The sequence below is a fragment of the Papio anubis genome, chromosome 2 (genome assembly GCF_008728515.1).
Source record: "Papio anubis isolate 15944 chromosome 2, Panubis1.0, whole genome shotgun sequence".
Taxonomy (NCBI): Eukaryota; Metazoa; Chordata; class Mammalia; order Primates; family Cercopithecidae; genus Papio; species Papio anubis.
The window spans coordinates 167,308,145-167,380,233 of NC_044977.1; the positions used below are offsets into that span (position 1 = coordinate 167,308,145).

Here is a 72,089-nt window from a genome sequence, read left to right on the forward strand (position 1 = left end):
GGGGCATGTAGGACTGGGCCAGTGGACTTGTTTCAGTCCCCATGGTCATGTGTTCAGGCACTTGCTGTGATAGGCAATGACAGCATTATCCTCAATTTTCCAGCATAATGCTCATGTATGTTCACTGGCGGCTGCACTGTGAACCAACCAATGCAAAGGGCAGGGACCCTCTCAGCAGGAGCAGGATAATCAGGTAGCTGTGGGATTTGAAGTTCCCCCATACCTTGATCCCACAGTGGCCTGCAATAGCAACAATGGGATTTGTCTCTGGGATGTATGAAAGTGCCCAGTCTCGCCTCTCTGTCCTTGGGCCTGTGGTGGTAGTGGCAGTGGCAGTTCTGGTCCCAGGGCAAAATAGATCTTCAGAGGCTGGGGTCTCAGAATGGCACAGGTTGTGGTCCTCTCAATGGGGAGGGTGGAGCCACTCTCAGTGGAAGTAGCATAGTTGGGAGTATAGTTTGCTTAAATCTTGGTCCCTCAGCAGCCCTCAGCTGCAGAGGGGTGATTGTCCTTGGGGTGCATGAAAGTGCCTGGCTTCCCTCCTCATCATTAGCACCAGTGGTAGCAGCAGTGGTGGCATCAGTTTCAGGGTAGGATGCAGTCTTTTGGGGGCTTGGCTCTCAGAATGGTGCCATGCTGAAGCTGCTCATGGCTCAAACACCTGTGGGACTCAGCATGAGTTCCTTCCCTGAAACAATGCCTCTGTGCATCTCTAGGCAGCTCTCTATGTTACCCTTGAGGCCCCTGTAGGTTGAGGGACTCTCCTGTAGCTAGAATTGTAAAAGTCCATGACAGGAATGTGGGGCCCTGGGGGCTGCTCACTTACCCTTTACTCATGTCTGGGAGTTTCTCCTGACTCCCAACTATTCTCGGCCAAGCAGGATGCCTGCCATGTGATATTGTTTGCTGTGTCCCCACCCAAATCTCATCTTGAATTGTAACTCCTACAGTTCCCATATGTCATGGGGAGAACCCAGTGGCAGATAATTGAATCATAAGGGTGGGTCTTTCCCATGCTGTTCTCATGATAGTGAATAAGTTTTACGAGATGTGATGGTTTTAAAAATGGGAGTTTCCTTGCACAAGCTATCTCTCTCTTTGCCTGCTGCCATCCATGTAAGACTCCTCCTTGCCTTCTGCCATGTTGAGCCTGTGAAGCCTCTGCAGACACATGGAACTGTAAGTCCACTAAACCTCTTTCTTTTGTAAATTGCCCAGTCTCAGCAGCGTGAAAACGGACTAATACAGTAAATTGGTACCAGTAGAGTGGGCTGCTGCTAAAAAGATACCTGAAAATGTGGAAGCAAATTTGGAACTGGGTAACAGGCAGAAGTTGGAACAGTCTGGAGGGCTCAGAAGAAGACAGGAAAATGTGGGAAAGTTTGGAACTTCCTAGAGACTTGTGAATGACTTTGACTAAAATGCTGATAATGATATGGACAATGAAATCCAGGCTGAGGTGGTCTCAGATGGAGATGAGGAGCTTGTTGGGAACTGAAGCAAAGGTGACTCCTGTTATGTTTTTGGACAGAGACTAGTGGCATTTTGCCCCTGCCCTAGAGATTTGAGGAACCTTGAACTTGAGAGATGATTTAGGGTATCTGGTGGAAGAAATTTCTAAGCAGCAAAGCATTCAAGAGGTGACTTTGGTGCCATTAAAGGCATTCAGTTTTAAAAGGGAAATAGAGCATATAAGTTTGGAAATTTTGCAGCCTGACAATGCAATAGAAAAGAAAATCCCATTTACTGAGGAGAAATTCAAGCTGGCCACAGAAATTTGCATAAGTAACAAGGAGATGAATGTTAATCACCAAGACAATGGGGAAAATGTCTCCAGGGCATCTTAGAGACCTTTGCAGCAGCCCTGCCCATCCCAGGCCCTGCAGTTTAGGAGAAAAAAGTGGTTTTGTGGGCTGGACCCAGGGTCCTTCTGCTGTGTGCAGTCTAGGGACTTGGTACCCTGTGTCACAGCCCCTCCAGCCATTAGTAAAAGGGGCCAAGGTACAGTTCAGGCTGTTGCTTCAGAGGATCAAAGCCTCAAGTCTTGGAAGCTTCCACATGGTGCTGAGCCTGTGAGTGCACAGAAGTCAAGAATTGAGTTTTCAGAATCTCTCCCTAGATTTCAGAGGGTGTATGGAAACACCTGGATGCCCAGGTGGAAGTTTGCTGTGGGTTTGGGGCCCTCATGGTGAACCTCTGCTAGGGCAGTGTGGAAGGGAAATGTGGGGTTGGAGCCCCTGCACAGAGTTCCTACTGGTGTACTACCTAGTGGAGCTGTGAGAAGAGGACCACCATCCTCCAGACCCCAGAATGGTAGATCCATTGACAGCTTGTGCCATGTGCCTGGAAAAGCTGCAGACACTTAATGCCAGCCCATGAAAGCAGCCAGGAGGCGGGGGCTGTACCCTGCAGAGCCACAGGGCTGGAGATGCCCAAGGCTGTGGGAGCCCACCTCTTGCATCAGTGTGACCTGGATGTGAGACATGGAGTCAAAAGAGATCATTTTGGAGCTTTAAGACTTGACTGCCCTGCTGGATTTTGAACTTGCATGGCGCCTATAGCCCCTTCGTTTTGGCCAATTTCTCCCATTAGGAATGGCTTTATTTACCCAATTCCTGTAACCCCATCGTATCTAGGAAGTAATTAACTTGCTTATGATTTTACAGGCTCATAGGCAGAAGGGACTTGCCTTGTCTCCGATGAGATTTTAAACTGTGGACTTTTGAGTTACTGCTGAAATGAGTTAAGACTTTGTGGGACTGTTGGGAAGCCATGATTGGTTTTGAGGTTTCGGAGGGGCCACGGGTGGAATGATATGGTGTGACTGCATCCCCACCCAAATCTCATCTTGAATTGTAACTCCCACAATTCCCATGCGTCATAGGAGGAACCCAGTGGTAGGTAATTGAATCATAGGAGTGGGTCTTTCCTGTTCTGTTCTCATGATAGTGAACAAGTCTCACAAGATATGATGGTTTTAAAAATGGAAGTTTGCCTGCATAAGCTCTCTCTCTCTCTTTGCCTGCTGCCATCCACGTAAGATGTGACTTGCTCCTCTTTGCCTTCCTCCATGTTAAACCTGTGAAGCTTCCCCAGTACATTAAACCTCTTTCTTTTGTAAATTGCCCAGTAAAATTGGGTATGTCTTTATTAGCAGCATGAAAACAGAATAATACACCATCCTTCCCTCTCCTTAGCTGCCAGAGCTTCCCATCACTTCTCTGTTGGATTCCATTGTTCTCTCTTAGATAATCTATTCAAAATGTCATGAGTGTGGTCCTTGACTGGACTTCTTTTCTGTCTTCAGCCAATTTCATTGTAATAAAATAACAAAATAGCTCCTTTTAATAAGTTTTCCTCAAATTTTATACAGAAACAAAACATGGGTCTTGGAGTACATGACTTGGATTTCCACATTTAATTTAAGGCAAGATATATGTTTAGACTACCTTAAGATAAAGTGTATTTATAGACTAGGACCAAGGCAAACTCATGTTATCTTTACTATTGACATGGATAACAATATTAACAAGTTTCACATTTCAATGGATTTCAAATTTTATTATGTAATATGGGCATTGTAGTATCAGCTTCATAAATGTTTTGTGATTAATTATAAAGTATGAGGTATTTTACATGGCAATTTTGATTTTTTTGGTGAATATATATACATTTTATATTATCAATCCTGATTCAGTATATTTTAAAACGCACAAACTTACCTCTGAATTCCTTTTGTAAGCAAGTCAGATTTTCTTTATCATTTTTCAATAGAATGCATCTGCCTTCATAAATCATATATAAAGTTGATAAAAGCAAAGAGCACAGCCTTAGGAAAATCTAACAGGTCAGTAGCTATTTATAATTTGACAATTTATGAGAACAAATGTCTCCATTACATAAATAATTCCCTTGCATTTCATTTGCTTACACACCATTATTTCTAAAAGTTTGTCACAAAAAGAATGGTGATCAATTTATCTTCTTAGCTGGCACAGTGGGAAAATGTGAGCACCACTGCATTCCTTCAGTCACCTTGCTAGGAAGGTAATATTAATCTTTTATTTTATAAAGATATACCTGAATTTTAGCCACAGGCCAATGATCCACAGAGACATAAAAAGCCCTATGAGTAATTCAGCCCTGAGCTTTTTCTGTGTACTCCAGTGATCATTTGGCTGGTTCCACCTGAGTCACTGAATGGAAATGGGAACTGTCCTTAAATATTATTCAGCCCTTTACTGTCTCTCATCAGCATAAGAGTACGAGCAATAAAATTGCTTCGGGGCATGTTTGCCAGCTTGTGTAGAAGTGAAAAGAGCCTTCCATGTACTAAGGATTAGACAACTTGTGTTCGAATCAAGACCTCCCATTGGGTATTCTTGTGCCAATCAATCATAAAGCATTCTGAAAATCACTTATAAAATAAGAAATACAGATTAGATATGCCCAATGATTTATAAAGGACATTAAAAGCCATTTCATTTATAAATAATAAAATCATTTATTATATAAGAAGGCTGGACCACATGCTTGAATGTGTTTTGTCAATTTGGGTAAGAATGGAAACTATATTTCTCAAACTCCCCTTCCCTGTGTGGGTCCAGAATAGTTTGGGTCAAGAAAGAAACTTGTGTAAGATTTGGAAGGCAGAAATAAATGTGGAGTCATTACTCTTGGAAGAAACTTTATAGTCAGACACTAGGATAGCAGACCAGAAGGGCCCAATAGTCCACTGAACTCCAGTTTATCTTAACTCTTCTCCCTTTCTGAGATCATAGTTGCTGGTATGTCAACCAGCAGTAACCCTGCGCCTACAACTATGCACCTGACTACAAGTGCCTTAGAAGTACTAGTCATACATAGGCACCAGCTTCTTCAGAAGGGGCAGTAACTATGGGCCTCCCCATGAGTACTCTCTTCAGGGGCCCACTTAGAGATCCAGAGGCTCTTGTCTAGAATTTCCTGTAAACTAACTTGTACACACATACCAGTGCTTCATGTCAACGTGGTTACAGCAGTTATTTCTCTGATCTCCTCACTTTCTCTTTTGTTACATCCTCACATATTCACAATTTGCTGTGACCAAGTATCTCAGTCCAGAATATAAGTTCTCAGGGAATATAGCAACTACAGATGCACAGATGTGACTCAGAGCATCTGGGAACACCTAGAAAGTATGCGTTTGTATTGAGCATTTTTCTAGGTAGAAGGGGTACATAATTTTTAACATATTTATAAAGAATTCAGTAAGTCCAGGCTGAGTGCAGTGGCTCATGCCTATATTCCCAGCACTTTGGGAGGCCGAGGTGGGAGGATCACTTGATGCCAGGAGTTTGAGACCAGACTGGCCAACATAGCAAAACCCCAACTCTACTAAAAGTACAAAAATTAGCCAGGTGTGGTGGTGCACAGCTGTAATCCCAGCTACTTAGAAGTCTGAGACACGAGAATCACTTGAACTTGGGAGAAGAAGTTTGCAGTGAGTCGAGATCGTGCCGCTGCACTCCAGTCTAGGGGACAGAGAGAGATCAGTCTCAAAACAACAACAACAACAAAAGAATTCAATAAAATTCAGTGAGTCCAAACAGATTAAAATCAACACTTAAGGCTGTACTGCTTAATATGGTCATCACTGGCCACATGTGACTACTTACATTTAATGAATTTAAAACTAATAAAATAAAAAATTCAGTTTCTTTGTCACATTAGTCACATTTCAAGTGCTTGGTAGCCACACATGGTTAGTTAGCTATCATATGGGACAGTGTAGACAATGTTTTCATCATTGCAGAAATTTCTGTTGGTTAGTGTGCTTCCAGGATAATTAACATTGTATGGAAATGCAGAAGTTCCATTGCTTTCTATATACGATACTAAGTGAGCTAAGCACCTTTCTTATTATTTCCCTACTTCCTCCAATTTCTCCACCAAACACAAAACCCTATTCAAGTAGAACATCAAATTCATTGAACAGCTTAGTACAACATCTATTTTTCTTTTATAAAGGTCAGTGCTTTTGGTACAGCATGATTGCATGCAGAGTTGAAAAACAGATCCAATTCACCTACAGAGCCACATAAATATTTTAAGACTGTGTTTTATAAACTGTAAACTTTATTATAGGCTTTGGTTCCAGAGCAGGTGAAGTCTATATATCATCAAGTCCCACCACTCGTGGCTATTGTTTTAGTAGCCTGCTTCTTCACTTCTGCCATACACTACCCAGCAGACTGGATTAACAGCTCTCCCAGGTCCCCTTCCACCTTCCAGGAGAAATACTGATTGAACCAGAAGCAAATTCTTCCTATTCTGACATATATGTATACAAGAAAAGCCTAGGATTTACTAACAGCACAATAGGCTACAAACACGAAACCAATCACGTTCCTCAGGGAAAGCACTAAGTAGTTTATCATCCTTTCAGGCCAGAAAGGTTTTGAATGGTGAACACAGACCTCTACAGCTGCAACTGACTTCTTTGCATTTTAAGGAGCAACATAATAGCATCCCCGATTAGGAACTAATTAGAGAAATAAGCAGCAGTTCTAGAATTTTGGCAGCTATCCCACACAACCTGAAAGCAACAACAACAAAAACTCTTCAAATTCACCTGCATAAGGAAAGACTGGAGTGGGAGTCAATATCGGCTTTGTCATAAAGGGAATATAGTTATTTACCTTAAAATTATCTAGAATTTATCCTATGCAGGCCATTTAGAAGTAGGTTCTCTGCTTCTATAGTAACTCAAAAAATAATATAGGGGACTGACAGTAAATTGCTCCTTAAATGGAAATATATGTAGTACCAAAGTCTGGAATGTTTTTAGTCTTCCACCATTGAATATGATGTTAAGTGTGGGCTTTTCATATATGGCCTTTATTATGTTGAGTTAATTTCCTTTTTTTACCTACTTTCTTGACAGCTTTAACCATGAAAAAATACTGAATTGTTTTAAACACTTTTTATGCATCAATTAAGATTATGTGATTTTTTTTTTTTTTTGGTCCTTCATTGTATTAACATGATACATTACATTGATTTTTGTATGTTGAAACTTCCTTGCATCTGAGGGATAAATCCCACTTGGTCAGAGTGTATGATCCTTTTAACGTGATGTTGAATTTTTTTGCTAGCATTTTGTTGAGGATTTTTGCATTAATATTCATTGGGGATATTATTCTGTAGTTTTTTTTTTTTTTTTTTTTGTAGTATCTTTAGCTTTGGTATCAGGATAATGCTTCCCTCATACGTTGAGTTTGGAGGTGTTTCCTATTCCTCAAGCTTTGGAAGAGTTTGAGGAGGATTAGCATTAATTCTTCTTTAAATGTTTGGTAGAATAGCACCAGTGAAGCCATTTGGTCCTGGGCTTTTATTTGTTGGGATGATTTTGATTACTGTTTAATCTCACTAGTTATAGGTTTGTTCAGATTTTTTGTTTCTCCATAATTCTCTTGGTAGGTTGTGTATTTTTAGGAATGTATCAATTTCTTCTAGTTATACAAATTTGTTAATGCATAATTGTTCATAGTAATCTCTTACAATCCTTTTGATTTCTGTGGCATCAGATGTAATGTCTCCTTTTTCATTTCTAATTTTAGTTATTTGAGTTGTCCTCTTTGTTTTTTTCTCAGTTAATCTAAGGGTTTGTAAATTTCGTTGCTCCTTTTTAAAAAAGAACTCTGAGATTTTTAAGTTTGTTTCTGTTTTTTATTTTCTATTTCATTTATTTCTGTTCTAACCTTTATTATTTCCTTCCTTTTGCTAATTGTTGGTTTAGTTTTCTCTTGTTGTAGTTCCTTGTGGTATAAAACTGAGTTGCTGATTTGCAACCTTTCTTCTGTTTTAAGGTAAGCATTTGCTACCATAAACTTCCTTTTTTTTTTTTTTGGTACAGGTTGGGTATCCCTTATCCAAAATGCTTAGGACCAGAAGTGTTTCAAATTTTGGATTTTTTCAGATTTTGGAATATTTGTATTATGCTTACCAGTTGAGCATCTCTAATCTGACATTCTGAAATATGAAATATTCCAAAGAGCATTTCTTTTGAGTGTCATGCCAGCATTCAAAACGTTCTGATTTTAGCACATTTTAAATTTTGGATTTGCAGATTAGGGATGCTCAACTTGTCCTACTTTTGCTGCATTCCATATATTTTGTTATGTTGTGTTTTTTTCATTTTTCTCAAGATAGTTTCTAATTTCTCTTGTGATTTTTCTTTGACCAATTGTTTGGATAAGAGCATGTTGTTTAATTTCCACATCTATGTGGATTTTTTGTTCGTTTGTTTTACTCCTGTTATAACTTTTAGTTTCATTCCATTGTGGTCAGAGTAGATACCTTGTATGATTTTAATCTTCTAAAATTTCAGATTTGTTTTGTGACCTAATATAATCTATCCTGAAGAAAGTTTAATCTGTGCTTCAGAAGAATGTGTTTACTCCTTTTGTTGGTTGCAGTATTCTGTGTGTGTGTGTCTGCGTATGCGTGTGTATGTATGTTCCAATTTGTATATAGTGTTATCTAAGTCTTCTGTTTCCTCAGAGATTTTCTATCTAGTTGTTCTATCTATTATTAAAAGTCAGATATTGAAGTCTCCTACTGTTATTGTGTTGCTGTCTATTTCTCCCTTCAGTTTTGTCAATGTTTGCTTCATATATTTGGGAGCTCTTATGTTAGGTACATCATATGCATTTGTAATTATGTCTTCCTAATGAATTGACCACTTTATGATTATATAATGTCTTTATTTGTCTCTTGTGACAATTTTTGACTTCAAGTATATTTTTTCTAATATAGGTATAACTGCCCCTGATTTCTTTTGTTACATAAAATATAGTTTTATTCTATATCTTTCAGTCCACGTATGCTCTTATATCTAAAGTGAGTCTCTTGTAGACAGAATATAGTTACAACTGGTTTCCTTATCCATTCAGTCAATCTATGTCTTTTGATTGGGGAGTTTAATCCATTTACATTTAGAACTTACTATTGTCATATATTTTGTATGTCTCATAGATATTTTGTTTCTCTTTTTTTCTGTTATTGCTTTCCTCTGTGTTTCATTTTTTTCTTTGAGGGGGGCAACATGTTTGATTCCTTTCACTTTTTTGTGTATATCTTCCATAGATATTTTGCCTTTGGTCACCATGAGGATTACATAAAACATCTTAAAGTTACATCAATCTATTTTAAACTGACAACAACTTAAATCCAATCATATGCGAAAACTCTATTTCTTTACATTTCTTCTCCCCCCAACATTATGTTACTGATGTCAAATATTGCACCTTTTTATATTGTGTATCAATGCACATAGATTTAGTTATATTTTGTGCTTTTCTCTTTTTAAAATATTTCCAACTTTTAAGTTCAGGGGTACATGTGCAGGAGGTACAGGTATATTGTATAGGTAAACATGTGCCATGGTGGTTTGCTACACAGATCAGCCCATGAGCCAGGTATTAAGCCCAGCATCCACTGACTATTCTTCCTGATGCTCTCTCCTCTACCCCCTAGTCTCTGACAGGTCACAGTGTGTGCTGCTCCCTCAGCCATGTGTCCGTATATTCTCATCACTTAGCTCCATTTGGTTTTCTGTTCCAGCATTAATTTACTAAGGATAATGGACTCCAGTTCCATCCATGACCCTGCAAAGGACATGATCTTGTTCCTGTTTGTGGCTGCATAATAATCCATGGTGTATATGTATCACTTTTTAAAATCTAGTCTATCATTAATGGGCATTTTAGCTTGATTCCATGTCTTTGCTATTGTGAATAGTCCTGCAGTGAACATACATATGCATGTGTCTTTAGAGTAGAACTATTTACATTCCTTTGCATATATACCCAGTAATGGGATTATTGGGTCAAATGGTATTTCTGCCTCTAGGTCTTTGAGGAATTTCCACACTGTCTTCCACAATGGTTGAACTAATTTACACTCCCACCAACAGTGTAAAAGTTTTCCTTTCTCTCCACAACCTTGCCATCGTTTTTTATTTGCTTGTTTGTTTGTTTTTACTTTTTATAGTAGCCATTCTGACTGGTGTGAGATGGTATATCATTGTGGTTTTGATTTACATTTCTCTAATTATCATTGATGTTGAGCTTTTTTTTCATATGATTGTTGGCCACATGTATATCTTCTTTTGAGAAGTGTCTGTTCATGAGAACACATGGACACAGGGAGGGAAACATCACACACCAGGGCCTGTTGCAGGGGTGGGGGCTTAGGGGTGGTATAGCATTAGGAGAAATACCTAATGTAGATGATGGGTTGATGGGTGCAGCAAACCACCATGGCACGTGTATACCTATGTAACAAACCTGCACATTCTGCACATGTACCCCAGAACTTAAAGTATAATAAAAAAAAGAAGTGGGCCGGGCACGGTGGCTCATGCCTGTAATCCCAGCACTTTGGGAGGCTGAGGTGGGTGGATCACCTGAGGTCAGGAGTGTGAAACCAGCCTGGCCAACATGGTGAAACCCTGTCTCTACTAAAAATACAAAAATTAACCAGGCGTGGTGGCAGGTGCCTGTAATCCCAGCTACTCAGGAGGCTGAGGCAGGAGAATCGCTTGAACCCAGGAGGCAGAGGTTGTAGTGAGCCGAGATCGTGCCATTGCACTCTAGCTTGAGGGACAAAAGTAAGACTTTGTCCCCCACAAAAAAAAAGAAAGAAAAAAGAAGTGTCTGTGTCTGTTCATATACTTTGCCCACTTTTTTAATGGGTTTTTCATTTTTTTTTTTTTTTTTTTTAATTTAAGTTCTTTGTAGATGCTGAGTATTAGACTTCTGCCAGCACATAGACTGCAAATTTTTCTGGGGGTTGTCTGTTTTCTCTGTTGATAGTTTTGTTGGTTTGGGGTTTTTTTTTGTTTTTTTTGTTTTTTGTTTTTTTTGCTGTGCAGAAGCTCTTTAGTTTAATTAGATCCCATTTGTCCATTTTTGCTTTTGTTGCCATTGCTTTTGGCATCTTTTTCATAAAATTTTTGCCCTTGCCTATGTCCTGAATGGTATTGCCTAGGTTTTCTTCTAGGGTTTTTATTGTTTGGCGTTTTACATTTAAGTCTTTAATCCATCTTGAGTTGATTTTTGTACAGTGTAAGGAAGGAGTGCAGTTTTCATTTTCTGTATATGGCTAGCCAGTTCTCCCAGCACCATTTTTATTTTATTTTATTTTATTTTGAGATGGAGTCTTGCTCTGTTGCCCAGACTGGAGTGCAATGGTGCTGTCTAGGCTCACCGCAACATCTGCCTCCCAGGTTCAAGAGATTTTCCTTCCTCAACCTCTTGAGTAGCTAGGATTATAAACTACTTGGGATTATAAGTACTGGGATTATAAGCACACGCCATCATGCCCAGCTAATTCTTGTATTTTAATAGAGAGAGGGTTTCACCATGCTGACCAGGCTGGTCTTGAACTCCTGACCTCATGATCCACCCACCTCAGCCTCCCAAAGTGCTGGGATTACAGGCGTGAGCTACTGGCACAAGCCAACCAGCACCATTTGTAAAATAATAAATCCTTTCCGATTGCTTATATGTGTCAAGTTTGTCAAAGAGCAGATGGTTGTAGGTGTGCAGTCTTATTTTTGGGTTCTGTATTCCGTTCCATCAGTCTATGTGTCTGTTCTTATACCAGTACCATGCTGTTTTGGTTACTGTGGCCCTATCATATAGTTTGAAGTCAGATGCCATGATGTCTCCAGCTCTTTTTCCTTTTTCTTAGGATTGCCTTGGCTATTCAGGCTCTCTTTGGTTCTATATGAATTTAAAAATAATTTCTAATTCTGTGAAGAATGTTAATAATTTAATGGGAATAGCACTGAATCTATAAATTGTTTTGGGCAGTATGACCATTTTCATGATATTGATTCTTTCTATCCATGAGCATGGAATATTTTTTCATTTGTTTGTGTCATCTCTGATTTATTTGAGCAGTGGTTGTAGTTCTTCTTGAAGAGGTCCTTCAATGCTCTTGTTAGCTGTATTGCTAGGTATTTTATTCTCTTTGTAGTAATTGTGAATGGGAGTTCATTCATAATTTGGCTCTCTGCTTGCCTGTTGTTGCTGTATAGGAATGCTAGCGATTTTTGCACATTGATTTTGTATCCTGAGACTTTGCTGAAGTTGCTTAAGGACCTTTTGGGCTGAGAGGATGGGCTTTTCTAGATATAGATTCATGTCATCTGCAAACAAAGATAGTTTGACTTTCTCTCTTCCTACTTAACTACCCTTTATTTCTTTCTCTTGCCTGGCTGTGATGGCCAGAACATCCAACACTATGTTAAAGAGGATAACCTTGTCTTGTGCTGGTTTTCAAGGGGAATGCTTTCAGCTTTTACATTCTATACTATAATTTAAATAATTTCTAAGTCACCACTAAAAGACTATAGGATTCTGTATTTGTCTATATATTTACCTTTACCAGAGAGGTATACATTTTTCTATATTTTTGTGTTGTTGTATAGCATCTTTTCATTTAAACATGAAGGACTCCCTTAAACATTTTTAGGGAAAGTCCAGGGGTGATGAACTCCCTCAGCTTTTCTTTAGGAAAGTTTTATTTTTATTTTTTAATGACAGTTTTAATAAATATAGTATTTTTGATTGGCAGGTTTTACTTTCAGCACTTTCTGATGTAAATATATCATCCCACTTTCTTCTAATCTGCAAGGCTCTTGCTGAGAATCCTCTGATAGTCTTATAGGAGCTCCCTTGTATAAGGAGCCTCTTTTCTCTTACTGTTTTAAAGATTCTGTCTTTTTCTATGACTGTCGACAATTTGATTATTATGTGTTTCAGTGTAGGTTTCTTTGTATCTCTTAGTTGGACTTTGTTGAGTTTCTTTAATTTGTATATCCATTTTCTTTCTTACATTTGAGAAGTTTTTGCCTATTGTTTCTTCAAATCAATCTTTGTTCCTTTCTCTCTCCTCCTGGAATTCCCATAATGCATATTTGTTCTGTTTGATGGTGCTCCATAAGTCTATTAGGTTCTTTTTCCTTTATAAAATTATTTTTGACTTTTCGTCCCTCTGACTTGATAATTTCAAATGACCTGTCTTCAAGATGGATGATTCTTCTGCTTAATGAAGTCTTCTGTCAAATCCTTTTAGTATATGTTTTAATTAATTTATTATATTCTCCAGCTCCAGAATATCTATTCACTTACTTTTGTAGTTTCTATTCATTTGTTGATTTCTCATTTTATTTGTGAACAATTTTCCAGATGTATATTGTACATCTTTATTCTCTTTTAGCTCATTGAGCATCTTTAAAATGGTTATTTTGAATTCTTTGTTAGGAAATTTATAGTCTTTATGTCTTTAGGGTTCTTTTTTGAAGATGTAATTTGCCCCTTTGATTGCACTATGTTTTTCTGTTTCTTTGTATGCCTTCTTATATTTAGTTGAGATTTGGGCATTTGAAAAAATTAGCCACCTCTCTCAGTCATTAAGGAATGGGTTTGTAAGGAGAAGGCATTCACCAACCAGCCTGGCTACAGGTTCTGAAGACTTTTCTAGGGACACATTTTCTCTAGGATTGTGAGTATAGCCTTCCCAGTTAAAAAAGGTTTGTCTCGGTCTCTTCTAAACACCCTGTAATCTCTTGCTCCTCCTGGTGTCTCTCTGCAGTATTGTAGTCTCTCTGGTGCCATTATAAGACACAGTGCTCACCTTTGTGTTCAGCAATCCCCAACTTGGCATCCAAGGTACAGCACTGTTTCGTTCAGTGCTCTAAGTCAAGCAATACAGGAAACAATCTTTCAGGATGCCCCCTGAAAAACCAGAATGTTTAGCACATGTTCCACTCTTCTTTTTCACTTCCAAGAGAGAAGCTAGGACTTAGGAGTTTTGTCTAGATTGTACTATGCTGTAATGGGGGTGGGGGTGTAGATGAAAGAGGGTAGCTTAAGCAAATGCAACAAACTTTCATGCCCATTTCTTTGCAGTTCTTCATGGCTTTGTGCTCTTCTCTGCGGTTGCAACCTCTTAACTGGTTTCTGGAGTTTTCATAAAGGCAATTTGGTCTATATATTAAGTCAGTGTCTCCACAGGGTAACATGGGCTTAGGGCTTCCTTTCAGCCATCTTGCTGTCATCACTTGAAAGCAAGTAATACATTAATGTATTTTCTTCCTTAAAGAAAGGAAGCTGTATAAGGAAAGGCAGCTGTATAAGAAAGTATGTATACTTGCATAGGAATCCCTTAGTTAAAATCAAAACTCCAAACTCAAAAAATGGAAGGAGGGTAAAAGCTTCTAATAAAATGTCAGAATATGTTTTTGTGTGGCTGTCTGCTCAACTAGACTAAATGCTGTGTAGAAACAGAGATGGGCCCTTATTCACCTTTGTGGTTGTGATGACATTCATTGTTTCATGCTTCCAGCAATGACTACTTTGATTGAATGCATGTTAGCCCATATATTTATTGCTAGGTACAAATGGTAAGCAAACACAACCCGGTTCCTGCCTGTATGGAGTTTCAAGTCTAGTAAAGAATACAAGCATATGAACAAACACCTAAAATCTAGTGTGACAACACTCAGAAAGGCTTAATTGCAGAGTACTAGGGGAAAATGAAAGTGGGACTCGTACCATAAATAAGAAAAACATCACATAACAAATGCCTATCTTTGCTAAATTGAATGGAAGAAAGACTATACTTGTACCAATGTTCCACAGGTGGTCAGCAACCCCATAACATAACCCAGAACAGCTAAAATAGTCTGTGAACTTGTGAAGCCTCAGTGAAAGCAACCAGCAAAAATTGATACTTCTTCCATTGTTCTCATTAGATGGGGCTCCCTACTTAGCTCGCCAACTCCCCAAATCTTTTATCATTTTTGAGTCAGCTCTTGATTACTCAACTAGGCATTTTTGACACCAGTCTAGAACTTGAGGAGTTAATCAATAGTGTGGAGGCTGTGGGACGTGTGGAATGGATGGCTTTAGGGTACAAGAGGTGGTCAGCACTCAATTTGTCTTGTGCCTCCAGTTTCATTTCAAAAGCTCTCTATTTTAGCTCTGACATTTTAGGTGTGAAGAGCAGAGTCAGCAAGTTCCCTTAGTGAATACTTTAAAATAATGCTGCAAGACACTAGGGAGGGAGATGTGGAAGCAAAAGCCAGACAGTGACAGGAAAATAGACAGAATTCTTAGTCAAGGGAAAAGGAACAGCATCCAGTATTCTGATATGGATGGCCACTCTTCAGGGACAGTGAGGTTTTTTTTAATGCTTCAGGAAGAAATCTATTATTTGTTTTCCACTCTTTTAACAAATACTTTAGAAACAAATGAAGTGATAAAAAAGGATTCTTTTTAAAATATAATGTGAACACTATTTAGATAGCATATAGTATTTTAAAAGGAGATTTGCTCTTTGATTGTAAGAAAATATGTTCATAAAACTCAGAGAGAAGGACAAGAAATTGATCCCAGAGCAAAATGGAGCTGTCTAGTTTCTTTGCAAGAATATGCAAGTATACATATTTTCTTACACAGCTGCCTTTACTGGTCATTAATGTATTTTCTTCTTTAAGTACACCTTTTTAAACTTTCCTCTCAAATTTAGAATTCCACTTAGCCATCTTAAGCTGAATATTTTACAACCCTCAATGTATATCCCATAAAGTATTAGAGCCAAATACATTAAGGTATAGATTCTAGATGAAAGACAAATGTGCTCTCTAGGCTTACAGGAATGCTCCTTTAATGATGGCCTTTCTGGCATTGAGGGAAGTGATACACCTATAGCAGAGCTCTTTGAGTATGAGGATGATTTTCTAAGGTGACTTCATTCCTGGCATTTTGACAACTTCTACTCTTCTATTGCATCACTAAGGTTTCTTCTACAAAAGTGGAGATAATGAGTTGGTGTATTCTAAGTTCTCATTGCACAAACCTTGAAGAGCCCCCAACAAAGTGGTCTTGTATACATGACAAATTCTAAATATTTATTTAATATTGTACAGCCTTGCTCAACCAGTTCCAATGATTTTTGTTCAAATTGATATCCTACACTGTCTACCTTTGTGAGAATATGATTTGGTGCATGTCATCAGGCAAATTTCTCAGCAATCCTCTGATTCCTACCGATTCTCTAGGGAATATTCAAATCTAGACGTATGACTCCTTGAAGCTTTTCCTGACCTCTACAAACTTCAAATATCTTCCTCTCCACGTATCTCCTACAAGTCTTTTATTTATATATATTTGGCACTCATTATATAATCTCTCAAATTCCAGTTTTTGAAGGATGTATTCTACTGAATCATCTCAAGTTTAAGCTCCTGAGAAGAAGAAGCCATACCTCATATCATGTTTTTCCTGTCTATACATTTGTTAATGTCTCAGTCCAGTGGTTCTCTATTTGGATGGAATATATGCAACCCACCTTAACAAAAATATAACATGTATCTTCTATGTTAAACAATGGAGTTTCAGAGATGTGTAAAATAAGATCCCTGACCTTGACGTTATAAAGATAAGTAGTGGAAAAAGAAACAAGAGCTTGGTTTCCAACAGCCAAGATCATTTCCAACAGCCAAGATCATTTCCAGCAAAGCACATTGGATTGCAGGGCCCTTGAAAACAGAGACCATACTTTGCTGTGTCTTCAGCATGTAGCACAGTTCAGCCCTGACTTGATTCTTGAGCACTAGGCTAATATATCCAACAGCCTGTGTGACATTTCTACTGCTATGGGCATCTCATACTTAGCTTGGCTCACAGACAACTATTGATTTATTTTATCCCATAGGAAGCCTGCTTCTTCTATTAGCAAGTGACAACAGCTTCTGCCAAGCTCCTAAAAACCCAGGAATTACCTTTACATTCATATCATCAGCCAATCACATTAGTTTTAAATTTGAAAAATATGTTCAAGGCCAGGAGCCGTGGCTCACGCCTGTAATCCCAGCACTTTGGGAGGCCAAGGTGGGTGGATCATGAGGTCAGAAGATTGAGACCATCCTGGCTAACATGATGAAACCCCGTCTCGACTAAAAATATAAAAAATTAGCCAGGTGTGGTGGCAGGCACCTGTAGTCCCAGCTACTAGGGAGACTGAGGCAGAATGGTGTGAACCCAGGAGGCGGACCTTGCACTGAGCCGAGATTGCGCCACTGCACTCCAGTCTGGGCGACAGAGCCCGACTCCGTCTCAAAAAAAAAAGAAAAAAGAAAAGAAAAGAAAAATATGTTCAAATCTCACTATTTCTCTTGCTACAGTTGAAGCCACCAAGTGTTTCTCTGTAGTAACTGTAACCGCCTCGTAACTCATCTCCCTACTTCCACATTTACGTCCTTTCCATTTTGTTTTGTTTCACATAAAGCTTATTTTTGCTTCAGGGTCTTTGGCTTTCCTGTTTTCATTTTCCAAAATTCTCTTCTTCTTAAATAGAAATTTTATCTTATTTATCACTGAAGTCCCAACACATAGTAGATGGCCTGGTACAAAGCAATAATTCAATATTTATCAGAAGAGTGAGCACAATTTTAATTGTCGTTTAAATATATGTAGAAATGAATCATAAATGACTTGAGTTTTTGTGCCTAGAAGCTGACATAGTTTAGACCTCAAGAAGGTTATGGCTTAAATATATTTGATTCTATGGGCTATCTGTATAAATAAATGAGTAATCCTCCACTAAGTATTAGATGAGTGACTAAAATGTTTGTCCTGAGTGAGCTCACAAAACCAATGGCTGTCAACCACAATAGTTAAGCCAATAGTTAAGCAGTGATTTTCATCTTTAATACATGTTTTCATGTTAATAAAAGCTTACTCTTAGCCAGACAGGACCTCTTTTGGCCTTTAAGGATTGGAAAAGTTCCCAAGTGAATAAGCATCAGTTTCACGATTTATCTTAACTGACTAAATATATCAGTAATTCCTGGAAGCTGGGATAGGATGAAAACAGGACTGCATTACCTCTCCGGACTACAGGGTTGTGCTGCTTTAATCCTTTTCTGGATCTCAGCTTTTAAAAACAAGGTACCAGAAAATTGGGGATAATAATAGTAACTACTCAAGGAATGGTTGTGTGTTTTTAGAAAAGTAATATACATAAATATATTAGGACAGGGTCTGGTATATACTAAGTCCTCATAAATGATAATATAATAATGATGACTATGCATTAAAGCATTTTTAAGCTGTAATAGTGCTTTCTAGATATAAGGGAGAAGAAATCAAGGCCTTAAAAATACAAATTATGTTTCGCTTCTGGCATAAAGATTACATCCCTCTGTATCTCACACAGTTTTCATTATTTTCACCAGGTATGTACTAGGTACTCAGTTAAATGTTTTTGAAAAAAGTATGTTCAGAATCAGAGAGAAGCAGAGTCAGAAAAATTCAGGAAATTTTTATTTTTTTATTGAAAAAATAATTCACATCATGTTTAAGTTTTCCAGTTTATAACTAAACTTTTGGGAGGGCGCAAATATTCCTCGGGGTAATTGAAGTAAATATAATATTCTCTGCCAAAATACATAATTCAAAGCCTACATTTTGTTCCAGTCAAGTTTAAATTTTATTCATGATCCTTCTCTCAAGAGCAAAGTTAAGGCATAGGTTAGGATTCTGTCAAACATTAGGAAAAGAAGGTTTTATTTCTTCTGAAGTTGACCTTGATTACTTTATATCTCTCATAGTTTTCAGTACTTTAACCAGGTTTATTATAACTTCCCAATAAATACCATTTGAAAAAATGAATAAAAAGGTATTTAGAAATGACACATATAAGCTTCATGTGACTTTAGAGACACATGTGCAGATAGTTGTCGAGTCCTTTATTCTCTTGTGACACAGGCCATATGTCATGATTAGTATCATCTATGATATGGCCTCTTTACCTTCTTTTGAAGCCCCTGTTTCCAAAAGACTTCCCATTTCTAGGAATTATATCCCAGCCTGGTCATCACAAGGCTTCTGTTTTTCAGGCTCCAATTACAAGCTTCCCAGGAGCTGAAAAGCCTTTTCTATACTCCTTAAGTCTGTGGTGACTTATTTTCAGTCCTTTGTTACGGAGTGTCTCTGACACTCTGCCACTCCACCAACCCACACAGACTGGTCACAAGAGGGCCTAGTCGTTTAGGCTTATTACATATGAGAAGCTAAGTCACCTTCAAAGCTGTGAAAATCAGCAATGTTGAGTGCCTGAGTGTTTCTCCAGTGACTGCCAATCTGATGGGGTCTCTGGTTGGCCTTGTGGCTACTTTCAGTTCTCTCTGACTTCAGCAGACAGCTTTATTGTGGAGGATGTTCTTGACCTAGAGCACCATTCATCAGAGGCACCATTCCTTCTCATTGCTTTAATACTTACTGAAATTGTTACTGAGGAGTTTAGCTTCAAAACGCATTTTAAAACTCTTTTCCTTTCCTTCTTAATCTCAGAATTCAGCCTTGTATTTTTTAGAACTGTTTGTTTCCCTCACCAAGTACTCCTATGCAAAGTGCTCACTTATCTAACTATGTGCTTGCTTAGAAATTCCAGGGGCTAATTTTGAAGCAAAGCAGGAACAGAGACTTAGCTGCAGAATCCTCCCACTTAGGGGGAGTCACAAACAATTAGTCCACCCCAATCTGGACAAAAGTCAAGGTGATTCCAACCGGACCACCTTCAGATGAGAGATTATTCAAGATAGCCATAAGGCCAAGACACACTACCTGCACCCTCCTAAACCACTCCTGCATGTTTCCTTTTTAAACCCTTTCACTCAGCCCAAAAAGTGGGAATGGTCTTTTAAAGGCATGAGTCTGGCCGTTTTCCAACTGCTAGTGTTCGATTAATAAAACTTTTCTTTCGCCACGCCTCACCTCTTGTTTTCGGTCTCTGACTGGTGAGCAGCCAGGCTTAAGTTGGTTACGGAATTCCCTGTAAGAATATATCCAACTAAGATCTCAAAGTTGATTTATTTTTATTTTTCTTATATTTAGAGTGGTTGTCAAATCCAGCTATAAAAGCTGAGAGTGCTTGACCAAAAACCTAGGTGGAAAAATTAAACTGTTTCTCCTTTGATCTCTGCTCGATAGAATAAAACTGGGATTTGTACGAAGAAAGTTATACTTTTGGCTGTGAAATAGGTCGCCTGCTCCAAATGTGTCTACTAACATTATAACTAGGGATTGATAACTATCCCTTAACCTAGTATTTAGCCAGAACTTTCACTGAAATATTGTGAACGTCTGTCTGTTGCTTTTTGCCTACGCTGACCCCCTTGCATGTTTAGCCACTCTGGGATCGAAGACTATGAGGTATCTGGTGGAACCTCCCTACCCTATAGCAAGGTTTTGGAAGAGCCTATTTTCTTTACACAGTGTGCCAAATGATTACACCTACCCCTGAGCCTAAGATAAACACCAGACATACAGCTTCCTTATTTAAGCTTCACTTGGTATGGTTAGCCAGCTTTATTCTGCTCTAGATTATACTGTCCTCTCCAATTTCCCCTTGGGACTGTATCTGAGCTCACACATGAGATCTTCTCTTCCTTGCCTTTTTTTTTTTCTACCAGTTCTTTCCACTGCCTTGGGTCTATGCCACACATTGCTATCTTCTGTATCAATATAGATAATTAACTCTTTAATAAGACCTTGACATGAGAGAAACACTACAAACAAGATGCCCAGAACCGCTAAGAACATGACCATGAATTGCACTCAAGTTAGTTCTCACATGTCTTCTGCAGCTATTTTGGCTTCTGGCCCCTGCATATGCTCCACTCCAGCCTCTAAGAAACAGACCCCAACATTTTGCATGGCTTGTTCAACACAATGTAAAAACAGAGTAAAACTGGGAATTATATCTCACTGCTAAAAATGCAGGTTCGTGGTTTGAGTGACCCAGAAATGATAATAATAATGCTAAGCAATCTTAAAGTAATTCAATTTTCCTGACCTCAGGAAAGGAGGAGGATTTTGTTTCCTTTGTTTGGCCTACATAAATTATTTATGCAAAACCAAGGTCTTTAAGGAAAGAGAATGTAGCCAAAGAAAATGTTTTGTATTTCCTCCCTCATGTAGCCCTCCACCTTGCTCGGAAGGCAGTTGCTAATTAGGTTAAGGCTGCTTTCTCCCAAGGAGCCAAATATTAGATCTGAGAGTAAATTAGTTAGAACCCCAAATATTAGATCTGAGAGTAAATTCTCTTCCTCCATATCTCCCACAATAAACTTCCCATTATTAAAAAAAAGTACAATTTTATTTCATAGTTTGTTGTGTTCTGGGCACTGAATCTGATTAGAATAAAACCAGTGGAAAAAGGGGAGAATGAAAAAGGAAGGTTGTTTTATTTTTTTTAAATCCTTTCAATCAAGTGAGGAATTTTTAGCCAGTTTTATTCCCATGGTTTCCAAGTTGTTCTGAATGAAAACCAACCTTCTAGCTAACTCTTACGGGTGCAGTATCTATCAAATAAAAGTGCTCATGAAACAGTTGGTTGGAGGTCAAGTGAAAAGAACACATCAAGTTTCCCACAGATTTCTTCCCCAGTAGATAATGGATGTGAATTCACTAAGAAGCGACAAAGCATATAAGGGGACCCCTCAAACAGTATCTGCCCAAGGAGTTCACAAGACTACCCCCTTTAGCCGAGGGCTTCCTGTTGTGAGTATGAAAGATTTTTGATCCTGTCATTTCAATTTGTCCCACACAACATGTCTCAAAGAGAAAAAGAGAAGTATTTACCTCATGAGCACTAGTTGTTAGCCCAGATCTTTTTTCTTTCATTCTTTCCGTCTTTATTTTTTTTTTCAGTAGCTATGTCTCCTGAAACTTTATTCCTGCTATGACCAAAGTGCCTTCTGTTATCACAACAGGATACAAAATAACAGCTGAAGAAAGAGAGAAAAAAATAACAATGCATTGCTTTGTAAGAACTCATACTCTCAAGTCTCCTATTACTTCTGCACCCAGGTTTGCACATTCAGATTTATCTCCTCTAGACTGTACATGCTTAGAGGCCTAAATAGGTTGCCCGTATATCAGAGTAGGCTGAATAGGTGAAGCTACTAGGCAGAATCATAGAAGTCTTTTGTAGGCCTGCCAACAAAGAGAAGGTCTGATGCTTCCTGCAAAGCTGATTTGTCAGCTATCAGATGAGAAGGCTACTTGGTCTCTCTGTCTATGCAAATGATGATTTGTAGTTCTGAATAAATTTAATTTGAAACAACCTGTGAGCCTTGTACTCACAGAAAAGTTAAACTAATTAAGTTGACAGACAAGGTTTTTAAACAATAATCATTATCATTAAAGAAATGTTTTGGTTCCCTAAATGTTACATATCTACAAATATACCCTCTCTTTTAAAAATGTAGAAGCTAAAAAGAAAAATTCTGATTCTGCTACTAAAGTTTTAAAATTTCATTCTCTCCTCTTCACATTTGGTCCCCACTGCAAATGACTGACCTTGGGATTTACGTAGTCCTTCTATATCTATGTCCTCATCTGTCAAATGGGCTAAAAATGGTGCCTACCTCACTGGGTTGTTAAAAATATTAAATGAAATACTATGGCAGGTACATAGTAAGCTCACATGGCTATAATTAACAAAGCCCTTCATTATTCCATCTGTGTCTATCTCTCCGGTCTCATTTGTCAAAGTTCTGGTTTTGTGTTTTATAATCACATGATTATATACATATATAATCATATATATATATGACACCCAGCATGCAATGTTATTAAGGACGGGGGGGCAGAGAAATTCTAGACAGAAAAGGGCGGGTTCCTGGCAAAATCCCACCCTCAAGCGGAAAAGCCTGAAACCACAAAAAGTGAGAAATACCATCCCTGTTTTCCCCCTCGAATATTGCCTTTTCTTAAACTACCCGTGATGCACACCACTGTACCCCATCCTGTGCCTATAAAGACCCCCGAGACTCAGCCGGCAGACAGTAGAAGCAGCCGAGCATCAGGACTACGGCTGGACATCAGAGAGAAGTGGCCTGACTTCAGAGGGACAGCTTGAGGTGTAACTTCGGAGAAGAATCTGGCCGGAGATGGTCGGACTTCGGGGAACATTAACTACCCGCCTCATCCTCTTTTCAGCTCCCCTTCCCATTGAGAGCTGCTTTTATTGGCAATAAAATCCCCCACATTTACCATCCTTCAATTGGTTCGTGCGACCTCATTTTTCCTGGACAGCAGACAAGAGCTTTGGAACCACAAGTGCAGATGCAAAAGGCTGTCACATTGGCCCTTTGCCCTTGCTGGCAGAGGGCAGCCGCCCCATGCGACAAGGCAAAGGGCCCACTGAGCTGTTAACACCTAAGCCATCCACAAATGGCAGAGCTAAAAGAGCACTGTAACACGCCTTCTGGGGCTGCAGGGGTCACAGGCACCCCCATCTGCATGCTGCCACGGGGCCTACACAGAGTTTGCTCCTGCCAGCACCGAAGCAGCCGCTGGTTCCAGCACTCATGCACTCCAGTTCCTGCCTCATTTGCTCATGCACTGCCTCTCACAGAGTTGAGAGCCATGGGCTCAGTAAATCAGGCACCCCTGTCACGAGTTCCGCGAAGGGGTCAGGGAAATATCCTGCTTCAATTTCAGCCCTCTAGATACATGGACATCTCTACTGTATCTGGAATATGCTTCTTCTGACCTGATTCTCATCCTTTCTACCTTTGAAACTGCTTATTCAAAACTTGGTTCAGCTATTGCTTTTCTTACGGTGCTCCATCTTCCCAAAACACTTAATTATTCCATTTTTGTTTCTTTTAGTACTTGTAACAGATTGTATTTTCCAAAGACAGCTCAAAAATATCTCTCACCATATGCTCTTCTGCATTTGGACATTGCCATTGTCATGACTGTATCGAAAGGTGAAATGTATTGCTCCACTCCCTTGAATCTGGTCAGACCCTGTGACTGTTTTGGCCAATAAGTTACAGCAGAAATGATGCTATGATTACTACAGGCACAGGCCTTAACCTGCCTAGCAGTTAAGCTTCCTGCCTCTCACAGCTTTGAATATCCATTTAAAAAGTCCAGGCTACTTTGGGAGGCACAGACACCACATAGAAGGGCTCTGAGGTGTCAGACACATGAGTGAGGAAGCCATTTTTGATATCCAGCCCAGTTGAGTCTTCAGTGACTCCAGTTCCAGCTGTTTTCTGACTGCAACAAATAGAAGGCTCTAAGCTGAACATAGCCAAACCATAAAACCATGAGAGACTATGAGAAATTATTTAAAGCCACTGAGATTTGAGGTTGTTTCTTATGCAGCAATAGATAACCAGGATAATATGTATCTGGTTTCAAAGAACCTTTACTATTGCTTGTGTACACTCCTTTTATTGGTTTCATTTCTTTGTATGTTTATCCCCTTTGCTAGACTATGAATATCTTAAAAATTGAGGGTTTGTTTAATAAGCATTTGTAATGTAACTACTGGGATCATTATAGGCTCTAAATATTTGTTGAAATGTACATGTACAGGGTAAAATTGTTTCTTAAACTTTGTGAGAAGATAAAATTAAAATCATTACTTATGCTACTATATAGAACATATTTTTTGAGTATCCTGTTCCTCTCCCCCAACTTTTCTACCAACACCAAGGAGGATGGGAAGATAAGATGTGACTCATATACCAAAATGCATCCAATACATTGGATACATTTTGTCCTGGGAGCACCTGGGGACACCAGGGGACAGTAAATTCTTACTGGAACAAAGATTGTTTTCATCCTTGACAAAGATATGAAAAGCTACACTCTGAACCATTATCAGTTGCCTCCAGGGAGGGGATAGAAATTGCTGGTGGAGAGGAGTCCAGGGGTGAGTAGGGACATTAACTTTGTACTCTGTGTACTTCTGTAATGCTTCATGGTTTTTTAAATGTGCATATTGTACTTTTAAATTTACTTATTCATTTTATTTTATTTTTTATTTTTGAGACAGAGTCTCGCTCTGTCACCCAGGCTGGAGTGCAGTGGTGCAATCTTAGCTCACTTCAACCTCCGCCTCCCAGGTTCAAACGATTCTCCTGCCTCAGCCTCCCAAGTAGCTTGGACTACAGGCACCCGCCACCATGCCCAGCTAATATTTTGTATTTTTAGTAGAGATGGGGTTTCACCATGTTAGCCAGGATGGTCTTGATCTCCTGACCTCGTGATCCACCCCCCTCGAACTCTCAAAGTACTGGGATTACAGGCGTGAGCCACCGTTCCCAGCCTAAATTTATATTTTAAAAGATTTTAAAAGTAAAATAAAAGAAAACAGAAGATAGAAGTAATCACAGATTGACTGCACACCGTATGATAATACAGGGCAGTAGATCTGCTGATGGTTCATTAGTTATGCACTTGGACTTCAGTGTTATGCAGACATGGATTGAATTCTGAGTGTGCCTGGGTGACTGGGTCCAAGCACTTCACCTCTCTAAGCTCTAGTTTACTCATTTAAACAGCAGGCATAAAAAAGTCTAAAACTGTTGTGCAGACCAAGAGGTAATACATACAAAAAGTTTGGCACAGTGCCTGACATATAGTAAGTGCTCAATTATTGGAGTAAAGTAAGAAAATATGAAGAGAATTGGAAGTAGCAGCCATTGAGGAAGAAAAGAAGTCAGCGCTGGGTGTGGTGGCTCACACCTGTAATCCCGATGACACAGGAGGATCTCTTGAGGCCAGTAGTTTGTGACCAGCCTGGGCAGTGTAGACCCTGTTTCTTAAAAATAAATAAATAAATAAATAAGTAAGTAAATAAAAAATAAAGAGAGAAGTCAGTGACAATGGCCACCTTTGCTAGTATGAATGGTGGGATACTTTATTTCATTCATTTTTTATATTATAGTACCACCTTAGTCCATACCCTCATTACCACACACTTGAATTACTGAAATATACTCTATGTTGTCTCCCTATCTCTAGTCTCTTTCTTTCCTTGAATCCTCCCTGAATAGGTTAATCTGGTCTCATTCCCCACTGGTGTCTAATTAGAACTGGCATAGCTTTTCAATGTCTGCCCATTAATGTTCATGCTGTCTATCACTCAAATTTCTTATGAACAAGACTCTAGATAACTTTAGCTCAGAAAAATTCTTCCTCACCCAAAAATCTGGCATGGAAACACTATGTAGACGTTCAATCCACTAGTTTCTATTAGTATTTTAAGAAAGGACAGAATAACACATATTCATAAATTTGAAGTCCATATTTAGGTATTTGTGTGTTCCCCAAATATAAATGACCCAAACACTCAGCCAATGAGTTGCCCATATGTAGTTAAGCCATTGTTTTAGATGCGAGTCATGTGCATTTGGTGCAGGATGGAGCATCATATGTCAAAGCATATGCCTGCTGCTGAAGCCAAATGCAGATAACATATGCTTGGAGGTAAAATATTTGTAAGTCTTATTGCTTATCAAAAATTAATGAGAGCAACTGTGTGTGTTTACACTATTTGGGGTTTATAACCAGATCAGCAGGGTTAATTGTAGAAACTGCTTTTGCAAAACAGTCAAGTGTAGCTTGCTCAAGCTGCAGGCCTTTCTTTCTACACTTCAACTCTGAAATACACATACACACCTACCCTTCCCATACACAGGCAGGCACACCAACATGCATATTTACTATAGGGGTGGCCACATGTCGGAAGCCCTATTAATGGATCCTTTAGCTCAGAGTTGCTTTTCTTCACAATGCAGATAAAATAACAGTGTAGGAGGTTACTCATTAAAAGTTCACTTCTGGAAATATTTACATTTCCACTGAGGGGGGGAAATCTGTATGTAAAATTCAAACAGAAGCCATAAAAAATCCACACTATGCATAGTTACATAAAGCTTCTTTGTTTATAAAGTTCATTGACTTACATGATCCGGTGTAACTTTAATATGGTGACAGATATTTTTGTTTTCATTTTATGGCTGAATAAATTGAGCTTCTGCTTGGCAAAGTCACTTTTATAGTTGGTTTTGCTGAAGCCAGACCTTGAGCCTTTACCTGCTGCCCCACCTCTAGGGTAGTTTCAACTCCATATAGCTATTCAGCATCATTAAAGAGTGATGTCATATTAGTCATCAGCTGATGCTCTGATTAAGTGCTTAATTGGTGGTGAGAGCTGGGGAAGTTGTCTCCGATATCATTACCACTAAACCTACTATTTGTAGATTTCAGAATACTTCGGATAAGGAGGTTTGGCTGCACCATCAGAGCATGCAGTGATGTCACTGGTCCTTGTAAACCAGCAATATAAGTAAATTTTCTTTAAAGATGGTAACATTTTCCCTTTCCAAACAAACTCATCAGAAACCTGAGTGCCAGATCTAAATCAACAGTGACCGCACAGCTGCTACATAGTGTGGCTCTTTCTGAAACCTCTACATTTAATCATTATTCTAATACTGATAATTATTTTTCAATATTGACTATACTACCTTCTCCTTTTGATTCCATGTACACTGCCTTTATTTGGGCCTCCATTACCTCTCCCTGGCACTCTAACTAAAGCCCTCTAAGTAGTTTCCTTGCCTTCAGTCTCTCCTTTCCCAATTCTACCTTATAACTCTTCCATGATAATTACTTTCCTAGTGTAAATCTTGATCGTGTCAGCTACCAAACTCCAACTGTTCTCAAGAGTCTTCTGAGCATAGAAAATTAGTTATTTATTTTTCTAATTATAGGATCAGGGTTAAGTAGCTTTTTTTTTTTTTTTTTTTTTGCATTTTATCTATGCTTGCTCTGATGAAAGATTGCTTTACATGCATATGATATGTTTTAGGTCTTAACTATTTAAATCAGGTACCATGTAGGCCATAACACATAAAAACACAGTATGATACTATTGGTGGTTACAATCAGTCTAGAACAGCACTGTGAAAGCTACACCTGCAATGTTAAATTTTCTAGTAACTACGAATTCTATAGACAGAATTTGTATGATCCCCCAAATTCCTATGTTGAAATCTTACTCTCCAGTGTAATGGTATTAGAAAGCGGTGTTTTGGGGAGGTGATGAGTCATGAGGGCAGAGCTCTCATGAATGAGATGTGAAATCTTAAAAAGGAGACCCCAAAGAGCTCCCTCAACCGTTCTTCCATGCAAGGACAGAAGGAGAGGACAATTGTCTGTGAATTGGGAAGGAGGCCCTCACCAAACACTAAATCTGCCAGGATTTGGATCTTGAACTTTCCAGGCTCCAGAACTATAAGAAATTAACTTTTGTTGTTACCCAGTTTATGGTAATTTGTGATAGCAGCTCAAATATACTAAGATACTGCATTAAACAAAAGTAAAAGGAAAGATATTAAATTCACTTTAATACTATTTTATTGGACCTAATGTATCTAATATATTTTCATTTCAACATATAATCCTATACAATTATTGAGACATTTACTTTATTCATGCTAAGTCTTTGGAATCCAGTAAATTTACTTTATACTTACAGCACATTTCAATTTAGATTAATCACAATTCACGACATATGATTACAACCTACTGTGTTCGTTATTGCAAGGCTGGAATGCTTTGTCCTATCTGCCTTCCCTTTCTCTCCTCCCTTTCATGACTGAACTTCCAGAAAGCATCTGTCCTTGCTTTCTGGACTTAATCACCATTCAATCTCCTGAACCCCCAGCAGTCTGATTTTTATCCCACTTTTACACTGAAATAGTTCCTGTCAAAATGCTCAGCAACTTCCTTGTCACATACAATGCCAATCCTCTTTTCAGCAGGAGCTCTAAATAAGTTTAGGTCCAACCAAGAACACACGCCAGATGTTTCAGATGGAAGAGAAGAAAACTATTTACATAAATGGAAGAATTAAAATAACCTCAAGTCTATTGGAGTGCTAATTTTAAATGAGGGAAAAGAACAACAAGAATTATTAAGAAAAGTTATCCAGGGCATGATCATGCAGTATCTTGTAAGTCATTTTTAGGAATTTGGGGTGTTTGAAAGGCCAAAGAAACAAGAGCAGAAATCAAGTTAGCACAGGAAGTAACTCCAGGAAACTTTTACTATGTCTATGATAGGACAAATAAGGCAATAGGTAGCTTCACCACCACTCAGGAGTGCACTTACAGCTGACACTGGTGGAAAAAAATGCTGCTGCTGGTGAAACCTCTGTTTGGAAATTTCTGACACTGGGGGAGCCCATAGTGCCTGGTGGACATTGTCACTGCTGCTGGAAGATCACCAAAAAGAATGACAGTAAAAGATGAGTAGCTTGTCCCTTCTTTACATCTTTTAATTTCCAGCCAGCACCTCTCATTGACCAAACTAAATTCACAAAGGAATCTGGAAAATGTAGTTGTGATTGGTCTAATCCTCTGCAGTACACAGATGAGCTCAGAAGAAAGGAAATAAGTTGAGTACAAAGAGATAAATGTCAAGCTGAACATCCTAGTGACATTTGGTACAAAAATGCTTTTTCCTCCAACATCTCTGATCACTCACTTCAATCTCCTTGCTAGAATACTTTCTCTTGTTAATTAGTAAATATTACTAAGATTATTACATATATATTACATATTAATATTATTTAAAGTCTTGTACTCTAACCTCTTCTATTGTACTCAGTGGGTGATTTCATACAGTCCATCTTGATCCCCCTGTCTCCAATTATGTTTTTTATAATGATGATTCCCCAATCTTGAATTCTCCTCTCTTCCCTGAGATTTGAATCTAAGCCAAAGAAACTGCCCACTGGAAAACTGCACTTGGATATACCATATGCAGATAAAATTCAGAATTTTGGAAATACAAGTCATCCTCTGCCTTCTCAATAATATACTTCATCCTCCATCAGTTATTCCATCTTGGCCAATGAATGACATCATAATCCAGGCAGAAACCCAATAAAAGTTTTCTTTAATTCCTACATCTAATCAAAAAGTCATATCTACCCTCCATTTACTAATGATTTTTCAAAATTGCCTCCTCTTAGCCAGCCACAATGGTATGTGCCTGTAGTCCCAGCTACTCGGGAGGCTGAGGCAGGAAGATTGCTTGAGCCTGGGAATTAAATGTAGCCCGAGCAACATAGCAAAATTTTATCTTTAATAAAATTTTAAAATATTGCTTCCTCTTTCCAGAAAACACTGATGTTTTTCTACTTCAAGTCATTATCTCCTTTGTAGTAACAATTAGGTTACTACCTCAGTAATAACAACTTGTAGTAACAATTAGGTTCCTGTATCAGTCTCCTAATTGCTCTATGTTCAATACATTTTTCACACTGAAATTTGAGTGATTACCCTAATATCCAGAACTAAACACATCATTTTTTTGCCTACAACCCCTACTAGGCCCTGTAACATTTCTCTCTCCTTATATTACCAACCCCATTTTATGCCATTCCCTGCCCTCTTTAGAGGTGAACACATTGAGAAAATGGAATTAATTTCATTTCCTGCTTTCTCTCCTCTCTTGACCTTGGTGCATGCTGGTCCTTTCTTTTGCATGGCACACACTCCTCCTCCTCTTCTTTGCTTCAGTCCTAACCTTGCACCTTACCTGAATACTACTACTAATTTTCTAGATCTCAGGATATCTTTTTCTTCATCCAGTCACATGAAGTCACATGAAGACATCCTTGACTCCTGGTACTTCAAAAATCTTGATATATCATAACAGAAAGCATTTTCTGCCTTAGGTACCTACTCTCATCATCCCATTCTAAAATGTCAGCTCTTGGAGGGAGGGAGAAACTGTCAATTCTTTTCCCTGGCATAATACTTGGCACATACTAGGCATTTGATAAATATTTTTAAATCAATGAATGAATAAATGGTTGAATGAAGACATGTAGCTAGATGAAAACATGGAAAATTTCCCAGCATTCATTAATGCCTTTGCCTTTTACACCCTGATATATTGCTTTAACACAGATTGTTCATCATATTTTAGTCCATTCTATCTTCTTGGATATAACATATGAATTACAAAAGGGTATATTCACTTTAACTTATTCTCTTAGTATTCCTTTCTCCAGAGACCAATTGAGAAATTATATAAAAGGTCAGTCGGGGAGGGGGTTATGAATTTGTTGAAAACTGTGTCTCCCTATGTGTAGTTCTTGATATCATTAAGAGTTTATTTATATTTGCAGTTCCCAATTGACCAGGACCTAGTTGTGCCCCATAACTGTTTGGTGAATGAAATAACAAATGAATACGTAATCAATGAAAATTTGTCTTCTAATAAATAATACTTGGATGTAAATTTTGCTCAAGAATCACTTTCTTAAAGGAAGTAAGACCAATATCAACCTGAGAAAGCAGGTCATTGGGTTTGGGAATTGTTGCAATTGCTCCATGAAAGCATGAGAGCACTGAGCTTGTGCAATTGCCCTGAAAAACCAATGATTCTTTGCAAATGTTCATGAGTTCACCAAACTATTAAGTTCTCGCAGCTTGGATGCTTAAACCAAACAATTAAATTAATCAGGAAAAAAAAAAGAATCTGTGAAAGCACTCTACTTCTAACATGTATTCCACTTTTTAAACTTGATTTGGGACTATCACAAGATACAAGTAGGTATTCCTTAAGGCATTTATGGTTTATGGGAAGATGTCTCTTCCCATAAACTATAAAATGTGAAATTAGAAAGAGGTCTTGAAATTTCTCCTATTCAATCTACCCCCACAACCCTATGCTTTATATTATAGATAAGCAAATTGGAGCCCAGAAAAGCCAGATGACTTTCTCAAAACCACACAATTCTTTTGATTGCTGGGACTCCAATTTAAGTTTCCATGAAGAAAATGAGAGCAATAACTATTCAACACTGAGAACTTATTATGTATTTGAAATTAGCTAAGTATTGTAGCATTTGGGTTTGGGAGTTGTAGCATAATTACAAATGTAATTATTCATACAAAGGCTGACTTCAACATAAATTTCTGCCAAGATTTATTGGCATACACTAGGTGGATGCTGAGCACTACTTTTAGTTATGAGGTTGAGGTGAGCAGAATAAACTAAAAATAGTGTGTAAAACAAACTGTGAGAGTTACCTTGTCTCCTTATCTCTAGATTTTCAAATTACAGTGATACATTTCATGGTGATTCTATTTAGCCTTTTCCCTGATTGCCTACTGAGGAAACAAACAAACAAAGCACACATGCACACACAAAACTCACCTTGAAACTAGGTGATTGCTTTGGAAAAAAAAAATCTGAAACAATGTGAATGAGCTGACCTAGGATAGTAAATTTGCAGGTGGTTATACTGCAAAACAGTGCCCAGTGAAGAGGCTGTGTGTATTCCAGCTCTTCCTATTTCTGTCCAATTTTTCTATAAGGACTGCTGTGCATGGTATCTGCAGTTAACCTACACAGGGCTCCACCAGATGCTAAAGTGTCAGTTGGACAGCCACAGAGCTGCAGTGAAGGCAGGAATAAATGTTTATTAGCATCCCCATTTACTGCCATCCAAAATATTCACATGAAAACACCCACCATACTCCCAACCCACTCCTCCATCTGCATGCTGGCTGGCAAAGAAAAAACGCAAACTGAAAACTCTCTTTGAGGCCCTGTTTGCATCCAGCTTTCTGAGTAAAGATGCTGGTTTTTGTGCTGTGGTCTGAATGCTTGTGTCCCCGCAAATGCCTGTGCTGAAACCTAATGCAGAAGGTAATGTTATTAAGAGGTTGGGCATTTGGAGAGTTGATTAGGTCATGAGAGCTGAGCCCTCATGAATGGGACTAATGCCATTATAAAAGAGGTCCAAAGGAGCTCCTTTGCCCCTTTCACCATGTGATGACACAGATAGAAGTCCCAAATATGAACCAGGAAACTGATTCTTACCAAACACCAAATCTACTAGCACCTTGATCTTGGATTTCTCAGCCTACAGAAACTATGAGAAATAAATTTCTATTGTTTTTAAGCTGCCCATTTTATGGTTTTTTTTTTTTATAGCAACCAGAATGAACTCAGACATCCTGGGAGGGACATCTCAATTCCAGGGAAGTGTCAAACAATGCTGTGCAATGTAGCCAGGCTGCTATGGCAGAGACATGCAGCCCTGAACTCTCCTAAGAAGGTGAATGTGTCCCATAATGAAGTGCAGCTGATGGGTCCAGGGCAGTCGAGCAGCTACTGTGAGTGTTTCCCAGCCTGCAGTCACACAGAACCCCCATCTAGTGCAGGCTGGATGTTTTTCATTCATCCATTCTAATTGTGATAGATCGGAAGAAGATGCAAAGCACTCTCTCTCTTGTCAGAAAAGCCTTGATGGTCATCAGTGTTTCCACTGCCCAAGGCTACAACGGTTTCAAGAAAATGGAAACCGTGAACAATTTCTACTGAGGACAAATATGGGGGCTTATCCTTGGCACAGGAGCTTATACATTTGTGTAAAATATTCAGATCTCAAACACTCTTCATTTTCTAATAAATAGAAATAGTTCATGGATCAGATATCTTTTATTAGCCAACATCTGAGTGAGTAATTATAGAGGATAATAACCAAAATGATGTGTGTTGTCCATTTGAAAGAGATAATATCTTCTAGCAAAAATAGGCCACTACGTAATATTTGGCCACATTGATTGAATAATTGGACACACTTCTATTGGTTCACAAAAGGCCTCTCAAAGGATTTTTAAATGTTCGAAATATACAAATTCGTCTTCATCAAGAAAACCTTGAGTAAGTCGGTTTGGCCTAATAGTCACCTTGGCTGTAAACTATACAGACTTGGAAAACGTATTCTGTGTCCTGACGTGAGTCCATGATTGTCCTCTGGAGCTTCTGGAATCTCAGAAAAAGATCCAATCACACAGGCCTGGTGGCAGAGACTGTAAAAATAGATGATCTTCTGCCATTCTCCCTAAGCGACCCTAAACAATGTATTTTGTAATGATCATTTTTAGCTATGAGATTGGTGAGTTGAAATGATTACTTTGATGCCATTTAATTCAATAAATGTTTATTTAAAAATTAATTTCTTTCATCATACATAGAATATTTAGGACAGAATCTTTTTCAACTTCCTAGATAATTTAAAATCCATTTGAAATAGTTACAAAACAATATGAGATGGTCATGGTGAAGACAGGAAGAGCACAAAGCCAGATGAACAAAATAACAGAGAAATGGCCAGAGCCATTGGAAGGGTTTTATTTAGAAAGAGAATAGGGCTAGCATGTGGAAAAATGAAGGCACTTTCAACAAGCAGAGACGGGAAGCAAGAGAGTTAATAAATGAAATAGTGTATTGTCAAATAAAATTGGGCCTAGAGTGAGCAGAGAACAGTAATCTACAGAGAACTTTGTCAGTAAGTCATGGAAACAGAGTTGGGTAGGTAATGTGGGCCTGTTCACAGGAAGGAAGAATAGATTCTAAAGTAGCTGAATGCCGAAAGCTATTATTTGGGAATAATCACTCTAAAATTCCTTTGAAATTGCTTTTCAAAGACATTCTCTCATGTAGATTATAGCATATTGAGATAAAATATGACTATATCCTGCCACTTTACTGAAAATTGTTTCTATTCCAGTTCTAGTTCTTTCTTGAAGCCATTTCAGGCATAAGAGGTATGAGAAGTCATATTTGATTTAGAGCCAGATGAAAACCTCCAGAATTACCGGTTATTCCACTGAAGTAACGCACTGTTTCCAGAGGACTCCCATTTGAAGGAAAACATGCTTCTTTCTTCATTTAGTGCACACTTATTGGATGCCTTCTCTGAGCCTTGTACTGAACCACAAGAGCTAAAGCATGAACCCACCAGGAGCTAACAATACCTAACACAAGTTGATTTTTTTCAGAGTGCACTGATCACAGTAGATCACAGTCAAACATTATCTTCATAGAACAGAACTTGATGCCTATAGGTGTGATTTGAGTGACTGATAAAGGTCTCCTGCTAAGGTGCTACTAGCCAGGAAGGAATCGGAGGATTGGTGGGTACTGTGGGTACAGCACAGGACCTAGGCTAATTGGGACAGTAGAAAAAGGCACCTAAAGAAAACTGTTTCTGATTTTGTGTTTGGTCTGAGACTGAGCCTATTCCCTGTATTGTAAAGGAATGGTACATTATTTCCTACATCTGGTCCAAGATCCAACTGCAGAGGGTGTATACATACATCCTGAACATTCCAGAGGGACTTATCTGACAGTAGGATCAGTAAATGTTACATTTTTAGAGATTTGAACATCCTAAAATTGCACACAGCTGGCAGTAAACTTGGGAGAACAGCTTCTGTGTGTGGTCAGGACAGTTTACCCTTCCCTGGTATAACAAAAATTAGTCAAAGGAAGTATGGGTAAAAGGAAAGGGAAAACTTTCCTTTCCTCTAGGTTTTCATTGCCAAAGAGGAAGTATCAAAATAATTTCAGTTGGCTGATGAATGGTGAAATATTCCAGGCAGGGAGCTGCACAGCTCAAAGAGAATTAATTTTATAGTTTTCTGCCAATTTTTCATTTCCCACCTCTCCCCCATAGAAATGTGGTGTCTTAGTCACACACTGGATGAATAAAATGAGCACATAGCCTACTGTTCAGAGCTGGAGTTGTGGTCATCTTCTGCCCTGGAAGATAGTCAAGGACTAATTAGGCATGTGTCTCTTCCCATCAAGTTTTGACAACCTGGAAGTTTAGTGGCAGCAGAAGTGGAGGCCTGCTGACAGGGCTCTTTGGTAGAAGGGACTGTTTAAGAGGCTGGGAGCCTTAACAGATAGGCATCTGGCATTATTTGTCCTGTCGTTTATTTCCTGGATCTCCTACATTAGTGCTATTATAATCTGGCTGATGATTTGATTCATTGGGGAAACTTTTCTTTTTTAAAATGTGTGTGGTCTCAACCTCCATTCTGAACTTTAGTGAACAGGAATTTCTCGGGATGGGTATCAATAATCTACATTTTCAAAATATGCTTTTTGAGTGTTTCTAAAGACCATTCACGTTTTGCATCCATAATTTGAGATGACCATAAGGTTTTAACTGAAAAATGAGTGTGTTGGGGGAGAACTTACTCAATGTAAAGCCATGGAAGAAGAAATGCTTCTCCGTTGCTTTATGCATACCTGGAAGATTCTGGAGCAAAGACAGTCTTTTTTTTTTTTTTTATGAAAATGCATTAAGGTAATAGAAGTTTAACATTAAACAGAATTGAGTAAGCCCAATTATTATCTTAAAGTCAGAATGGTTTCAACGTGCAGACAGAGGCACAGTGCCTTTCTTTTTGTATTTTCCTTGGGACTAATTTAATGAGTTCCATACATTACTCTGCATTAAAAACGTATGCATAAAATTGTGTTTGCTACACTTCATAGGGTTTTGCACAATATTTACAAAGTGAACTTAACTATATCTAATTATAATCTAGAGTGGGTTTTAGAACCTAATCCTTACATAAAATGCTACTCGACATTTTGACCTCCAAAACATTTTATTTCAGACGTCTTCACAGGTGAAGATATATTCCTCTTTACCGAACACATTAAAAAACACTCTCCAAAATCATGTTGACTGATGTTTTGTTTGCATAGCCACTAAATAATTGAACTCATATTCTATAGATGATGACTACTTGACCGAGAATTTTAAAAATTGATGATACCTTTGTGTAAATTTGTACAGATATGATGGGAGTAGGCAATGCATAGTTCTAAGCATATGTTCTTTTTTTGTCCATTTTTACACAAAAGGATACAGCCAACACCAGTAGTTAGTATATGGGGCAACCTTTTGAGAATAATGAAAGCAACAAAGAGTATTTTTTAAGTAAGTCTAGAGCTCAGTTTTCTCACCTTTAAAGTGGCAGACTGGCCCAGGTGATACCTCCTTAGATATGCGAGCCTAGCTTCATCACTCTGTGCTTCTGCTAGTCTCAGAGATGACTGAGTCAGAAAAGAAGATTAAGGGCTAACTACCATTTACCAGGATGAGAGTTTCACCATAACTGTGGTTGTTCTGTTTAAAAAGCACTACAGCCAGACATGGTGACATGTGCCTGTAATCACATCCTCTCAGGAGGCTGAGGCAGGAGGATTGCGTGAGCCCAGGACAATAGTGAGACCCTATCTCAAAAAAATAAGCAAAAAATTTGAAAAGCATTATTGCATTAATTCCAGTGCAAATATTATATGTTAAGTGACTTCTCCTGCCTTAGCCAGTAACCCTCATCACAGCTTATCATCCTCCAGCCCTGCAACCCAAGGATTCAGTAGTACACACAGCCAGGATTATAATTAATAATGGAAAACCAGTGCATATTCAGGTGTCAAGAGTGTCTACACAAGGAGGACTGAAACTCACATGTTGAGAAATCAGTGCTTATTTAGCAGAAACTGGAGTCTTCTGGCTCTGGGCAGTTTCAAGGCCAGGCAGCAGCTACCTCCCAATTCCTGGCAGAAAGCACAGGAATCCCAGAATTTTGAAGTCTTCTGCAGAGGAGACTATTTCTTCATGTTCTCCTTGCTAGATATGAGTTATTAAAGGTAAAGGAGAAGAGAAAACAAGTTAGGAAAGTATGGCCAATGAGATATATTTAGTTGTTCTTGACAATAAATGATGAGATCTTGAATAAGAATGGGATAAGTCTGATGTGATAATATCACTGTAGGTTTTAAAAATGATGAATCTAATACTCGTTGTTACATAGGCTGAAGCCAAAGAGAGAAGATGTGAGATAGGAAATAGGAAAATATGTTTCAAATACTGGAAAGAAGAAAAAGAATCATATAGCAGTCACTAAGATAAAAAGAGAGAAAGAACATCCAAGGTCCTTCCTACTTTTCCAATTATTGCAACTAAACACAAATATGCAGTTTTGCCTTTTATTATCTGTTCACTAATGTGTTCTTTTTGCTTCCTTATAAACACTGCCCGTGTATTTCATCCCCTGCTCATTTCGCGGTATCTTCGTTTTTACTTTCTTGTCTTCCAAGACTGAAGTCAGCAACTGTCAGTATGAATGTCTCTATTACAGAGCCCCATGCACTAGGAATGACCCCTGGTGCCCAGAAACCATGTCTACATTGCTTCACCCTGCTCCTTTGGTCACTGCCAAAGAAACTAGAGAGTAGACATTTGTCCAATTGGAACACTCAGATTTTTGTGGCAAATTTATAGCTAGACATTGTCAATAACACTAAGGAGGCTTATAGTTATCTTCTACTTGGTGTCTATTCCATAGAACATGTTCTTAATGAGGCATTGTTATTACCAGATAGATTCTGTAACAAATGCCAAAATGTATGTGATGGGGGAGAGAGGTACCAGTAAGCAAGATTATGTGATGGGAGGGCTACAACCAGAAGTGGTTTTGATTCTATATTATGCAGATATTCAAAATTTTGTCTTGGAAAAAATATGGAAATTTTTTAAACTTCTGCTTTATTTCTGTATTAAAATATGAGTTTAATCCTGGAGTTCTTATATCACTGTTTCTACTTTTTGAATGGGGATTAAGGAATCTATACTTAATCAAATGTTTTTATATATATTAGGTGCATAAAATTATATTGAGGTTTCAATGTAAAATAGTGTCCTTAATAAGAAGCACTACATGTTCCATTTCCTTTCAAGTTCATAGATTTCACGTAAGGAAAGTTGTATTTTGATTCCAGCATCCACTCCTATTAAAGACATGAAAAGCTTCCTGGAATATTATCTGCTAGTTCCTCAGTTAGGAAAATAAAACCCTTCACCTCCTTATGTTTAACAAAACCAAGCAGTTTCAAAATAAGTTCTCTAGTTCCCGTCATAGAAACCATTTATTTAATTCGGGTTTGCCATGTCATAACTTCTGCTTGTTAGTCCATGATTTTTACCCTGTGTTTCAGAGAAGAAACTAATCCACTAGGTCTTTTAATGAGTTTCCAGAATTATCTGAGATGGAGATAATTCTCTGAGGTTAAATAACTGATATAGTGATTGACCTTCGTCTTCTTCTCAAATTCAAATATAATTAATTCCTCAGCTACCTACGCCTAGGTTGCTCTAAAGAGATTCATATACTTCTGACCTTGGTCCAGACTTTATCTCTTTTGCATTAATTGACTAAGAATGTTGTCCACTTGGGAAACACTATCACCCCAAGTGAAGTTGATTAGTATATGCTTACATTGCAAACTTTTAAAAAAACAGATTGGAATGAATTCAAGGTTATACACATGAAGGAAACTACCTTTACTATCTATATAGTTTATATACAGTATGTTTTATTACATTTTTGAGTGCACAATTTAATTGTTTGAAAGACTCTACTAGAGTTTTTGTTTATATTTTATCCACAGTTACAACTGTCAAGATTTCTGTGTTTCCTTTTAAGTAGCTTGATTATGGCTCTGTGTACTAAAAAGTAGACATAAATTATAGAAGTGTTTTTACTAAAAATGAGAAAATTATTTTTCCATAATTGTCACAAATAGAGAACTCAATTAAAATAAATAGACATTAAACAGAAACTGTTAAAGAAAAATGCATTGAAAGAAAATTGCTTGTGTTTATGTGTTTGAATTCTAGTTTTAAAAAGAAAAATAAAAGAAATATAATCACAATATGGGAAATTTACAAAGCAGTGATATGATGAATTATATTGATTTTCAAATCTTGAACTAGCCTAGAATACCCAGGATAAATACTACTTGGTTGTGGTACATAATTCCTTATATACATTGTTGAATTAAACTTGCTAATATTTGGTTGAGGACTTTTATATCTATGTTCATGGGAGGTGTTGTTCTGTAATATTCTTTTACTATAATGTTTTTGTCTGGCATACTGTTAGGGTGATGCTGACCTTATAGAATGAGTTACAAGCAGGTCCTCTGCTTCTATATTCTGAGAGATATTGTAGATAATTGTTATAATTTCTTCCTTAAATGTTTGGTAGAGTTCACCAGTGAGCCCTCTAATTTGGGTGCTTTCTGTATTAGAAGGCTATTAATTATTGATTTGACTTTTTTAGTAGATATGGGTCAATTCAGATTGTCTATTTCTTCTTGTGTGAGTTTTGGCAGATTGTGTCTTTTAAGGAATTTGTCTATTTCATATAAGTTACCAAATTAATATGTAAAAGTTGTTCATGATATTCCTTATTTATCCTTTTAATGTTCATGGGATCTGTAGTGATGTTTCCTCTTTCATTTCTGGTATTAGTCATTTGCTTTCTCTTCTTTTTTTTCTTAGTCAGCATGTTTAATAGCTTATCAATTTTATTGTTTATTTTAAAGAGCCAGCTTTTACTTCCACTAATTATTCCTACTGATTTCCTGTTTTCAAAATTATTTTTATTTATTTTATTCTACTTACCTTGTATTTCATTGACTCCATTTTTCTAGTTTCCTAAGATGGAAACTTAGATGATTGATTTTAGATCTTTCTTTGTTTTTTGTTTTTTAAATTATATTTTAAGTCCTGGGATACATGTGCAGAATGTGCAGGTCTGTTACATAGGTATACACATGCCATGGTGGTTTGCGCTACCCACCAACCTGTCATATACATTAAGTATTTCTCCTAATGCTATCCCTCCCCTAGTTTGCCACCGCCGCCTCCCCCCCACCCCACCACAGGCTCCATTGTGAGATGTTCCCCTCCCTGTGTCCATGTTCTCATTGTTCTACTCCCACTTATGAGTGAAAACATGTGATGTTTGGTTTTCTGTTCCCATGCTAGTTTGCTGAAAATGATGGTTTCCAGCTTCATCCATCTCCCTGCGAATAACATAAACTCATCCTTTTTTATGGCTGCATAGTATTCCATGGTGTATATGTGCCACATTTTCTTTATCCAGTCTATCATTGATGGACATTTGGGTTGGTTCCAAGTCTTTGCTATTGTGAATAGTGCTGCAATAAACATATGTGTGCATGTGTCTTTATAGCACAGTGATTTATCATCCTTTGGGTATATACTCAGTAATGGGATTGTTGTGTCAAATGGTATTTCTGGTTCTAGATCCTTGAGGAATCACCACACTATCTTCCACAATGGTTGAACTAATTTACACTCCCACCAACAGTGTAAAAGCATTCCAATTTCTCCACATCCTCTCCAGCATCTGTTGTTTCCTGACTTTTTAATGATCGCCATTCTAACTGGTGTGAGATGGTATCTCATTGTGGTTTTGATTTGCATTTCTCTAATGACCAGTGATGGTAAGCTTTTTTTTCATATGTTTGTTGGCTGCATAAATGTCTTCTTTTGAGAAATGTCTGTTCATATCCTTCACCCACTTTTAGATGGGGTTTTTTTTTCTTGTAAATTTGTTTAAGTTCCTTGTAGATTCTGGATATTAGCCCTTTGTCAGATAGATAGATTCCAAAAATTTTCTCCCATTCTGTAGGTTGCCTGTTCATGCTGATGATAGTTTCTTTTGCTGTGCAGAAACTCTTTAGCTTAATTAGATCCCATTTGTCTATTTTGGATTTTGTTGCCATTGCTTTTGGCGTTTTACTCATGAAGTCTTTGCCCATGCCTGTGTCCTGAATGGTATTGCCTAGGTTTTCTCCTAGGGTTTTTATGATTTTAGGTTTAAGTCTTTAATCCATCTTGAGTTAATTTTTGTATAAGGTGTAAAGAAAGGGTCAAGTTTCAGTTTTCTGCATATTGCTAGCCAGTTTTCCCAACATCATATATTAAATAGGGAATCCTTTCCTCATTGCTTGTTTTTATCAGCTTTGTCAAACATCAGATGGTTGTAGATGTGTTGCATTATTTCTGAGGCCTCTGTTCTGTTACATTGGTCTATATATCTGTTTTGGTACCAGTACCATGCTGGTTTTTTTTTTTTTTTTTTACTGTAGCCTTGTAGTATAGTTTGAAGTCAGGCAGCATGACGCCTCCAGCTTTGTTCTTTTTGCTTAGAATTGTCTTGGCTATACAGGCTCTTTTTTGTTTCTATACGAAATTTAAAGTAATCTTTTTTCTAATTCTGTGAAGAAAGCCAATGTTAGCTTCATGGGCATAGCATTAAATCTATAAATTACTTTGGGCAGTACAGCCATTTTCATGATATTGATTCTTCCTATCCATGAGCATGGAATGATCTTCCATTTGTTTGTGTCCTCTCTTATTTCCTTGAGCAGTGGTTTGTAGTTCTCCTTGAAGACATACTTCACATCCCTTGTTAAGTTGTATTCCTAGGTATTTTATTCTCTTTGTAGCAATTGTGAATGGGAGTTCACTCATGATTTGGTTCTCTGTTTGTCTATTATTGGTGTATGGGAATGCTTGCGATTTTTGCACATTGATTTTGTATCCTGAGACTTTCAATAGTCCCACCTAATCTGCAGAGGATGCATTCCAAAACCTTGAGTGGATGCCTGAAACCATGAAAAGTGCCAAACGCTACATAGGCTGAGTGTCCCTAATCTAAAAATCAAAAATCCCGAATGCTCCAAAATATGAAATCTTTTGAGCACTGACATGAAAGGAAATGACTATTGGAGCATTTTGGATTTTGGATATTCAGACTAGGGATGCTCAACCAGTATCTATTCTGCAAATATTCTTTAAAAAAATTGAAATCCAAAAAACTTCTGGTCCTAAGTGTTTCAGATAAGAGATCATCAACCTGTATATAATATGCACAAATTTATTTTTCCTACTTCACAATTTCACAGATAAAAGATTTGTTTTTACTGTAATTTCAGCAACCTCAGCATACAATTTTTTTTTCTTTATTCAGTCAAGAGCTTTCACCTTTTCACTTAAGAGGGTCACTTTTAAGGCTTCTCCGTGGCATATTCAAACTGCCAGCTTTACTACTCTTGTACTTTGGGGCCATTATTAAGTAAGATAAGGGTTACTTGAACACAAGCCCTGTGGTACCCTGGCAGTTGATATGACAACCAAGATACTATGTGACTAACAGGCAAGTAGTATATACAGCCTGGGTATGCTGGGCAAATAAAAATTCATGTTCCAGGTATGATAGAGCAGGATGGTTCACTACTTCATCCCACTAATCAGAATAGTGTACAATTTAAACCTTATGAATTTTTTATTCCTGAAATTGCTCTTTTAATATTTTCCAACCCCGGTTAACTGCATGTAACTGAAGCTATAGAAAGCAAAACTGCAGATAAGGGAGGAGTACTGTATGAAGTCAATGCTATAAATTCCCCACTAATTACTGCATTCACTGCATTTCCCAAATTTTGATAAATTATGTTTTCATTTTTATTTAGTTCAATTTTTTAAAATTTCTCCTGAGATGTCTTCTTTGATCAATGTGTTTTTTAAAAGTGCATTGTTAAATCTTCAAATATTTTGGGATTTTTCAGCTATCCTTCTGTTACTGATTTCTAGCTTAATTTCATTAAGGTCTGACAGAAGACACTGTATAGCTTCTATTCTTTTAAATTTGTTAAGATGTGTTTTATATTCCAAAATGTAATCTTACCTGGTGAATGTTCCATGTGAGCTTGAGAAGATTGTTTATTCTGCTGTTACTGGAAGAAGCACTCTATAGCTATTCATTATATCCAGTTGATTGATGATATTGAGTTCACCTAAGTCCTTACTGCCTTCTGCCCTCTGAATCTGTCCATTTCTGTTAACTGGGTATTGAAGTCTCCAACTATAATAGCAGACTCATCCAATTTTCCTTGTAGTCCTATCAGTTTTTGCCTCATATATTTTGATGTTCTGTTGTTAATCACCTACTCATTGACAATTGCTGTCTTTTTGAAGAATTAATCCTTTTATAATTAAGTAATATTCTTTATCCCTGATAACTTCCTTACTCTGAAGTCTGCCCTCTCTGAAATTAGTATAGCTACTCCTGCTTTTCCTTGATTAGTGTTAGCATCATATACCTACCTCTATTCATTTACTTATCATTTATATGTCTTTATATATTCAGTGGGTTTTTTTTTTTTTTTTTGCAGACATCATATAATTGAGTCTTGTTTTTTGATCCACTCTTAACATTTCTAGAATTGGTACATTTAGAGAATTGGTGTTCACAGTGATTAATGTTATATTAAGATTTATATCTTCCATATTTGTTACTATTTTGTTCCCCTTTTTCTGTTCCTATTTTTGTCTTCTACTCTTTCTATCCCTTTGTGGTTTCAATTAAGCATTATATATGTTACTATTTTGTCTCCTTTCTTAGTATATGAGTTGTACTTTTTTTTTTTTTTACTTTTTTAGTGTTACTTTAGTTTGCAATATACATTTACAACTAATTCAAGTCGATTTTCAAATAACATTATACCACTTCACAGGTAGTATGACTGTCTTATAATAAAATAATTCTAATTTTTCTCTCCCATCCCTCACAGAATTAGTGTCATTCATTTCACATATATAAGTTTATATATTCATGTGTTGCTTAATGATGGGGATGTGTTCTGAGAAATGTGCCATTAGGTGATTTTTCCATTGTGTCAACATCAGAGTGTACTTACACAAACCTAGATGGTAAGGCCTACTACACACAGCTTATATGGCATAACCTATTGCTCCTAGACGACAAACTTATACAGCCATGTTACTATACTGAATACTGTAGGCAACTGTGACACAATGGTATTTGTTTATCTAAACACATAGAAGTATAGGAAAGGTACAGTAAAAATATGGTATTATAATTTTATGCAAACACCATTGTATATGCAGTTTATCCCTGACCAAAACATCATTATGTAGTACATGAATTTATTATATATATCATATTTATATGTATGTTACATATGTTATATATTTATATATACACACAGAGGAGATGTGTGTGTGTGTGTATCATCTTAGGCTAGAATTTTTATTAAAAAGAAGCCATTGTGTCTATGGAAAAGTTAAAATATCTGTAATCATGTCATACAAAAATAGATGATATCCCTAATATAGAGAGAATTCCTGAAAGTCTAGAAGACAAAGATCAGTAAAGCTATAAATAATTAATTAGAATTGACTAAAGACATAATAGACATTTCATAGAAAACAAAATGCCAAATGCTGCTAAACATGAGAGATGTTCAAATTTCTCAAACTCATTAATAATGAAAGAAATGCAAATGAAGCCTGCACTGAATGTGGTTTACAGTTATCAAAATGACCTCAAGGGAATCATGCCTCCAGTTAGTAATGCTCCTCTGAGATCCCCTCCACTTTGACTCTGGGCTGGGTCCTGTGATTTGCCCTGTCACTGGGAAATCAGAAAATGTGATGCAAGGCTACATGCTGGGGTTTGCCTCCTGGAATTCTGCTGCTACCCTGTAAGAATGCCCAGTGTGGCCTTGAAGACGGAAGACTGCATGAAGAGACATGACCAGCTTTCCCAGTTATCCCATCAACCTAATGTAGCCAAATGAGTAAACCTAGGGAAAACCAGCAGAAGAATAGCTCGACCAACACACAGAATGGTGAGAAAAAATAAATTATGGTTATTTTATGTCAGTACTTGGAGAGGGGCTATTGTCATCTAGCAATAGATAATCGATACACTGAGATATCATTTTCACTTACAGAATTAGTAGAAATCCAGGAGTTTCACAGTACACTCTGGTAGTGACTCTATAGAGAAAAACACTCTCATACACTGTTGATGGAAGTTGTTCATACACTGTTGATGGAAGTTGTAAGTTGATAGAATCCCTGTAGAAGGCAACTTGGCAATATCAACTAACATTTCAAAGGCTTATTGTCTTTACCCAACAATCACATTTCTAGTGAATTATTCTACAGATAGATTTACCCAGGTACAAAATTGTGTATATGCAAGTTTATTTGGGCAGATGTAATGTTAAAAGATAAAAATAAACTCAATGTGTATTAATACAAGTCTGGGTAAATATACAATGGAATTATGATCTGTAAAATGATAAAAAAATAAGGACTCATTACACACAATGTGGAAAAAACTTAAAGATATATTATTAAGCAATAAAAGCACCGTGTAAAATAAGGTTAATAGTATCCCACATATTGTGTATAAAAAGAAGAAAAATAGAAATCTGTGCTTGTGTGTTTGCATATGCATTCCAAAAACTCTGGAAGGAAAGTACAGTTGTAGGCTTGGGGTGGGGGGTGGGGGCGTGAGGCATTTGGGATCTGGGCTTACAGGGGATGGGGCAAGTGGGAACCTTTACACTGTATTATATTTTAATAATTTGAGGAACACATAAATATTAACATTTAATTTGAAAATTAAAAATAAAAATTACTTTCTTAAAAAACTTAATATTTGCATAGTACAGGGATACATTTATCTAACAAAACCCATGTAGTAGCAAATTAGGTTTTTATTAACATAATGCTGTTATAAATATCACTGCTGTAAATATCCTTATGTAAAAGTTTTCCACTTCACCTTTGATAACTTTCTCAAAGTAAATATCTCAAAGTGGAACTGCTGTGTCAAAGGATATGAAAATTTTAAGTATCTTTATAGAGGTAAATAATGTTTTGTAGGAGGGAGGAAAGGTTAAATCTTTTTAAAATTGTACTATCGAATATTTTTTATTGTCTATTTAAAAATAAGATTATTTGCTTTCATGTTGACTTCCAATCACTTTAAAATAATAAATACAGTAAACTTTTGTCAAATTCATGGCATAGTATTTCCTAAATTTTGTGTTTATCTATAAATAACACAAAACAGAAATCCTTAAGTAGCTCATTGTATATATAATGTACATTATACATTGTATATATAATGTACATCATACATTGTATATATAATGTACATTATACAACATAAGTATAATGTAGAAAGTTTAGGCTTCCAGACAATCAAAACTAAATAGAAACAACATACTTTCACAACTTAGGATAACCACTATAAAGTAATGGTTCATATATTTCCAGATTTTTTCTCATATAAATACATTTTAACATGTCTTTGCAACCTGATTTTGTCAGAAATCATCTCCATTCCTTAAAGAAGATTTTAATTTCATTTAATCAACTGTATCCAAGTATTCCCAATTATTCCAAAAATGTTCTCTACAGTTTGTTAATTAAGACTAGTACTGAATTCAGGTCCATATATCACATCTAGCTTTTATGAACCCTAATTCAATGCAATAAAAAAAGATTGTTAGATTAAGACAAATCCTTCATTCATCCATCTTTTAAAACACTGTTAATTTGGCCTTCATTTCTACATGTGATCTTATATCAGAAATAGTCTAGAATTTGATATTTAGAGGTGAGGAGATGCTATAAGAGAACTTAAATGGCTTTGGCTTAGTAGCTGGTTGATAGACAGTGTTGACAGATCATTGCTGTCTGGAAAGCTGTGACCTTGTGATTTAATTTTTTGGTCAAATTGTCATCTGTGATGTCTTGGAACTCAGACAAATTTTGTATCTCTAGTGAAATGGGTTGGAAAACTCAAAATGATGGTATTGGTTACCTAATTTTTGTAGTTTCTATTTTGAAAAATTAAATTGATAAAGAGACAAGAGTTTAACACATGCTAAGGATAAGAGGTGCCTCTGGCGAGGCAATCCAACGAGTATATGAACCTGTGCCCCTACCCAGTACCTCCCATTAAAAATTATCAAATTAAGAATTTTGTCTCCCCATCCCAAGCAGACTCCATCAGTACTCTGCCACTGCTCACTGTAATCTCTTTACAATTTCAGTTCACATCAACTTCTGAACTGCTTTCTCTTCCTTCAGCCAACACCTGCATCTCTTTTTTGGCAGACTGCACTTGACCTACTGGCACTGCTTTGCCTCAAACTGGGAAAGCCAGAATTACTGGCAAAAATAAATGTCTTTATTTACCCTGGGGCAGCCCCTAAACAATGACCAGTAGATATAGGAGTATAAATACTCCAGCTCCCTCGTGACTTGATTAAAACAACATTAAAAATGTGGTTTATACCACTACATCATCTCCAAAGCTCCCCTGGCTGTTTGAGGCGATGTTACCTTTCACTAGCTTTCTTGACTTTCTTAACACCTTAGTCCACTTTCCTACTCCTTTGTTGCTTTTCCTAGATAACATGTGCTAATGAAGCATTTTCACATGAATACTTATCTTTGGTTCTGCATCCTGGGAATTCCATCAGAGACATCATTGCAAGCTCATTATTTTAATAGGATTCCATTGATCCTTTACTAAGTTGAAAAACAGAGAGATGAACAGATCATTTAGGCTAGGAAATAAAGGAGCAAAATTATCAAGTATAAAGTAAATGTATATTTACATTATATCTTTTACTATTGTTTCTGGCACATAATAATTGACTGAAAGTAAGTAGACCAGAGGTCTACCAGGTTATTAAGAGTATTTTACTGTTGCAGACATCACAAGCATGAGCTTCAAAGCCTGTAGCTGTTTGACACTTAAAGCAAACCCAGAGCTGCACAACCCTCAAAAAGGGAGTTCTTTTCAATGCCCATTTCAGAAGTGGCCATGGAGGACAAAATACAAGGGAGAAACTCCAAGAGGAAAAGCCCTGGACCATAAAAGAAAACAAACCCGAAAGCAAACTAACCATTACTAGATACACTAATCCAGGAACTTATTCATGGACAAGACTAAGAATGTTCACAGTATTTTCACAGCAAGATTTAATAAGTTGTTACGAAGAGTAACGACTGTGTATTTCCCATTCCTACCTTCTCCCAAAAAGCAGTTTTTATTGCAGATATTCTGTGCACACACTCTTCTCTCCACCATTGTATATTGAATGTGATGAGGGTTGAGAGAGAAGCAAAAACAGTTACATTCTAGTTTATAGGTCGCAAGATAATGAAGGAACACACTCAGAACTAAAGAAAAGTAGTTCATACAACCCAAAGACCTTGGGTCTTGAGCTGAAGGTCATAACTACATAGAATTTTGACTCTTTTAGGGAGGAGTGAGTGGTTCTACCTCTGAAAAAACTGAAAATATATATAAGAAGTGTGGACTATATAAGATACTGCTAATTGTCCATACCTATACATTCTTCTTTAATTTTTCCACCTTTAGTAACAGAACCCCTAAATTTTAGCTAGAATGTGGTGGGTTTAGCATGACCACCCAGTTAAAGACATTTCCCAATCTCATTTGCAGACAGGTGTGGCCACGTAAAGGTCAATGGTATCTTAATAGATAGAACAAATTCAATGTTCAGTTTATGACTTGAAAGAGGATAGCTGTATCTTCCCTTGTCTTTTTCTCATCTTCTTGGCAGTTAGTATGTGTTTGTGGTAGTGAGAGCTGAATAGTGTTACCATATCCTACCTGGACTACTTAGGATTGAAATACTGTGGAAAAAAGAAAGAAACATCTGTCTTTTAAACCACCTTTATCTGGGCATTTGATTTGGCTGCTTAGCTAGGACCCTAAGTAATATTCAGATAAGGATTGAATTTGGTTCAATCATATGTGTTTGAACTCCTAGGAACACTCCTTGGTGAGTGCATGATTCACCTTCTTGTATTTAGCAAGGTAAAACATTAATTGTAAATTAACTCCCAGCTGTCTAGGCTTCCCAGATTCAATATTAGCGTGGCTCTGCTTGCTTCTAGCTCTTTTGATTGTAGGAAGACAAAAAGAAAAGATTTTCATTAATTACTTTAGGCAACTAGACAAAGCTAGCAAAGCATGATAGACTTCTCACTTATCACAATAAATCATTAAGTTTATAATGAAAAAATATTTAACTTTCCAAAACTTGATCTCTATGTTTTCTTTTTCAAATCTTACAACATCTCTATAAGGCATGTACTAATATTATTTCTATTTTACACATGAGGAAACTAAAGCAGAAAGGCTAAGTAACAATTAGTATTAGAATCTAAACAATCTGAACCACTATTCTGGACTTTGAACCACCACTCTCTACCACTCTGAGATATCAAGTGTATTTCAAGGACTTGCCGAAGCTTCATTTATACAAAACGGAGAGATTGATATGTCAGACTAAATACCAGATGTTAAGGTAGCTTATTATGAGATACCTCAAACCTATTTTTGTGGCCTAGGAATATAAATATCTGCACTTGTTGGAGGAAAAACATGCTTATAGGCAAATAAGAGAAATATGTATGAGTTTTAAATTTAAATGCATAAGTTTTTATTTGGGTTTTTTTTTTAGGATGACTTTAATAGTCATTCTTTTTTTACCTCTATTCTGAAGAGAGAATACATAGAATCAGCAGACCTAAATGAAAATAATAGAATTAAGTTTGGTTCTATCAATCTTGAGAAAGTGAATTAACCCTGTAATGAAATTCTCTCGTAAAGTTCAAGTCTCCAGTTTCCTGTAGGGAATGACTCCCACTGCATCACACTGCTGACCATCCCAGTGCAGAGTCCCAGCTTAACCTAGCCAGAGGAAAGTAAAACGATGTATTAGACTGAGTGGGTTACTTAAAGGACACTGATGGTCAATTTTAGAATCAATGGGACCAACAGGAAGGGAGACAAAGAAGGGTGAATGGACAAAGTACATGCAATTTGATTTAGGTTGGGAGTGAAAACACTATCATTATTCCAAATGGATTATAAAGAATAGCTGAAAAACATTCCAAGCAAAGTTGAAGATAGAAGTATACATTAAAAACAAGCGTCTTTGGATTAATAAACTCAACGAAATGTCAAATATATGTATGTTAATTATCTAAGAATCACTCTGATCATGGCCTACTGCTAATTTATTTGTCAAATGACAGAAGTCAGCAGCCTCCAGAAGGAAGCCATCACATGTATAACAGACAGGGAGACTTGGCAGGCAGGCAAGAAGCCTTTGACTGAGTTAATACTAAACTGTTTTCGGAAATGTAAAATCTAAGACTCTCCTGAGTAAGTCCCAAACTCAAGACTTGGCACATTTAGACCCCAAGGACAAAAGTATACAGATTTTTTTTACATATGCATGAATATGATTCTCTATAAACTGACCTAATTTAATGCAAGTTTATATGCACATAATTTTGCTTTCCTCACACATACCTTTCATTTAATAGTAGGAATGTTCTCTCTGCTTCAAGCTTGTGATCTATACCACACAGAATTTTACAAATATATTTATTTTCCTTCTATATAACACTCATTATTTTGGCTCTGAAGACCCTTACCTAAATTAAACACCCTGCAAAGGATGACTTAATTTTCCAAGCTACTTGGGAAAGAAAATGAGGATTTGCAAGTTTCAGAGGATGAGATTTAGACAGGCGAGTGTGTCAGTTATAGTAATATGAATCCAGGGGAATGATTTCCCTTTTCCAGGCCCTTAGAAAAACCCAGATATATCCATGTTCAGCCCTAGTACATGTGACATGGAAGTTGCATAATTGCCTGTTTCACAGGAGATGAGAAAGACTGAGTTAATAAAAGCTCTAATCTGAATATCTTTAGTTAAGATAATGCTACAGAAATTGTTCTTATAACTTGTCCAATCGAGAAGAACTGTTTAGATTGAGACTTCAGGAGCATGTGTTGTTCTGGTGCTGTTTCTGCAGATAATTGATCTGTGTAACCCAGTAAGTGACATATGCTCTCCAGAAAACTCTCTTATCTGTAAAATGTGTGAGAATGACTAGAGTCATTAAATTACTTAGAAAACTAAGATCTGAATTTTAATAACTCAATGTCTTAAAAGGAACAGGATTTTAGAAAAGGAGCTCCTAATCCCCAAAGGAAAAATTAAGATACTGAATGTCTGCTAATTTCTACATACACTCTTTTCCAAAGTACTATAGTTGTCTTCCATGTAATTATTTCTTTAATTCAGTTTCTTTGTTTTATTCTTACGGAAGGCGTATTTACCCTCCATCCTTCAAATTACAATTCTTTTTTCTTACTGGTACCCTTCATTTCACTTTTACTCAATAACTTTTGTCAGGAATTATCTCAAATTTTAATGAGTGTTTTGAAGAAGTGTTTGGAAATTCCTTAGGACTACTGCTGTCAAATAGAACTTCTGAGATGATGGAAATGTTCTTTTTCTGTGTTGTCCAATACAATATCCACTAGCCACATGTAGCTATTGAGCACTTGAAATTTGGCTAGTGCAAATAAGAAACTGAATTTCATTTTAGTTTATTTTAATTTAAATAGATACATACGCCTAGTGGCTAGTGTTTTGTACACTGTAATGTAGAAGATCAGAAAACCTGCTGCAGAAATTAAGTTAAATGTGAGTTACTGTTTAATCTTACATTTAGATGGAAAGAGCCTGTCCAAAATGTTGGCAGAGATGTTAGGACTGGAGATGTGGTCAGATGAGGATGGTTCATGGAAACTGGAAGTATAATTTTTTTCACATGGCCCAATCAGGGTGTTTGGCGGAAACTGACTGTGTCAGTATTAAGGAGAAATTTACATGAAAGCTACAGAGAATCTTGCAGAATCAAAGGAAAAGCTGAGTAACAAGACCTCAGAAAGACAGCATCCTGTGATGGTTCAAATAAATGGGCCGTGAGAGGAAACAGACAGTCTCTTCTGGAATGGCCCATCGGGATGAGTTCCCTCCAACCATGCTTTCCTGGGACCTCTCTGTCTCAAACTCAAATTCTAGATATAGGTGGTCAAGACTGGATCATGTAGCACTCCTTGTTTAGGGGAAGTCAGATAAAATACCTAGATTACCATTAAAGAAAGAAAGATAAATTCAGGTTTCTTCTGTTACCAGAAGAAGAGGGCAGGGCAACCAATGATAGATGTCAGTTTTTGTGAACTGACAAGTTTAATAAATGCCATGTTCTATATTTATAGATTTGTCCCACCACAAAGACATCTCCATTCTCTTGGCCTTCATACTTAGTATGCTTTAATCTATATAGAATACACACACACACACACACATATACAAATGTGTGTCTGTGCATGTACTATATATCTGTATATATATCTCTGTGTGTATGTGTGTGTATATATGTATACATATATATGTATGAGAGAGAGAGAGCATTTATCATGTTAGGTGCTTTGATATATGCAATTTCACTTAAGTCTTAATGGAAACTTTTTGAGAAAGGGATTAAATCATTTTCCATGTGAAAACTGCATCTTGGCATGTTTACACAACATATTTGGTTTTATATTAGAAGATAGATGCATCTGGTCCCTGCTTGAAGTTACTGCATATGAGTCAATTTTATGCAAAAGCAGCACCACAGAATTAAATCTTCTTAGGCATGAAGGAGATAGTCTATTCAACTCCATTATTTTACAGGTGTGGAACTGAGAGTCTAAAATGGCATTGTCCATTGCAGTGGTCATGAGCTACATGTGGCTACTGAGCACCTGAAATGTGGTTAGTCCAAATAAAGATGTGCTGTAAGTGTAAAATACTCACTGGGTTTTGAAAATTTAATATGAAAAATGTAAAATATCTCATAAATAATTTTTAAATTGATTGTAAGTCAACATGATAATATTTTGTATATTTTGGGTTAACTAAATTATATTTTTAAATTAACTTTACCCATTTTTTAATGGAGCCACTAAAAATCCAAAAAGACATTTGTGACTTGAATTACATTTGATTGGACAGTGATGATCTAAAAGTTAAATGACTTGATCAAATGCTTACAGCTAGACAGTGACAAGGTAGGAATCAACTCATCTCTTGTGATCTTCTCTATTCTAAGACCAATGTTGCAGGCTTGCCTTAGCTAGCTTGATCATTCCTTTATTTGTTTCTCAATCTTTTTAGAATATGTTGCTGCTCTACATGACATCTTTCCATCTCTTTTAAAAATATTACCTCTTGGGAGCCTGAGGTGGGCAGATCATGAGGTCAGGAGTTTGAGACCAACCTGGCCAACATGGTGAAACCCTGTCTCTACTAAAAATACAAAAAATTAGCCAGGCATGGTGGCAGGCGCTTGTAGTCTCAGCTACTTGGGAGGCTGAGGCAGGAGAATCGCTTGAATCCAGGAAGCGGAGGTTGTAGTGAGTCGAGATATGCCACTGCACTCCAGCCTGGGCAACAGAGCGAGACTCCGTCTCAAAAAAAAGAAAAAATGCACTTCACGATTATATAAATTTGCTTAGCTTTCAATTATCATAATTTTAAAAAACATAGTCCAATAAAAAGCAGTAGGCAAAAATAATGTCAATTCATTTCTTTTTCATATCCAAACACATAAGCATAGAGGGACATGAAAACTTGAAGTATCTGTACACTGGATTTAAATATGGCCTTCCAGAATGTTAGTTGTTGCACCATTTCACTCCTTATTTAGAACACTGTTTGAGTGTAGCTGGTTCACACCACCTAGTCAGGTTTACATCTATTCATAGTAAATTTAAAACAAACTTTCTTCCTTTTTCCCTCTCTATTCCTCTGCATTAGCATTTGAGCATATTAAAAGGTAGTTTTCTTTTCTTGCACATGGCAGTAGATGGATTCCTACCTGAGTCTGACACCAGTCTTCCAGGAGGCCTCTCACAGAGCAGTCAGCAGTTAAGCCAATCTAAGGGCTGGTCTTCCACCTTCTGTGAGAAGTGGGCAGCAGCATGGAGGAGATGAAGGAAAATTCAATGATTCCTCCAACCTGGAAATGGAGGAACTCTTCATTTAAAGTGGTAATAAAGAAACAGAAGATCAGATACCTCCAGTTTTAAATTCACTGACAAACACACAGAAATAGTGAGAATATTGGGTCTGTCTTTTGGGCATGTTTTACTTGGTGTTCTGCAGTCCAGTTCTACTGGCGATGTAGTGAGGAAGGTAACATAAACATTTTCAGTTATTTAAGCACGAATGTGAAGCTTATATATGTACTATAACCAAACAAATTTACTTCACAGAGAATAATAATTTTTAAACTGTGACATACAAGTTTTAGTAAATACTTAACTTTATATACTTATGATGCCAAGAAGACACGAAACTCTTCTGAAATTCATTGCTGCAAAGAAACGAATCTTCAGACATGAATGCCTAGCATTGCTATCTACCTAGAATCACCAGAGTAATTCAGTGATATCTTCAGGCCACAGCAGAATGATAAGATGAGGTTTGAGAGCAGGTTTATCATTATCATCATCAACTTCCACCTGAATCCAGTCAGCCAGGGTTTGTACAGGAAGATTCTCATTCTACATATTTCTTAAATGAGGAAAAAGAATCCCAATCAGTTCAATTATTCTCACTATAATAAATAAATACCTAAGGAGCATACCAGATCTTGAATGGAAATAAAGCTTTTCTTAAAACAGAGTTGTCTTCGATTTTCTCTTTCTGCTTATAAAGCCAATGCACACATTCTTGGAATTGGTACGAGAAGCAACTGAAATAATATATAGAATTTTGAAAAAGATTACTTGAGATGATATGATAGTAGATACTAGATTATTTTTTTTCATTTTTTCCAACTCCTCAATACAAACTACCTTTTAAAATTCTCTCTATTTGCCCATTACTGATGCCAAGAGCAACTGGAGGTCCCTGGGAAAGAAGACTGATAGAAATTTATCAAATATTAAAATATATTTTATCACTTGAAAGCATTTTTCAGAAAACTTTTCGCAATATATTTCTGAAGTTTTGACTCAATAATGTTTATTAAGAATTATTATGGGCCTGGCACGGTGGCTCACGCCTGTAATCCCAGCACTTTGGGAGGCCGAGATGGGCGGATCACGAGGTCAGGAGATCAAGACCATCCTGGCTAACACGATGAAACCCTGTCTCTATTAAAAATACAAAAGGTGTATTTTTAGTACACGAGGTGGCGGGCACCTGTAGTCCCAGCTACTCAGGAGGCTGAGGCAGGAGAATGGCGTGAATCCAGGAGGCGGAGTTTGCAGTGAGCCGAGATCGCGCCACTGCACTCCAGCCTGGGTGATAGAGCAAGACTCCGTCTCAAAAAAAAAAACAAAAACAAACAAACAAAAAAAGAATTATTATGTGCCAGGTACTACTTGTATTACTCTCATATGAGGATTCTAACAACTCTGTGTTAACGGATTATTTTTTATTGTGAAACAACTTAACACTAAACCAAGTTAATACTAGATCTGTGATTTTAAAATTTTTTATCTGATTTAAAGGTCTATTCAATTTCTTTCATCTAAAACTGAAAATGTTACTTAAACTCCATTTAAACATAGTTGTATGTTATATATATATAATATAGCAATGCGTTTAACTCCTTAAGTATTTTAATTTATTAATTTTAGAGAATCCTAATTTTTGTCTCTAAAAAATGCGAAGTAAATAATATTATTCATGCTGCCTATCTGTTTTCAACATTTTCCTTGTTCTAGATTCCTTATTTCTGACATCAACAAAATTTGAAAGGAGAGGGTGAGAGAGAGAAAATATCTCAAAATTTTTATTTCCATTTGGTTTTCACTTTCTCAAGCAAGAAACCTGTGGTTATAGTATACAACACTGTGAGCATAGATTGTTTCAAAATTAACCTGTCTCTGAAAAGTAAAGTTATGGAGTCAAGATGTCACAGACTCAGCAACAAATCAACAAGAAGCAATGAGAAGCATCTGAAACGGACAACAGTGCCCTCATCCACTTCTGCTATAAAGGAAGAATAACCTCAAAGATTAGGTTGTCCTGGGATGTATTGGGGCCTTTCAGCAAAAGGCATGGGCTAAATAACCTTAACTAAGACAACAACCCTGACCAAGAAAACATACTTAAGAGCGAATGTGATGTTTCTTTTAGAAATTTAGAAAAACAAATTTTAACATGGAAATTAAAACTGAGATTGACAATTTAAGACCTGAGATTAAACTGATAAATGGAACCACAGGTTTGAAAAAAGAATTTACTTGCAACTAGAGTAGGATTTACTGAACTAATGGACAGAAGTACCAATGTATTATTAATTATGTCTTGGAATTTCTTATTTTTTTGTTGCTTATTTTGTTCTTTGTTCTGTTTGGACCTTGCAACATAGATTTTTAAGGTAAATTTTACAAATTATTTTTATCACTTGAAATATAAGTATTTGTATTTAAAAGACTAATGAGTAATTTCAAAGTATCTATCTTTGTTTTCCTTAATTTCTTTTTTTTTTCTTTTTTTTTTTGAGATGGAATCTCGCTCTGCCCTCAGGCTGGAGTGCAGTGGTGGATCTCCGCTCACTGCAACCTCCGCCTCCCGGGTTCAAGCGATTCTCCTGCCTCAGCCTCCCGAGTAGCTGGGACTACAGGTGTGCACCACCAAGCCCAGTTAATTTTTGTATTTTTAGTAGGGATGGGTTTTCACCATGTTGGCCAGGACAGTCTCAATCTCTTGACCTCATGATCCACCTGCCTCGGCCTCCCAAAGCCCTGGGATTACAGGCATAAGCCACTGCGCCTGCCCCTTAATTTCTTTTATTTAAATTTTCAATGCATAAACTCCTCCATGATGTAGCAAATAGTAGCATCAACTAGTTGTTGATGATAATAGGTAATAAAATAATTAGGAAGAGCTTCTCAGTTTGCTTAAAACATCAATGATAGTGATACATTGAGAAAATCAGTTAGTCATGATGTTCACCTCTGACATAAAACTCTTAAGTTGAGGGGAATAGCAAGAGTGAGAGAAAGAATAAGAGTGAAAGGAAAATTAATCAGCTCAATGCTTGAGGAGGCATAGGTAAAACAGAAATTAGGTGTAGTAGGAAGACTTGTTAGCATATATAGGTGATCTGAGCCTGCTGTACATTTAAACAGCAAGAAATATATACTTTCAATCCCAAGTGCTTTTCTCTCTGCTTTCCTGGGTAACAGTCCATTCAAAACAATGAATCAATCAGAGGAAGTGCCTATCGGAGGAAAAGATGAACACATGGCATTTATTCACTGCAGGGCATTTTGAGACTCCAATTGTTCCTACTAGGAGATGCATAAGCATCATTATATGAGTCATTTAAAATGTTCCTAACAGAAAGCTCAAGGTAGAGTTCTAGAAAGATTCATTCTTCTCTGACAAGGGATGGCTGAAGGCATGGCACGAGAATTTCAATAAATAGTTTACATTAATTCATAAGCATTACTGATTTGGCACAATCAAATTGAAGTCAGTTGGAGGATATAATGCGCATTGCCAAGATGACATCTTTTCTGTCGTTTCATTATTTAATTTTTCTCTCATTTTGATTTTTTAAATGATACTATTTTGAAACCTTGCCTCAGAGAATTACCTCTCAAATCATTTAAGCCACTTTCTAAAATACATTTTTGTCTTCATCTGTATTACTGCACCTCAAAATCCATCAGTAAATCTTGCAGGTCAGAAATCACAATTCTTGACACAGTTACTTTTCATCTTTCTTTTTTCACAGTCATCTTATCAGCAACTGCATCACACGGTTTTTCAGTTGGCAGTCTTAATTTGAATGTATATCCATCCATAAAGTAAGGCCACTTACCTGTCCTTTCCGGACTACAAAGGACATTGTTCAAGTATATCTCTTTCATCTTGATAAGACAGACAACTCAATAAGACAATCGTCAATAAGACAGACCTCAATAGGACAGACAACTCAATAAGACAAATCATCATTTCACATGATAAAAAATGAAAGTCGAATGTAAACTTTGGCACTCAGCTTGATGGAACATTTCCAAATTCTATGCTTGCCAAACTTTGTTCCAGATGTGATGTCATGCAGCCTAAGGAGAGCTTGATTTTATTTTTCTTTCTCTTGCGCTTCTTAGAAGAATACAATTGAGCACACATTTTTTATTGAAGCCAAAGCAGAAAGGAGGACGGGCTTAAGGCAGCCTGGGAAGCCCAAAACAGAAGAATTGCTCTCTAAAAATTTGAAATGTCAAAGCATGAAAACCATAGGCCCTTCAACACATCCACAGACACTTCAGTGCTTGAGGACACATAGGTAAAATATAAATCAGGTGTAGGAGGAAGACTTGTCAGCATATATAGGCAATCTGAGCCTGCAGTACATTTAAAATATTCTGTTGTTAATTTGTTTCTAAAAGATAGAAGTATTTGCAACAGGTTAAAAAATACAAGAGCAGAGATTTTATACTAATTCAGATTTCACAAACTTTTTCTCAATAGCATGAACAACTATTCCAGACTCTGAACATGACAGCCTCAATCCCTTCTAACTAGACAGCCATGCAAGTACATTTTCACAGTATCAGATACACCCACCGTGCTGGGAGTGGAAAAGTCACAAAATATTTAGCTTTGTGAGAAATTTGCAGTTTTAAGAATGTGGTTAAGAATTTCTAAGACAAAAACACATTGACTGAAATCTACAATTTCATCATCTTTGTTCCCTCAAACATCTAGAGCACATTACAGTTTACTTCCCAGAACTACTCATTCTTTATGTTCAGTGTCTTTCTTTTTGAGATCACAGTATAATTATGCATTGAGCATTTCCTGACTCTCCTGTTCATGACCTATAGACCATATAATCTATTGATAAATTCCAGTAAAACCCGTCTCCAAACTTTTACCAGGTAAATGGATTTTGGAAATTTCAAGCTATAGTTTCAAGCTTTCATCTTATCCCTAAAATAAAACAAAACTTGTACTCTTTTCATCCTGCCTGTCAGATTAAATTTCAGAATTTTTTACTGTAAATACCTTGAGTTCTTGTATATTTCTGCCAGGTTCTTTACCAACAGAAAAGGACAACGAATATATCAATGATCTAGTAAGATTCAGAGAGTATATCGTTTAGTACTAAAGGTGTATTCAATAGGCCTAGGATGATAGATGCCATCTAGTCTCTGGTGTGTTCCTTCCGAATGTATCATTGTGTCTAATCACAGCCCAGATGAGCTCAAAATGATTCTGTTTTCTCTATTTGCTGGAAATAATGTATGGCGTTATCCACTTTGAGATTCAGAGGGAGATTGTTGTCTGTGCACAAATGAGGAGTAGCCAGGAGTGACACTCAATACATAAGATTATTCCTATCGATCCATCTCAGAAGGGGAAAGCTTGTGTTCTTGGGTGTCAGAAAGAACACTGGCTCCATTTAATCACAGAAGAGAAATGTGCTTACACACCACACCTGTCCTTAGAACAAATCCATGGCCTTGGAAAATTCAAACACACCGAATTAATCACCATGCTTATAGTGTTAATGAGGGAAGTTGAGTGGGGGAGAGGAAAAGAACTAATAACAATTGTCAAGAGACATTAAACTTTAACACACTGTTTTGAGGTCCAGAATTCATGTGTGGAGAAATAACTTTTACATGTTGGATTAATGCTTTTATTTCTAGGTGTCTAAATTGTCAGACCCAAAATATGGTAGTTGAAAGGAAGCAGAGATATTTTTTCTTCTCTTATGGAGGTAGCTTCAGACAGATAAAATTGTAGCAGGCTATTGGTTCAATCTCCTTCAATTATCTCCAAGCCCTATGGAATATGTTATTGAGAGGTGACAACATGCTAGCGGCCCTGTTGCTCTCAGCGCCTCCTCGGCCTCAGCCCCACTCTGGCCGTGCTTGAGGAGCCCTTCAGCCCACTGCTGCACTGTGGGAGCCCCTCTCCGGGCTGGCTGAGGCCACAGCCGGCTCCCTCTGCTTGCAGGGATGTGTGGAGGGAGAGGCGCGGGTGGGAACCGAGGCTGTGCAAGGCACTCATGGGCCAGTGCAAGTTCCAAGTAAGCATGGGCTTGGTGGGCCCCGCACTTGGAGCGGCAGGCTGGTGCTGCTGGCCCCCGGCAGTGAGGGGCTTAGCTCCCGGGCCAGCATGCGGAGAGTGCGCAGGGTCCCCCAGCAGCGCCCGCCTGCCAGCGCTGCACTCGCATTCTCGCTGGGCCTCAGCTGCCTCCCCGTGGGGCAGGGCTCAGGACCTGCACCTCCCCGTGCCCAAGCCTCCACTGCCGCCCTGGGCTCCTGCATGGCCCTAGCCTCCCTGATGAGCACCACCCCCTGCTCCTTGGCACCAGTCCCGTCAACCGCCCAAGGGCTGAGGAGTGTGGGCACACGGCGCAGGACTGGTAGGCAGCTCCGCCTGCGGCCCTGGTGCAGGATCCACTAGGTGAAGCCAGCTGGGCTCCTGGGTCTAGTGGGGACTTGGAGAACCTTTATGTCTAGCTAACGGATTGTAAATATACCAATCAGCATCCTGTGTCTAGCTCAAGGTTTGTAAATACACCAATTGGTACTCTGTATCTAGCTAACCTAGCGGGGACTTGGAGAACTTTCCTGTCTAGCACTCTGTGTCTAGCTAGAGGATTGTAAATGCACCAATTCAGCAGGCGTCTAGCTCAGGGTTTGTAAATAGGCCAATCAGTACTCTGTGTCTAGCTCAAGGTTTGTAAATACACCAATCAGTACTCTGTGTCTAGCTCAAGGTTTGTAAATACATCAATCAGTACTCTGTGTCTAGCTCAAGGTTTATAAATACACCAATCAGTACTCTGTATCTAGCTAATGTAGTGGGGACTTGGAGAACACTTCTGTCTAGCATTCTGTGTCTAGCTAAAGGATTGTAAAGGCACCAGTCAGCACTCTGTGTCTAGCTCAGGGATTGTAAATGAACCAATCAGCCCTCTTTCAAAATGGACCAATCAACTCTCTGTAAAACGGACCAATTGGCTCTCTGTAAAATAGACCAATCAGCTCTCTGTAAAGTAGACCAATCAGCAGGATGTGGGTGGGGTCAGATAAGGGATTAAAAGCAGGCTGCCCCAGCCAGCAGCGGTAACCCCCTGAGTCTTCTTAGGTATTATGGAAGGTTTGTTCTTTCACTCTTTATAATGAATCTTGCTGCTGCTCACTTTTTGGGTCCATGCTGCCTTTATGAGGTGTAACACTCACTGTAACACTAACCGCGAAGGTCTGCAGCTTCACTCCTGAAGCCAACAAGACTATGAACCCACCGAGAAGAACGAACAACTCCAGATATGCCCCCTTAAAGAGCTGTAATACTCACCCTAAAGGTCTGTAGCTTCGCTCCGGAAGTCAGCGAGACCAAGAACTCACCAATTCCAGCCACATTATCTCATATTTCTTTCCTTTGTCTTTCCAAATTCCTACAGCGTGGTAAAGCAGGGAGAGATTCTCAGGTGGAGAAACAGTGGCAAGTTCTAATAATACCTAAATTCATAACACTTCTTGTCCAGGCTAATCATTTGGCAATTAGTCATGAACTGCTATGTAACTTCACACATTCTTCTGTTATCTTTAAACTTTTAAAGTTAGTTCACTATCTTTTTTCTTTATTATTTACTCATCTTTCATAATTATGCATGCATGTGATTATTTATTGCAAATTCAAACTTCCTTTTTGTCATTTCTTTCTAATCTTTATCCAAAACAACACAAAGCAAAACTTTCCTTTCACACTGTTATTTATGTCTCCTTTACTCTGCAGTCAGACTTTTTGAAATAATGACAAAAAGTATTTTATACTTATTTCTAATCCCTTCTAATCCTAATTTGTCATCTCTCCTCAGCATCTAGGAATTTGAATTCTGTCTTCACCACACTCTTGAAAATACTCTTGCAACGGTAACCACTGACCTTGTAACTCCTTGGACATCAGATATACCCTGGAAAGGGTGAATACTGTTTATATTTACTCCTGGAATGTTTCTCTTCCTTTTTGAATCTATAATATCACTTCCGCCTGGTTTTTCTCCAGAATTTTTACTCAAACTTTGTATATTTTGCTCATTGTTTGTTTATATTTCCTTTCTAGATTTTCCCCTTGGCTTTCAAAGTTTCTATTTTTATGCTCTTGGCAAGCACATGAATGCCATTGGTCCCATACTTGTTTTCTACTGACAGTTGTCTTATATGTTTCACATTTACTTCAAATTTCCAAAATTCTCCAAATTCGTTAAATCTGCCATTCCTCATGCATCTTCTCTCAGCTAAAGGCAATAATCTCTACACTATTATTGCAGATACAATTCTCAGAGTTGTGTATAAATCCTACTTCTCCCCCTTAATCTTAACTAAATTCAATGCCTCCTTGAGCGTCTTATGTTTGTAACATCCATCACTTTTACTTCCCAGGGCTCCACCTTCTCTTTGCCTAGACCCAGAATTTTTTTTTTCTTTTTTTTTGAGACGGTGTCTCACACTGTCGCTCAGGCTAGAGTGCAGTGGCGCGATCTCGGCTCACTGCAACCTTCGCTTTGCAGGTTCATGCCATTCTCCTGCCTCAGCCTCCCAAGTAGCTGGGACTACAGGCGCCTGCCACTACGCCCGGCTAATTTTTTGTATTTTTAGTAGAGGCAGGGTTTCACCGCGTTAGCCAGGATGGTCTCGATCTCCTGACCTCGTGATCCGCCCGCCTTGGCCTCCCAAAGTGCTGGGATTACAGGCGTGAGCCACTGTGCCCAGCCGACCCAGAATTATTTTAAAAGCTTCCTAATTTAGTTCCATGTTACTATCCTCCTCATTGCTATTAACCTTATGTTGTTTCCAGAGATATGGCTGCCATATATATAATTAATACAAAAGATGCCACATCTCACAAGCACCTTTCATACGGCAGACATTACAGATTTTTATTATGGCAAATTTTCAGCAGATAACAGTACAGTCCTTTATTCTACTGAAACTAGTATATTAAGACAATTTTTTTTTTCAATGTAAGGAGGGAAAATGACTTAAGAAAGAAATGTCACTTACTAATTTGCTCACAGGTGCCACATTGAGTGGCTGGGCCTAAATAAAGTTGGATTTCTAGAATATAGATTGACTCTGAGTTATTTTTCTGGTTTTCTACCTGTTATGTTTATAGAACATAATCTAAACTCTTTAGCAAGTTGTACAATACTCTGCCCAACTTTATGCATTACGTCTTTCATACACATCCTGGTTTCAGTCCCACTTTGGAGATTTGGTGCCACAACTCTGTGTTTTACCTACTTAGGTTCTCTCCATCTTCTTCCCACTGTTTTCGATCTACTTATCAAAATCCTTCTGATGAGATACTCCCAAGTATCACTGATTAATTTCTTCACTCATGCATTTATATCTAGCATTATAGTGAGTACACAATTGTGCAGAATTTGTTTTAGGTTGGACTTAATATATAGGTTGGATCATATGAAATTGCTGTAAAAATGATCAACTATTGGCAATTTCATATAGCTGAAACTATTGTTTTACCATTTACAGATAAAATTGCTTTTTATAAGTAATTTATTTTTATATTAAACCACAAGTCTCCTTTAATATGACCCCTACACCAAGAATGGTTTTTACACTTCAGATGTTTGTAAAATGACAAGGAAAATATGTGGCAGAGACTTTTTGTGGCCCACTAAGCCTAAAATATTTATATCTGGTGCCTATACAGAAAAAGTTTGCAGACTCCTGCACTAAACTATTATTTATTTGGGGTAATAATTTTTAATTATATAAATAATAAAACCTTTGTTTTGCCAACATATAGCACAGTGCTTGGAACTCTTTATGTGCTCAATAAATGCTTTCAAACTGAATTAAATGACTGATCAATTTTCTAAGAAATAACATAGGGTTAAAATAGTCCTGATATATGTATTTTTTGTTTTCTTCAATAGAGGCTGTTTGAAAAAATAGGAAACACAGACATTACTAGTTTGAGCATGCTTTTCAGCTCACCCAAACCCAGAAGTCTGTGATCAAGAACATTACAGTCAAATGATCTAAAGCAGTGGTTTTCTTATGTTGCAAGGAACAAGGTCCCTGGGTCAGAGTTTTCTGTCAGTAATGTGAATAAATCCTGAGATGAACTGGGGGTGGTGGTGGGAAAGAGTGTATGGTGACATAGGGCTGCTATTAGCTTTAACATTTGTTGACACTGGAAGTCTTAGAAAAAAAATCTTTCCCCAAACTGAAGCATTGCAAAGTGCTTAAGAACCTTGTCCAAGAGCCCAGGCACTTCATCACTGGCTACATTCCCGCTGAAGAAGTGATCCTGAGAAGACTGCTCTTAAATCAAAAAATGTGAAAGTGTACTTGGAAGCCACAGCACAGGAAAGAAAAATTCTGCTTGGAACAGCAGCCTTTCCCTATATTTTGTACTCTCCCTTTTTTCTCCTTTTCTCTCACTTTTTACTTAAATTTTTATTTTTGCTGTATCCTGACAGCTTTGAGACAAAGGATCTTTTTCAGAATCTTCTTGAAAATAGGATCTCCTGAAATAACTTAGTGAATTAGTCCCAACCCTTCACAGTTAATCTCAAAAGGTATTGTTGGTATTTTCCCCATGACGTTTAAGTGCTTTGGAAATGTAGCATTATCGAAACACTCATTTCCTGTTTTAGGTCTGTGCCATATCACAGCTGTGCTCAATTAAGGCCTTTTGAAAAGCAGCAGAAAAGAAAGAAAACAATGCATTTTCCCCTCTGTTCTTTGTAATTCTTTGTAATAAATAAATAAATAAATAAATAAACCCAACACTTTCAATTGGAACACCTCCCTCAGTGTCTTTGGAATTATAGATGTATTAAAATATCATTTCTAAGCACTAGGAAAAAAAGCTCATTTCTAACTAAACAAATAGTGTAAGGAAGTTCTTTATTTTCAACTGTATCCCAGACTTGCTACAATTTCTTATTGAACTTCATAACTGCCAAACTAAGTCATTTTATAAAGCCACAATGAAACGCTTCTTTTTCATGTTGCAAATACAACAGTGACTCAGGGACTAGGAATTCAAGGTAGACTCTTTCTCAAGAAAGTGAAAAATATGCAAAATTAAAGCATAGGTAGAACTCTCAGTCCACATTTAGGTAATTATTCAATATTGAACTGTCAATCTTTTTGCTGTTGTTTGGTCTCTCTTTCTCCCTCATACTGGTATACAACCATCAAAGAAATTGGTCTTAAACATGGTTGTGACAATGTTGCTGCCTGATGTGATCAGTGACACCCCAGCAACTAAAAGTGCTGTTATGAACGTTGGATAAGCGTCAAAACCTTCTGCAGAGCTGTTCAAGTGTGTACATGCTCCTCTCCATCCCAAGAGTTTCTAGGTCATTGTGTCTGGGTTGAGGATACACACATCTGCATATCTAAAACACATCCAGAGGATTCTGATGTGCAAATCTCAGGCACACAATCACTGGACCATACAACAAGAGTCAAACCCTTCAGCGTGACGTTTAAAACTTTTTACAGTTGGGCTCATTATACATTTCAAGCCCACTGAGCACATTTTAGGACTGATCTTCATTGACTTCTGAACAGAATTTGATAGCACTGACTACTTCTGACTTAGAAAATGCTTCCTCTTTGTATTGAGACAACACAGACATTCTTTTCCTTGGGCCTCTCCATCCTCTTCTGTTTTTCTTCTTTTGTGTGTTTTTTTTTTCTTCCAATATCTGAAATGTTACATAGCTACTTTTATCATCATTGTAGGTATTTTCTTTTTGTCACATACTTCTGTAACTTAAATTACCTTGATGGTTAAGATCATGGGCTCTGGACTAAGGGTGCCTGGGTTCAATCCTAGCTCTGCCACTTACTTAGCTCTTTATGCCTTTGTTTACTTATTTACAAAACAGAAAAATTGAATCTACATCAAAGAGTAATTACGAGGATTTAAGGAGTGATAGTGTAAAGCACTTAGAATAATAACTAGAATATAGTAAGTTCTCAGTAAGCATTTGGTGTCCTTATGATTACTGCCTTTATGTCGATGCCTCACCAATCTATTCCTTCAGCTCAAACCTTACTCTTCAATCCTACAGTTACCACATCTAAATCTCTACTTCACATTTCCACTCAGAGATCATGCAAATTCCGAGAATGTAATACTTCTAAAAGCGAACTCCTGTTCTCATCTGTCAGTACCTGTTTGTTCTTTCTTCTGGAATCCACAGCTTAATGAGAAACATCACCACAAATTCAGATGCTTAAGATAGAAAACTAGGCATCAAACCTGATAACTTTCTCTTATCCTCCACATAAAATCCATACCAAGACCTGTTGATTTGAGTGTTCAAATTTTTCCACTTCTCTTGAATGCCACTTGTCAGAACCTTATATAGAACCACCTCAACTTCCTTCCCTTTTTAGTATGTCGCCTGTGACTTTTCAAGTATTGTCCTATTTCTATTCTATATTCTACGCTTCAAACATAGTAAACATTTTAAAACATGTCAATGACCCACGAATATATCCAATGGCTTTTCAGTGCCTTCAGAATGGAATTAAATATCCTTCTTGTAGCTAACCATATCTTTCTGGGTCTTCTTTGTTGCTATCGCCTACCCTACATCATTCCCAACAATTGTACTCTATATTCAGCTTAGGCTGAAATCTGTCCTGTTTCCTAACAACATCTCCTGGGTCTCTGAACTTTCGTATGACTTCTCCTCTGCCTGGAACATTCTATTACTCACCAATTGCCTCAGCCAAGATCTAGCTTCTCCTGATAGCTCTCTTAACATTCCAGGTCCCAATTAGGTGTTACATCTAGGTTCACCTTAGTTTCTGTCATACTTATCCCATTATTATTTTGTAGTTGCTATATCCACTCCTAGAATATTACCTCAAGTCAGGAACTCAGTTATTTTTCTACATATAACAGTTAGCACACTGTTTGGCACACAGAAAACATCCAAGAAATGTGTGATGCATAAATGAATAAATATATGAATATGTAAATTCCTTATCACATGCATTATATTTGATTCATATTAAACTTTGATTTTATCCACACCTATATTGAGAATCCTTATGATTGTCTTTCCTAGTATGTATAAATATAAATAAATTTTAAACTTCTAAAACAAGTAACATTTGGAAAGTGCTACATGTAATACAAATGTGAAGTATAATCATTCCTTGACATAACAAACTTATTATGGAAAACGTATTTGGAATAGCAGAAATTCCAAATCCTGTAAGTATTGGCCCTTTGGGTGTTCATCCAAAGCCTTCCATGACTGTGGGTAACCACAGCATCTTTGACATTAATCTGAGCATCTTCTGAGATTTTTGATTCTTCCTGATTTCTGGTTTCTGGTCCCATTAGCCTGTAAAATCTGGATTTAATTCATTCTAATACCAACAAAGCAAGTACCTTATTTTAGAAAGGAAGTGAATCAAAATACCTGAAATGAACACATGGGAAAGACATTACTTCAGTTTCCAAGGAGGGCCAATGCTTATACAAGATATAATATAAAACCTGGAAGAGGTTTTAAATATCAAGTCCAACCCATTCATTCTGTAGAAGAAGAAAGCAATGATTTAGCCAGAGAGGTTATGTAACTGACCACAAATCACCAGGATACTTATTAGCAGAATTGAATTTGGATTTGTTCAATCCTGAGCACTGTATGCTCACTTGCATGGCTTAGAACTTTTATGTAAAGCTTTGTAAATTCCTTTTAACCTAAGCTAGTGATTGATTACTTAGGAAAATTCACAGATTTCACTGGCTGTGAAAGTATTAAATAAAATACCATTGTGATTATTCTTCAAATGTCCTGTCTACATTTAAAAAGTTTCTCAGACTGGAAGTCAATATATACTTCCTTAGCTCAGGAAGGAGTGAGAAGGGGCAACCTAGTGGGTGACACAAGGGAGAGGAACAAAAATGCAGCAAAGGTCAAGCAAAGTAAAAAGCTATCAAAGAATAAATAAAGCCAATGATATTTTGGAAAAATTTTAAGATTTAATATGTAAAATATGTTATCCAGTTTTATTCAGCTATCTTTGCAATCCTGATTTCCTGTATTTTTAAGGTATAGAAAAGGGGAGATGACTTGGTTACTATGGGGCAAAATAAATACACTCCTATTATTGCTGTCCTTATAGGATTCTCTTAGGACTATAGCTGTCAATCTAGGTTGATATGGTTTGTCTCTGTGTCCCAAACCAAATCTCATCCTGTAGCACCCATAATTCACATCTGTTATGGGAGGTACCTGATGGGAGATAATTGAATCATGTGGGGGCAGGTCTTTATCATGCTGTTCTTTTTTGTTTAAACTTTTTTAAAATTATACTTTAAATTCTGAGATACATGTGCAGAACATGCAGTTTGTTACATAGGTATAAACGTGCCATAGTGGTTTGCTGAACCCATCAACCCGTGATTTACATAAGGAATTTCTCCTAAAGCTATCACTCCCCTAGACTCCCACTTTCTGACAGACCCCAGTGTGTGATGTTCCCCTCCCTGTGTCCATGTGTTCTCATTGTTCAACTCTCACTTATGAGTGAGAACATGCAGTGTTTGGTTATCTGCTCCCATGTTAGTTTGCTGAGAATGATGGTTTCCAGCTTCATCCATGTCCCTGCAAAGGACATGAACTCATTCTTTTTTATGGCTGCATAGTATTCCATAGTGTGTATGTGCCACATTTTCTTTATCCAGTCTATCATTGATGGGCATTTGGGTTGGTTCCAAGTCTTTGCTATTGTGAATAGTGCCGCAGTAAACATATGTGTGCATGTGTCTTTATGGTAGAATGATTTTTAATCCTTTGGGTATATACCCAGTAATGGGATTGCTGGGCCAAATGGTATTTCTGGTTCTAGATCCTTGAGGAATTGTCACACTGTCTAGCACAATGGTTGAACTAATTTATGCTCCCGCCAACAGTATAAAAGTGTTCCTATTTCTCCATACCCTCTCCAGCATCTGTTGCTTCCTGACTTTTTAATGATCAACATTCTAACTGGTGTGAGATGGTATCTCATTGTGGTTTTGATTTGCATTTCTCTGATGACCAGTGGTGATGAGCTTTTTTTCATATCCTTGTTGGCTGCATAAATGTCTTCTTTTGAGAAGTGTCTGTTCATATCCTTTGCCCATTTTTTGATGGGGTTGTTTGATTTTTTTTTTTTCCAAATTTATTTAAGTTCCTTGTAGATTCTGGATATTAGCCCTTTGTCAGATAGATAGATTGCACAAATTTTCTCCCATTCTGTAGGTTGCCTGTTCACTCTGATGGTAGTTTCTTTTGCTGTGCAGAAGCTCTTTAGTTTAATTAGATCCCATTTGTCAATTTTGGCTTTTGTTGCAACTGCTTTTGCTGTTTTAGTCATGAAGCCTTTGCCCATGCCTATGTCCTGAATGGTATTGCGTAGGTTTTCTTCTAGGATTTGTATGATTTTAGGTCTTAATGTTTAAGTATTTAATCCATCATGAGTTAATTTTTGTATAAGATGTAAGGAAGGGGTCCAGTTTCAGTTTTCTGCATATGGCTAGCCAGTTTTCCCAACACCATTTATTGAATGGGGAATCCATTCCCCATTGCTTGTTTTTGTGAGGTTTGTCAAAGATCAGATGGTTGGAGATGTGTGGCATTATTTCTGAGGCCTCTGTTCTATTCCATTGGTCTATATATCTGTTTTGGTACCAGTAGTATGCTGTTTTTTTTCTTTTACTGTAGCCTTGTAGCATAGTTTGAAGTCAGGTAGCATAATGCCTCCAGCTTTGTTCTTTTTTCTTAGGACTGTCTTGGCTATACAGGCTTTTTTTTGTTCCACATGAAATTTAAAGTAGCATTTTCTAATTCTGTGAAGAAAGTCACTGGTAGCTTGATGGGGATACCATTGAATCTATAAATTACTTTGGGCAGTATGGCCATTATCACAATATTGATTCTTCCTATCTATGAGCATGGAATGATTTTCCATTTGTTCGTGTCCTCTCTTATTTCTTTAAGCAGTAGTTTATAGTTCTCCTTGAAGAGATCCTCCACATCCCTTGTAAGTTGTATTCCTAGGTATTTTATTCTCTTTGTAGCAATTGTGAATGGGAGTTCACTCTTGATTTAGATCTCTGTTTGTCTATTATTGGTGTGTAGGAATGCCTGTGATTTTTGCACATGATTTTGTATCCTGAGACTTTGCTAAAGTTGCTCATCAGTTTAAGGAGATTTTGGGTTGAGACAATGGGGTTTTCTAATTATACAATCATATTATCTGCAAGCAGAGACAATTTCACTTCCTCTCTTCCTCTTTGAATACTCTTTATTTCTTTCTCTTGCCTGATTGCCCTGACCAGAACTTCCAATACTATGCTGAATAGGAGTGGTGACAGAGGACATCCTTGTCTTGTGATGGACTTCAAAGAAAATATTTCCAGCTTTTGCCCATTCAGTATGATATTGGCTGGGGTTTGTCATAAATAGCTCTTATTATTTTAAGATATGCTCCACCGATAGTTAGTTTATTGAGTTTTTAGTATGAAGAGGTGTTGAATTCTATTGAAGGCCTTTTCTGCATCTATTGAGATACTCATGTGATTTTTGTCATTGGTTCTGTTTATGTCATGGATTACGTTTATTGATTTGCATATGTTGAACCAGCTGGCAATCCAGAGATGAAACCAACTTGGTTGTGGTGGATAAGCTTTTTGATGGGCTGCTGGATTCATTTTGCCAGTATTTGAGCATTTTCACACGATATTCATCAGGGGTATTGGCCTGAAATTTTCTTTTCTTGTTGTATCTCCGCAAGGTTTTGGTATCAGAATGATGCTGGCCTCATAAAACGAGTTAGGGAGGAGTCCCTTTTTTTCTATTGTTTGGAATAGTTTCAGAAGGAAAGGTATCATCTCCTCTTCATACCTCTGGTAGAATTTGGCTGTGAATCCATCCTGTCCTGGGCTTTTTTTGGTTGATGGGCTATTAATTACTGCCTCAATTTCAGAACTTATTATTGGTCTATTCAGAGATTCGACTTCTTCCTGGTTTAGTCTTGGGATGGTGTATGTGTCCAGGAATGTATCCATTTCTTCTAGATTTTCTAGTTTATTTGCGTAGAGGTGTTTATAGTATTCTCTGATGGTAGTTTGTATTTCGGTGGGATCACTGGTGAGATCCTCTTTATCATTTTTTTATTATGTCTATTTGATTCTTCTCTTTTTTCTTCTTTATTAGTCTGGCTAGCGGTCTATTTAATTTGTTAAACTTTTCAAAAAACCAGCTCCTGGATTCAGTGATTTTTTGAAGGGTTTTTCATGTCTCTATTTCATTCAGTTCTGCTCTGATCTTAGTTATTTCTTTTCTTCTGTTAGCTTTTGAATTTGTTTGCTATTGCTTCTCTGGTTCTTTTAATTGTGAGGTTAGGTTGTCAATTTTAGATCATTCCTGCTTTCTCCTGTGAGTATTTAGTGCTATAAATTTCTCTCTAAATGCTGCTTTAGCTGTGTTCCAGAGATTGTGGTGCATTATGTCTTTGTTCTCACTGGTTTCAAAGAACTTCTTTATTTCTGCCTTAATTTCGTTATTTACCCAGTAGTCATTCAGGAGGAGGTAGTTCAGTTTCCGTGTAGTTGTGTGGTTTTGAGTGAGTTTCTTAATCCTGAGTTCTAACTTGATTGCACTGTGGTCTGAGA

At 37.4% G+C, this 72,089-nt stretch overlaps 1 long non-coding RNA gene across 3 annotated transcripts; it reads right to left on the reverse strand.

The window, feature by feature from the left end:
• Nucleotides 1-5,481: 5,481 nt before the first annotated feature.
• Nucleotides 5,482-55,466, reverse strand: LOC103882399. Of its 3 annotated transcripts, XR_004182299.1 has the most exons (5): nucleotides 54,247-55,466; nucleotides 45,406-48,009; nucleotides 37,240-37,401; nucleotides 21,705-21,850; nucleotides 5,482-5,513 (listed from the first exon to the last, which is right to left on the reverse strand). It is a non-coding gene; the product is annotated as an uncharacterized LOC103882399 (long non-coding RNA). The 3 variants fall into 3 exon arrangements; XR_004182300.1 differs by lacking the exon at nucleotides 45,406-48,009 and having other exon boundaries at nucleotides 54,247-55,460; XR_644211.4 differs by lacking the exons at nucleotides 45,406-48,009; nucleotides 54,247-55,466 and having other exon boundaries at nucleotides 37,240-40,451.
• Nucleotides 55,467-72,089: the final 16,623 nt, after the last annotated feature.